At 42.1% G+C, this 60,948-nt stretch overlaps 1 protein-coding gene across 1 annotated transcript; it reads left to right on the forward strand.

Annotated features, from left to right (window-relative positions):
* Positions 1 to 50,589: 50,589 nt before the first annotated feature.
* LOC117357247 (inhibin beta B chain-like) lies at positions 50,590 to 60,667 on the forward strand. The gene is made up of 2 exons (XM_033937619.1): positions 50,590 to 50,827; positions 58,948 to 60,667. The coding sequence occupies exons 1-2, from the start codon at positions 50,590 to 50,592 to the stop codon at positions 59,685 to 59,687; spliced, it is 978 nt and encodes a 325-aa protein (XP_033793510.1). The 3' UTR covers positions 59,688 to 60,667.
* The last annotated feature ends 281 nt before the right edge of the window (positions 60,668 to 60,948 follow it).

The raw sequence follows: 60,948 nt of genomic DNA on the forward strand, positions 1-60,948 counted from the left end.
TTCTCTCTCTACCTCCACAGTTTGTCTGTCCCTCTCTCTCTCTCTCTCTCTTCCTCTGAAGTCGGGTCTGTCTCTCTCTCCCTCCCTCCACAGTTAGGTCTGTCTCTCTCTCTCTCTCCCTCTGCAGTCAAGTCTGTCTCTCTCTCTCTAGTTGGGTCTCTTTTTCTCCTCCCCCCTTCCTCCAGGTATATCTGTCTTTACTCTCCCTCTCCCTTGAAGTTCAGTATCTCTCTCCTTTCTTTCTTCCTTCCCTCCTCTTTCCCTTCCCTCCTATTGCATTCTGGTCTCTCTCTCTCTTCTCCTTCCTCCATAGTCCAGTCTTTCTGTCTCTCCCCTTTGTGGTTGGATATCCCTGCTTTCCCTCCCTTCCCATTGGGTCTCCCTCTGCAGTTGGGTCTCTCTGCCCTCCATCCCCCCCCCCCTTTAGTTGGGTCTCCCTCTCTCTCCCTCCCTCTGCAGTCATGTCTCTCTGCCCTCCATTCCCCCCTGGTTGGGTCTTGCTCTCTCTTTCTCTCCCTGGATGGTTAGGCCTTCTCTCCCTCTCTCCTTTTCTGGTTGGGTATTTCTCTCTCTCTCCCTCCCTGATCGGGGATCACTCTCTCTGTGTCCGTATGTCCCTCCCTCCCTCCATGGTTAGGGATGTCTCTCTCTCCCTCCATGGGTCTCACACTCTCTCTCTCCTCTTCCTCCCCCCTCCATGATCAGGTATCTCTCTCCTTCCTTCCTTCCTTCCTCCCCCACCATGGACCAGTCTCTCTCTCCTCCTTCCCTCTCCCCAGAGGGGCACTCCTACCCACTCTGCCAGAAGTGGTTTACTTTATACGCTAGCACTACTGGCTGGCTGGTTGGTTGAGCCTCCTCTGTCTCTATGGCAGTTGCAGCTAGGCAGAAAAAGGGTAGGTAGGTTTACCATGGGGGATTCATGGAGAGAGAAGGAGAAGAGACTTACTGCTGGAATGCTGTGAGAATGATTCCTATTCCTGCAGCATTCCTGGGGGTTCACCAATTTGGGGGGGGGGACCATGGCTCCTATGGTCACCCCGTTCCGATACCTATGAAGGAACATCCCTTTCTATCAAAACATTCATAAAGGCCTAAAAACCTTTTTGGAAAATACCTTAATCCTCCCCACAAACAACAGACCACCAGAAATCAGACAAAACACAAATTACCTGTCCTATCTCGATAGATGACCAAGCTCCATGGGAAACTGGTAAAGTGACACCTATTCCAGAACCCATAATATAAAGATACAACACCTGATCAGTCTTCTCTCCAAACTATATGCCATAATCATATGCCTTCACAAATGCAAACCAAGTTATCTATATCATGAACCCTAATAAAATAATGTAATCCCTAGCTCTTCTAAATTGTAAATCGCATTGAACTCCTGCTAGGGCATATATGCAATCCATAAATACTAATGTAATGTAAACTCAGAAAGAAGAGAATGGCACAAGTCCCTGCAATATGCTGTATGGTACATGTTACAGAATCCCCAGTTACCCACAAAGAGAATACAGGCTAACAAAAACAAAAAATACACACAATAGCAATTTTTTTATTGGACAAACTTAATACATTTCTTGATTAGTGTGTGGGAACTAAAACCCTCTTCCTCAGGTCAGAACAAAAATAGGTGATAATTTGAATAAAAAAGCTGGTAGAAAAGGGAATTTGATAGGTGATCAGAAGGAACAAACTAGAAAGTACAAAGTCTCATTTGTTGGGCCCCTAGATGTTCTGGTCAATTACCCTTTGCCCCAGCCCTATGAATAACCTATAATATTTATACAGCATTTTAGACAGCAGCACCATTCTCTGTAAGTGTACAGTAGTAATATGATTTTAATGTTCACTTTCTCTGACACTATAGTGGATTCAGATATTCCTTTTCAGGGGACTCTCACTTTGCACAGCCTTAAGTATGAGAAATACAGACACAGTATTATAGGAACATGTCTTGGTTGAAAGCCTATGCTGCCCCCTTGAGGACATAGCTATAAGATCATTTTCTTATGTGTCATTTTCCTTCTAAATATCTGGTGATTGGGAGGTTTCACAATCACTACATCTAGATCAGAACTACTTCTGACATTCATAATTTCAGAGTGACTTTGAATCCTATGTTCACTTTATTAATTTCCAAATCCATGAAGCTCAGTTCACCTCTAAGTTGTCTGTCAGATAGACATTCAATTTAGTGTTCCTTAATCCCCACAAGCTAGGTTTCTCACTGTGGCAACTAGCTGTTCCAATTTGCCAAGTCAGTCCCAAGAGCTAGATGTGCATATCAAGAAATATCAAAGAAGAGACAAGTTAATGTAATCATGTATTTTTAATGAGAATAACTAATGGGCAGACTGGATGGATCGTTCAGGTCTTTATCTGCCGTCATTTACTATGTTACTATAATTTGTTGTAGACACAGGAGTCAACTTTTCAAAATGATTTTGGGTGCTAAACTGAATGTAAATCTTTCCCTAGACACAGTCAAGGAAACAGAGAAACATGATGGCATATAAAGGCCAAATGGCCCATCCAGTCTGCCCATCCGCAGTAACCTAAAGGGAAGCTAGGAAGGAGGTGGGACTGCTGGACGATGGAGACAGGAAGGGAGTGGTGAAGGAGGAGAAAGAAGTGGCAGAAAGACTTAACATGTTCTTTTCGTCTGTATTTACAAACGAAGACACATCCAACATACCGGAACCTGAGCAATTCTTCAATGGAAATCAAGCAGAAAAATTAACATCCATGGAAGTGAGCCTTGAAGATGTACGCAGGTAGATAGAAAAACTAAAAACTAACAAATCCCCAGGTCCAGACGGAATCCATCCAAGGGTACTAAAGGAATTAAAGGAGGAGATAGCAGAACTACTGCAGCAAATTTGCAATCTATCCCGGAAAACAGGCATGATCCCGGAGAACTGGAAGATAGACAACGTTACGCCCATCTTTAAAAAGGGATCAAGACGTGACCCGGGAAACTACAGACCGGTGAGTCTGACCTCAGTTCTGGGAAAAATGGCAGAAGAACTGATAAAAGAAAAAATCGATGAACATTTTGAAAGAAACGAACTTCTGATAACCAGCCAACATGGTTTCTGCAAGGGGAGATCGTGCTTAACGAACTTATTGCACTTCTTCGAAGGAATTAACAAACAGATGGACAAAGGAGACCCCATAGACATCATATATCTAGATTTTCAAAAAGCCTTTGACAAGGTACCCCATGAACGCCTACTCCGGAAACTGAAGAACCATGGGGTGGAAGGAGATGTACATAGATGGATCAGGAACTGGTTGGTGGGTAAGAGTGAAGGGCCACTACTCGGACAGGAAGAGGGTCAGGAGTGGTGTCCCGCAGGGCTCGGCCCTCGGGCCGCTGCTATTTAGTATATTTATAAATGATCTAGAAACAGGGACGAAGTGTGAGATAATAAAATTTGCGGAGGACACCAAACTATTTAGTGTAGCTCAGACTAAAGAGGACTGCGAAGAATTGCAATGGGACTTGAACAAACTAGGGGAATGGGCGACGAGATGGCAGATGAAGTTCAACGTTGAGAAATGTAAAGTATTACATGTGGGAAACAGAAACCCGAGGTACAACTATACGATGGGAGGGATGTTATTAAATGAGAGTACCCAAGAAAGGGACTTGGGGGTAATGGTGGACATGACAATGAAGCCGATGGCACAGTGCGCAGCGGCCGCTAAGAAGGCAAACAGAATGCTAGGCATAATTAAGAAGGGTATTACAAACAGAACGAAAGAAGTTATCCTGCCATTGTATCGGGCGATTGTGCATCCGCATCTGGAGTACTGCGTCCAATATTGGTCGCCGTACCTTAAGAAGGACATGGCGTTACTCGAGAGGGTTCAGAGGAGAGCGACGCATCTGATAAAGGGGATGGAAATCCTTTCATATGCTGAGAGATTGGCGATACTGGGTCTCTTTTCCCTGGAGAAGAGGAGACTTAGTGGGGATATGATAGAGATTTACAAGATCATGAAGGGCATAGAGAGAGTAGAGAGGGACAGATTCTTCAAACTTTCGAATAATAAAAGAACAAGAGGGTATTCAGAAAAGTTGAAAGGGGACAGATTCAAAACAAATGCTAAGAAGTTCTTCTTTACCCGTGTGGTGGACACCTGGAATGCGCTTCCAGAGAGCGTAATAGGGCAGAGTACGGTACTGGGGTTCAAGAAAGGATTGGACAATTTCCTGCTGGAAAAGGGGATATAGGGGTATAGATAGAGGATTACTGCATAGGTCCTGGACCTGTTGGGCCTCCGTGTGAACGGACTGCTGGGCACGATGGACCTCAGGTCTGACCCAGCAGAGGCATTGCTTATGTTCTTATGTGAGCATTGCTGTGGTATAATGGAAGGAGAGCAGTGTGTTGCCCCGTATTTGCAGAGAGCTAGGAAAGGAGGAAGCTGATTTCAGAAGGCGGAGTTACATTGGGGCATCTGATGTCATCTACAGATGCCCCACTCTCCTTCAAAAGCTGAATATTGCCACAGAATGTGGCCCACAGATGCGTGTCCATGGGAGCATGTCTGAAGGGGCATGGTGTAAGGGGCACACCCCTTTGGAACCCTTTCAGAGTCAACTGAAGAGCCTCACTTGACAGAAAGCTCAGGTACTGTGTTTACTCTTCTATTAATATTCCATTAAGGGCAATAGGAAAGGGGTAACTAAGACTACTCCTCTGGTTAAAGATAGAAAAACTCAAAGTCCTATGGATATATCTGCTGTGGTTAAAAGTGCAGTGGAGTGCTCTGATAACAACTTGAGCTTGGCTGCTGAAGTTGAAAGCCCTGAGGCCCCCTCTTTGAGACAATAAGTGATTAATGAGAGGAAAAGGATCTCAGAACCCTGCTTGATGTACAGGAATATACCTTAACCAAGACTTATAAGGTTCTAAGTTTCTAACATCGATCCTGAAAAACCTCTCAATGCTATTATAATTTTTGTGATTTTTTAATACTTTTCAAAATTAGCTTCATGTAAAATTTAAAAACTGTTTCATGCTAGAACAAGTATATCATGATCAATAAACCAGGCCACATTTATCTTAATAATTGCAGGCAGCCCTGGCCCAATGGGACACGTTTTGCCATTGATAACCAGCTTTCTCAAGGGTTCTCATTGGCTGCCACAATATTATTACAATTAATCGGTTATCTACGGTGAAACAGGTCCCATTGAGCCAGGGCTGCCTGCAAATATTAATAGTTCTGCAAGTTCATTTTTCAATTCTATCAGCACTCTGGGATGTATACCATCCAGTCCAGGTGATTTGCTATTTTTCAGTTTTTCAAATTGATCCATTACATCTTCCATTGTTACAGATATTTGTTTGAGTTTCTCAGATTCATCAAAACTGAATACCATTTCTGGCACTGGTACCTCCCCCCATCTTCCTCTGTGAAGACTGAAGCAAAAAATTCATTTAATCTCTCCACTGAGAGCCCCCTTTATCCCTCAATTGTCTAGCGGTTCAACTGATTTTCTTCCCAGCTTCTTGCTTTTAATATACCTAAAAAGTTCTAACTGTGTGTTTTTGCTTCCAGTGCAATTTTCTTCTCAGGGTTTCTTAGAGGGACAAGTGGCTTTCAGCCAAGCAATAACAAGTCTGTGATGCCCTTGGATGTCTGGGGCTGCACACATGCTATACTGAATAGATCAGCGTGTGTTTACCCATCGCCGACAGGTTCGGGTAACTCACTGAACCCCATCTGTGATAGGGATAAGGGATTGCAAATATTTCCCATGAATGAGGAATTCCTAGTAAGACCTACCTGTATAATCCACTCTGCCTTACAGTTTACCTTGGCCCTCTATATAACTCATATTTTGACCTGAGTGTCTTCTGCAAAAATATTGAAATTGGCACCTCATTTGGTGGCAATAACTTTGGCAAAATGCCCTCTCCTTTATTAGTGGTGACTCCAGCATAACATCCCTCTTACTTTCTCATTTTACCAAACATCCCTTTCTTTCTCCTCCATTCTCTGCCCAGCCCCATTATTCTCCACTCCCTTCTTTCCCTGGCCCATATGATATGGATGGATATGAGGGTGGCATACCAGTATAACAGTACCCTCTCAGTCATGGTGCCCTGAACAACCACACAAGTCACTTACTGCAAAAGCTAGCCTATAGCAGAGCTGTGCTGAGAGTGAGACATGCAAGCCAAAGCTTGGTAGCTGAGCTAAGAGGAAAACCAACCCAAGAAACACATACAGTTGAGGGGCAGTGAACCCCTAACTCCCTTCCAAATTTCACCCATCTCTCCTATAACCTCTTCCTGTTGCTAACATGCTATTTGGGAACATATAACCCCTACTACCAAAAACTTCACTGGCTGCCCCTGGAAGCAAGAATACTGTTCAAATTTGCCAGTCTATGTTTCAAAACCATTCAAGGCTTAGCCCCCATTTATCTGGTTTCCCACTTCAACTTGGACTGCTCCACCAGGCCTACTCGCAGGGTACACATGTTTAGCCACCCAACATTAAAGGCCTGCTGATTCAAGAGATATCTGGGCAGAACTCTCGCCTTCCAGGCAGGCCAACAGAACGATTGGTTGGGTAACATCATTAAGCATGCCTCATCCTATCTTAACTTTAGAAAACTAGTTAAAACAAACCTGTTCAACCGATTTGTAACCAAGATCTCTTAATACCTCACCATGTATGCTTCCTACATTTACACAACACCTCTCTCTGTGTCTTTCACTCTGTCTTACTCCCACTCAACTTATATCCTCCCTCTCCACTTGTACTTGATGATACCACTGTAATTATTCTTCGCTGATTGTCCAGCTCTTCTGGTTGTAAACCGCCTCGAACTACCCATGGCTTTGGCAGTATATAAGAATAAAAATTATTATTATTATTTGTTTAGGACAATATAGCATAATGAGCCCACTTAGTCAAACACCACTGTCTCTCATATGGGAATGACTCCTATAACAAGGAAATGACTTATTTTTGTGAAAAAGGGGAGATGGTGTTACTCTCTATTCCCCTTTCAGTTGGAGACTCATAAGGCTCTGTATTTCAGAGCTGCCACAGAAAAGCAATTCTAGAGATAGTTTTCAGACTATGGTATAAAATACTGGCTCCTGCTGCCCCATGTCCTTCCAGAAAAATAACATTACAGTAATTCTGGTGACAACAAGGCTGGAGGAGAAGGGCAAATATAGCTATTGCCTCTATCCAGTCCAGCTGGCAAAGAAATCTTTACTAAAAACAAATAATTCCCAACTTTTGAGTCAGCAGTTTAAATTCAATCCTCTGTCTCTGCTTGATCTTGTTTTCTTTTCTCTGTTTTTAAGTTCATTCTTTTAAGGATTCTCTTCCAGTCTTCTCATGTCATCATCTTTTTTTCTCCATGTATATTTGTCTCTCCATGGTTTCTCTCTATAGCTTCTCTCATCTCACTTTCTTCTTCTTTTTTTTTTAATCTTTATTAAATTTTCAAACTACAATTATGCATACAAATAATTCATATACATATAATATTACAAGAAAAACACAATAAACTTACAGATATTAATAAGCAATTATTTTCACCCTCCATCCCATCTAGTAATCAAGAAAATAAATGCCCACAATAAACTGTTAACTATTCTGTGTTTTTTTTATGTTTTTAGAATGTATTTTGTATGGTTTTATGTTTGTATTGATATTTATTGTCTGTGTATTTGTGCTTTGCTTTGTAAATGGCGAATAATAAATAAACACAATAATACAATGCAATTTTCTACTATTGAATATATGTAGACACCATGGGCATACCCAGCTGTTGATAATAATTAAAACTGGAACATAAAAGCATGCAAGGTGATACAAGGAGATTAACTTTGAAATTGTTTGGGGTAAATTAGACAGGTAAATTGTGGAACTGTCTGTAAAAGGTTATTTTAAATTGGCTATGAAAGAATCAAACTGAATGAAAATATTAAAGTTTGTAAGCTGAAGGTCTCAGAAAGAAAAAATATCCCAGAGTTGGGGAGGGAAAAACATGCATAAAGTTAAAACAAAGGAAAAACTTATGTTAAGAACTATCAGGAAGATGCCATTGTAGGGTAGCAGAAAAACAGGATGCAGGCCTTTACACAGAGACCTTAAAAAGGAAGTCTGTTCCTTATAGATTAAAACACACAAGCTAATTAGGAAAGTTCATACTGAAGATATAAGGATAGAAAAAGTAAAATACTGCCACCTGCTGGGTTTAAGAATTGGGCTTAACATTAAATTTAGGATTTAATTGTAAGCGATGTGATGTATTCCTGGGAAAGAAGTCATGTGATCAACTGTGCCATTGCATTCTAACATCTGATAATTATTACAATGATGTCAGATTAGGTATAAAAAGTCTGAATTTTGTAACCCTCCTTTGGAGAGGACCAAAAATGGGTAACATGCATTGCCTCTCCCAAGACATGAAAGGCATTAATAAACATGAATTTGATTATTACACAGCTTTTTTCATGTCTGTTATTTGAATTCACAGAACGGACTCCCTTGCCCAGTCATATTGGGAGAGGAAGCCCATTTTGGTAATTCAAGTCTCTCAGCCTGGCTTGAACACTACCTACTCTATTTTAATTTGTACTATTTATTATGAACCACCTTGATGGCTTCCATTGGTGGAATATCAAAATGGGGAGTATGTGGCTCAGCGCCCTGAGGTTGTAGGTTCAAACCCATGCTGCTCCTTGTTACTATGGACAAGTCACTTAATCCTCCCATTGTCCCAGGTACACTAGATAGATTGTGAGCCCACCAGGACAGACAGGGGAAATGCTTGAGTACCTGAATAACCATTCTGAGCTCCTCTGGGAGAACAGTATAGAAAATTGAATAAATAAACAGTGTGAAACTTTTCAGCCTCTGATAACCAGAGCTGGTATTATGATGTCATAATGCCTCATTCCACCAATAAGAGTCAACCTCATCAGTGATGTCATAATGGCTTCATTGTCCTATAATTGGCTCACTTCTCCTATATATTGATTTCTAGAGTGGCACAGTGGTTAAAGCTACAACCTCAGCACTCTGAGGTTTTAGGCTCAAACCCACACTGCTCCTTGTGACCCTGGGCAAGTCACTTAATCCCCCCATTGCCCCATTAGATAGATTGAGAACCCACTGGGACAGACAGGGAAAATGTTTGAGTACCTGAATTAATTAATGTAAACCATTCTGAGCTCACTGGGGAGAACAGTATAAAAAATTGAACAAATAAATAAATAAACTTGGAACTGCTGATTGCAAACTAAATATTCAGCAGAAGCCACTGATGTGGTCAGTGTCTGGTGTTAACCACATACTACTACTACTACTATTAATTATTTCTATAGTGGTACCAAACGCACGCAGCACTGCAAAAAGTCACAAAGAATAAGAAAACAGTCCCTGCTTGAAAGAGCTTATAATCTAATCAGGAAAGAAAGACAAACAGGATGTCATGAATACAGTTAAGGGGAATGGTTAATCAGCAGGCTGGGTTGGAGGACAGAGGAATAGGATTAAGGATTAAAAGCTATATGAAAAAAGTGGATTTTCAATCTGCTTTTAAACAAGGGAAGGGGCTTGACGGACAAACTCAGGTAATTTGTTCCAGGCATAGGGGGCAGCTAGATGAAAGTTACATTAATAAAGCCGAACTGACCTACAATGCCTTTTAGAAAACTCATAAAAACTACCCTATTCGACAGATACATCACCCAAACAGAACCTCACCAAGTACTCTGTTTCTTTTCACAATGCTCTCTGAAATCCTAATACTTGCTGTTTCTGAATCTCTAAACAAACTGTACATTGTAATTTTTTCCCTTTTTTCAGGAAAGCTGCGATTTTTCTTTACAGGTCCGCTCCGAAATTCTTAGCAAACATTATATTTTGTAATTTTGATTCCTAATAGTCTCTGTACTCTGTACTCCCTCTACATATTGTAAATCGCTGAATGTCCAGCTCTCTTGAATGTAAACCGCCTAGAAGTCGCAAGATTGTGGCGGTATAGAAGAATAAAGCTATTACCATTATTATTATTATTATTACTGAAGCGAACAAAGTCTCCTCTGTCTAGGAGGGGGAGAATCCTAAGTGCCTTTATGACCCATAACAAAAACAATATCACAATGCAGAAATTTTTGCAATAACAAAAACAATATAACAATGCAGAAATTTTCGCTTACCTTACCTTATAAGCGAGGTACATTAATAATATACAATATAATCTTATACTCTATAAAATCTTATCTAAGCGATAGAAGAGAAAAGCGCATGCAAAGAGTGGTACAGACGGCAGAGGTGGGCAGGCGTTTATATAAATAATTTCATTCTTCCCAAAAGAATGGCAGCTGCTTATTTTCGCGGCGGGAGCTTACCGAAAACTCCACATTAATATTGTCCTTCCCAAAAGAACAGTAACAGCGGCAGGTTTCCCAAAAACCCTACAATATAAATAAAGGGTTGGAACAGGACGCCAATACCAGTGAGTATTAAAGAACAGAATTCAAAATTCAGAAATACTCACAAAATATTGGTAATGTCCAGCCCATCCCGGATGACGAGCCCCCAAATTGAAACGAACAAGGTCCGTTTCTTGGTCCAGAAACTGCCCTGCAAACACCCTGTCATCTGGGTACGGATATCTGGAGGCATTCTCCTTAGAGAAAAAAGATACGTAGACAGTGTTCTAAAGAGATTGCCTAATCTTTTATTAGTACATCCAACTTTTATACTTTTTTAACATGGGTCAGTGGTATTAGCAGTTGACGTAAGTACAAACCATATCTGGTGACAGGATACATAGGCTTCAAAGAAGTAATCAACACTAGAAAAGGGGGGTAGATGAATGAGCAGGATATGTACTTCATTGTTTAAATCAAAAGGTGTTAAAAACTTCCCTTATCACTCTCAACCAGTACATGGCAGTAGGGGGGGGGGGGTCAAACCTCTATTGTTTCAGACAGCTAACTTCGTTAACATGATTAAATGACCTCTTCCCAAACCTTCAGTAGAGTAAACACAAACAGTCTGCATTTAAATACCTCCAGTACAGACAGAAACAAAAGACATAAGATATGTGTGTCCTTTCACTTAGTGCCCTTTCCTATGTCCTTAGTGCTCTCAGTGCCTCCTTCCCATGTCCCTAGTGCCCCCTTTCTATGTCCTTAGTGCCCCTTCCTATGTCCTTAGTGCCCTCAGTGCCTCCTTCCTATGTCCTTAGTGCCCCTTCCCATGTCCTTAGTGCCCCTAGATCCAGTGTCAGTTCTCCTTTGTACCTTTGTTCCAGGTCTCCCTCTCTCTCCCTCCTCTGTTATGATCTTGCCTCTCTCTGCTCTTCCTCAGGGTCTCTCCCCCTCTGTCTGCACCTCCCATAGTCCTGCATCTGCCTCCTCTCTTTCCCCTTTCTCTGCCTTTCTCTCCTTCCTTCCTCCCTCTCTCCTTCCTATGTCCCCCTCACTGCCTTCCAGCCTTTGTCCCACCCCCTCCCCTGAAGCCAGCCAGCTTCCCTCCCTCCTTCCCTGCTGTGCCGAATATGAGAAAGCTCAGTAACCAACAGCCTATCTATCTGCCTCCCTCCGAAGCCTGCCTCCCTCCCTCTGAAGCTTACTGCCGATTCTTCTGCTCTCCCCTCCGGTCTGCCACCGCCGTCGCCGCCTGCTGCTACTTCCGGCCCGCCGCAACAACTGCAGGAAAGGCATATCCAGGGGCCGCCCAGAAATCTTCTCTCCGACGATTGGCTGGCCGGAACTTCCTCTCAGACATCAGAATTGACGTCGGGGAGAAGGCTTCTGGGCCGGCGCCTGGACATGCCTTTCCAGCTGTTGTTGCGGTGGTGGGCAGGGAGGCAGGGAGAGAGCCCATTCTCCCACGATCGCCTGTCCTGTTGTCCCCACACACAGCTTCAGGACGCCATTGTTGAAAACGGGACATTTCGGCATCCCAAAGCTGTGCGAGGGGACAACGGGACAGGGGATCTGAAAAAGGGACTGTCTCGTTCAAAACGGGACGTATGGTCACCTTATTTATGCTATAACCTGATTAGGTTTATCTCTTGACCCGGGAAGATTATGCCTGCAAAGAACACTCCTGAGATCATCAATGCCTCAGCAAAGCTGCATGAGTTATATTTCTCAACATCCCTTATCAGTAGGCAAAGAGGTTACAGCACTACATCCATTCTGCTTGGTAGTATAGGATGGTAAAACATTTATAAGAGTATTTGCCATCATGTCCTTGGTAAGGCAATGTTATAGTTCTATTAATCTTTCTTTGTGTGCATTTCTCAGGAGATACCTCTCTATATTTGATTCCAGAGTTGACTTTTTCAGTTTGCGCAACTGCAATACAACATTGGTTATCTTCCAGGCCTATGTAGATTTGCTCTGATCTTGGCCAAAGTGTGTGAGCAAATGCTGCAGCCAAATAACCTCCTGGTCAGCTTATACAAGTACTGTTTACTCTACCTCATAATGGAACGCATTATCAAAATCTTTATTGTTTACTACACTAATTGATAAGGCTTCCTCCGAAGTAGAAATAGGCAATGGGTGGTAGATTTTATGTAGGAACTCTCTCTGGTCCAATTTGCATCCACATGTTTCTGAAAGAGTTAACCCTCTTCACCATATTCCAATCTTATTGGCTTGACGTTGAGACCTTTCTGCATAAGATCTGAATTGCTGCTGCAACTGTAGATCTTGTACTGGTAGCAAATATATAGCAGTGTTTCTATTGCCTTTTTGTGGTTGTTATTTAGTAGCAGTGTGCCATGACCTTAGTTTTTGGCCAAGGTCAGCCCTAGATTTCAGGGATGAGAATCCAAACCACTAAACCAGCTAGTAACCTGGAAAAAGTGAGGTCTGTAGAGAAAAAGACTATGTCAGATAGCCATCAATCATACCCCTGGGATGATTAAAAGGGACAGACTGGGACTTAACTAAAAAGGGTTGCTGGGAAGCAGGAAACCATTTATATCAATCTGAAATCTAACAAGCCAGTTTATGAGTTGAGCCTCCTGTAGACAGAATCCATGTTGCCAAGTTCCTGTGCTTTAGGCTTCCAATTGTAGTTAACTATTAGTTCCTCCAGTCCAGCAGGACACCAATTCCAGGCCTCCTGTTCACTTCTAGACAATGTCCTTGTTGTATGTAGCCTTATGACCTGCTTACTGATCCTAACTCAAGGTCTATAGTTCTAGACTGACTCATATTTCAAGTCAGTTCTTTGTACTTGCAAGTTTCAGTTCCAGGCTTCTGTCCTGTGAATGCAGCTCCTATCTCTATTAAAAATGTTCTGTGTGTTATTGAAGGGAACGAACCTTGAAACAGCCTTGTGGTGAAACATGATGATATAGTACAATCAGGCTCTGTGTGAGGAAGCTGTGAAACTATGAGGTAATTACTGAGGAGTTTCATTATTCCTGAATAAAAGATACTTGGATATGCAGACAAAGCTGAGGTGGCTCAGATATTGTGTGAATGTGTGTGTGTTGAAATTTTTTCAGTTCAAAAATGTTTTATTGTTTTACAAAACCACAACAATACATATGGTGCAGACCAGCAAATACATATGCACAATGTACATGTCAGAAAATAGCACCACAATACAATCATTGCAATAACAAAATGAATACAATAAAATAAGAGTAATTAAAGCAAAATAAGTGTAAAAAACATAGTATGATATGGTCAATAAAAATAATGAGCATTATCTGGATGTCAACCCAAAAAAATAAAGGACTCAGTACAAGAATAGGACTCAGTACAGATCTCATGGCTCTTGGTGCTTTAATATAATTCAAGAAAAAAGACGCATCTCAGTGGTACAAGGTTTTTAAGTTGAAAAAGGTCCAGAGGCCTCATGCTATCGAGTCTCAGTGGAACAAAGAGCTGCAGCTTGACATCTCGGAAGATGCCTGTAAATCATTATGGACTCGTACATCTACAATATGTAAATCAGCATTGTTTCAACAAACTTCTTACTTCTTATTACATAGAGCCTACTGGGCACCTGGTCAACTCGCAAAGCTAAGCTCAAAAGAGGACAGTAGGTGCTGGTCCTGTAAAAGCTCAACAGGTACACTGTGTCACATGATCTTTGAATGCCCTCATATCCATGATTATTGGAAACAAATATGGGCAGATATTTGTGCCCTTCTTCAGATAAACCGTCCTCTGTCTTATGTAGTACTTATTATTGGGGGTGACGAGGCCTGAATACCTCTCATTGAGGTATTCTTGCACATATTGATCCTCATTGCAATTCAATTTATTCTCTCCAATTGGAGGAATTTAGCCGCAGCTGAGTACAGCGCCTGGTGAAACACGATCTGTTTGGAGGCTAAGTACGAACACCTTGCTGCAGAGCGGTTGCGGTCAGTGAAAAAATTTTTTAAACTTTGGGCTCCTCTTTTGGATTACTCCGCTTCACCTCACCAGTTTTCAGGTTGACTCCTCGGTCTTTACAAATGGGTTGAATGGAAATTACATACATTGTTAGTATCATATATTTGTGTGTGTTGAAACTTTCCTGAGAGGGTCAGCATAGGGATAAAATAATTATCTGTTGTTTTGTACATAAAGTTAGAAATATGTGGCCTTAGCCTAAGAAGACATTGACTTTACCCTGCAATCATCCAGAGAGGTTAGGGCTTTGCTTCCTTTCATTTTATTTACAGACAGGATAGTGGCAAACATCCAGATCTTCAGAGGAGCTGCTGGTTCCAGACAGGTGACAGGATAATAACTCAGGAGTACGCGGTGATACCATTGAAAAATAGGTTTTTTAAAAGTACTTTAGTTTTGTGTGCACACATAGGCATAGATTTTGTAAAGTGCGCTTAACTTTAGGCATGCTTTAGGCGTCCGATTTAAGTGGATAATGAGCGATTTAAGGGTCTTAACAAGCGTTAATTGGAACTTAAACGGACTTAGGCGTCCTTTAGGCATCCTTAGAACACAGATGCGAGATAGGCGCAGATTTACAGAATATTCACGTCTAAGTTTGTTGACATGGGCATAAAATGGGCGTGGTTAAGGATAGGCACCACATAGATGCTAGTTAGGCGACAGAGGGCATCTAAACAGTATGGAAAATGTAGGCGTAGGAAATGCTGGTCTAAGTGTAGTTTTTGCTTCATTTCAGTGGAGCTTAAGTTAGGCATAAGTTAGGCATACGTTAGACTTATGTTAAGCTTATGTTAGTCATAAGTTAGGCATAAATTAGGCTTAAGTTAGGCTAAAGTTAGGCATAAATTAGGCTTAAGTTAGGCTAAAGTTAGGCTTACTTTCAAAATTTCAACTTTCTGGCTGATGAATGGCATAAGTTAGGCTTAAGTTAGGCATAAGTTAGGCTTGCTCTGCCCCTGCACCTCATCAGACACTGGGCTCTGCTTAAAGCCCACCACAGAGAAGAAAAATCAGCTGTCTTGTTTAAGTTAGGCTTAAATTAGGCATAAGTTAGGCTTAAGTTAGGCATAAATTAGGCTTAAGTTAGGCATAAGTTAGGCTTACTTTCAAAATTTCAACTTTCTGGCTGATGAATGGCATGTGAGCTTGCTCTGCCCCTGCACCTCATCAATCACTGGGCTCTGCTTAAAGCCCACCGCAGGAGAAGAAAAATCAGCTGTCTTGTTTAAGTTAGGCTTAAATTAGACATAAGTTAGGCTTAAGTTAGGCATAAGTTAGGCTTACTTTCAAAATTTCAACTTTCTGGCTGATGAATGGCATGTGAGCTTGCTCTGCCCCTGCACCTCATCAGACACTGGGCTCTGCTTAAAGCCCACCGCAGGAGAAGAAAAATCAGCTGTCTTGTGTAAGATAGGCTTAAGATAAGTTTAAGTTAGGCTTAAGTCAGGCTTACTTTCAAAATTTCAACTTTCTGGTTGATGAATGGCATGTGAGCTTGCTCCGCCCCTGCATCTCATCAGACACTGGGCTCTGCTTAAAGAGAAGGAAAAGCTGGTCTAAGTGTAGTTTTTGCTTCATTTCAATGGAATTTCAGCTTTCTTAGTCAGAGACTTCCTATAGAAACAGATTAAGTGTGCTTTCAGCTTTCGCAATGATATTTCCTATAGTGAGTTTGAATTTTTTTTCTTCTTTCTCCCTCCTAATAGATTTAATAAGCCACTATATCAATAGAGCACATCGATATAAACATATTGCATGGAAAACATAGTACTTTTCTGCTCAAACAGTAATATGATTTACTCATTACACCACCTTTGGCTTTCCTGCTTAAAAAGAACCCCCTTTTTTCTCAACAAACAGTGCTGCAATCAGCTCTTTCTTGAAAGCAAAGAAAGAAGATGAAAAACATATCATTATTGCACACATTACTTCATTTCTCAGCGCTTAAAAAGAGAAAAAACAGATACAGACCTGAACATGCATTGTCCCTCATTGCAAAATGGAGCTTTTCAGCTTCACAAAGCTGACCTCATTGTGAGATCATCAAGCTGCACCTTCAAGGTAATATGCCACAATTAAAAGATGCGCTGGGTGTTGAACTCACAACCTCCGTATGATCAGTACAGGACTTTAACCCTTAGAACTATATCATCTTCTACTCAGGTGGATCTCAGTGCCCTTTCATATAATAGTTGACTGACCTGCATATATATCTTCTGATTAGCTATCATATCACAATCACCACAAAGAAAGCATTTCTGGCTCACCAGGTTAATGTGCCTTGTTGCACTCTGTCTATCTCAAACTTCCTGGTTCAAATCCCAACTTCCTATTAGCTGTCATAAGAGGGTCTAGATCAGTGGTCTCAAACTCAAACCCTTTGCGGGGCCACATTTTGGATTTGTAGGTACTTGGAGGGCCACAGAAAAAATAGTTAATGTCTTATTAAAGAAATGACAATTTTGCATGAGGTAAAACTCTTTATAGTTTATAAAACTTTCCTTTTACAGTTAAAAGGAAAGATATATAAACTATAAAGAGTTTTACCTCATGCAAAATTATCATTTCTTTAATAAGACATTAACTATTTTTTCTGCGGCCCTCCAAGTACTCTATTTTTTCTGCAACCCTCACATTTAAAGTTTAATATCTTTTCTTTCTCAAAACTGGCATATTTCAATCACTATATTGAAAATAAAATCATTTTCCCTACCTTATTGTCTGGTGACTTTATTTTTCTGTGCTTTCAACTGTTTCCAGGGCCTTCTTGTCCTTTGACTGTTTTTCTCTCCGTCTTCACTTTCTGCCTTGCTTGCATCCATCTTTGGCATTAACTTAATGTTCAATTTTCTGCTTTCTTTTCAAAATCTACGTTTCCATGTCTTACCTTCCCTTCCTATCTCTCTCTTCTTCCGTCCTATTTCCATGGTTTGGCATCTCTTTCCTTCCTTTTTCTCCCTCCCTCCTTCCTTCCTTTCCCCTGGTCTGGCATCTGTCTCCTTCCCTTCCCCCATGCCCTGGCATCTCTCCCTCCCCCTCCATGGTCTGATATCTCCTTTCCTTCCCTCCCTCCCATGAACTTGGCTTCTTCTCTTGTTCCTCTCCCTTCTCCTTCCTTCCCTCTCTTTCCCCAATTGGGTGCAGCAGCAACGGAAGCAGCATTTCCCTTTCCTGTGCAGGAGAGGCATTTCTCTTCCCCTTTCCCTCCCTCTCCCTTTCCCTGTACAGCAGCAGCAGCAGCATTTCCCTAGGGTCCCCCCTTTCCTATGTAGCAGAAGCATTTCTCTTTCCCCTCCCCTTCTGTTCTGGGACACAGCTTCTTTTGGTTGAAGATATTCTACAACAGGTTTAATAGTGCCCAGCTATCTCTTGTCTTCGTCAGTCCATTTTATTGTTTATTTCATCATTCATGCTCATGCTACTAATATTCTTTTATAAACTTCCTATTTATTATCTTATTCTTCGCTACTATTTCTTCATTTCATTTCTATTCCATTACTTGATATATTTTTTCATATTTAATTAGCCACTTAGCTTCGAGGTTAGCTCTCAAAATTCATCAATGCCACTTCTCCCGACATGTGTGTTTCAAACAGAATTTTTCTTCAGGGTCGAGGGGAACGATCGAGGGAGCAGTCATTCGATACAATAAGAACACTCATAACTATAAGAAACACCCATGATCTGCTCCAAACCTCCCATTTCTGCACTCACATTTTGGTGCCATACATAAATTTTAGGTGTGGGGCCTGCACATAAATTTAAATGAAAACCAATTAGTATCTGGTTTTGGGGGGTAGGGGTGCGGGGGAGGTTATTTTTCCTGTTGTTAGCATACCATTGTATAGCAGCACAGTTTGTCAGGCATTTGTTGTCTCTTACATAGCTGGTGTTTTGTGTGATGCCAATTGTTTTTCCTTGCAATTTGCTGCTTAACAAAAATGATTTAAACATAAACGAAAACCAATTAACAAATAATTACATGTTTAAAAGCCAATTATCAGCGCTAATTGGCTTGTTCCATTAAGTTGCATGCGCCGTTTATAGAATACGGTTTGAGACAGAGTAAGTTTTATCATCTTTGAGACTTAACAGCAGCTGAACAACTAATATGCTTAATGCCGCAAAATGTTTTTCTTCAACAATCACTCGTCAACCGCTTCTGCCGCCAACAGATGGCAATACCCTCAAATTCTCTGAAACAGTAAAAATTTTGTGTGTGCTATTGGATAGTGAATTAAGTTTCAAGCAACAAATTAATGTAGTTATTTGTTCATCATTTCTTGCACTTCAACAAATCAGATATATTAAACCATTTACTGTATATCACAATCACTTCTTCGTCCACTAATCCATGCACTAGTTATTTCATTGATTGATTATTGTAACTCCTTGTATGCATGTCTTCCATTGACCTCTCCAAAAGACTGCAGCTCATACAATCAACAGCCATCAAACTTATCTGCTCTTACTACCGCTATGACCATGTGACTACCTTACTCAAACAAGAACACTGACTACCTCTATCGGATCAGATCACATTTAAATGACCTACTCTTGTTTATAAATCTCATTCTCCTTCTGCCCATCTATATCGTAGCAGATTGATCATATCTTACCAACCGCTTTGTGTACTACGCTCTTTGGATAATAACCTCCTTGCCTCCCCTCTCAGAGCTACAGCTGTCTTTCTCGAGGCTCTCAGAATAAGATATAGGCTCTCAAATGTACATCCTGCCCATTTCAAAAGATTGCTGAGAAAGAAAGAGGATCATAAGGATAATTATAACTATATCACAAATTCATTGTTCTGAAAATAATTTTTTAGAATTGCCCAAATTATTTCTGATTTCTTAGGATGGTTTTATTAAACAATTTTAATTCAATTATATTTTAAATGTTTCTATTACTTTTTTAAACACCAAATATTACTAAGGGAGATGAGCATATCATAAAGTTTAGGCGCTCAGATCATAAGACCTCCTATGATCAAATACCATTCCAGGTCTGCATCCTGTGATTAATTCTTTAATCATGTATGCTCATTCCTCCCATCCTACTTTATAAATTAATTATATGTGCTATCTGTGTTATTAAAACATAATCTATGGTGTCAAATCTATATTTGTTATTTATTTATTTAAAACACTGATCTCTCATGTGGTATTTGTTTTTACCACTTATCTTTTAATGGAACTAGCCACAATCAGCGCTGACTCCAGTGTATAAACTTCTGACGCCCCTTTTCAAAGTTGTGGGCGTTTCAGTCTGAAGCAGATCTTCCTCGGAGGATTTGTGCGCTGCTTATCTGGATAATATGAACCACCAAAGAAATATCTTTAAGATTTCACACAGCTGAATACATAACTTCCAAGTACTAAGGTGAATCGCGGCTGCCAGCCTGCATGGATGTCTGCTAGAAAGGACAAAAACTTTGGAATGACCTTCCCCTTCAAATTAGAAATCATGCAACCTTGGAAGAATTTTTTTTAATGATTAAGATATTTCCTCTTTCTGAAACTTTAGGCCCTTACAATGTATACTCCCATATTTTTTATGCATTTTGATAAATTTACAGTTTGTACATGTAAAATTTCCCTTTTAGTTTTTGTGTTTGTATTACTTCATATTTGTGTAAATTAATTAATTGTGATTTTATATATGTACTTTTTCTTTTTGGAAACCAGTTAGACACTCCATGGCAAATTAGCAGTATATTGTTAATAAAGATAAAGATAATGCACAGTGCAAAGGAAAATCCAGAAGAAAACAATATTTTTGCTTTAAACAGCTAAGGGTTATTCAGTTTGGAAAAGAATGAAAGATGATATGATATAAAATCATGAGTGGGGAGGGATGGTTAAAAAGGGAAAAAAAAGTTATTTAACATTTCAAACACAAGAGAGCATTCCATGAAATTAATCACCAGCAGACTGAAAACAAATTATCGAAAGGTGTTTTATTTTTCAGAGTACAGCTGTGAAATCTGTTTCCAGAAGATGTGGCCAAGAAAACTAATAGAGAAGGATTCAAAAGCTGTTTAGAGAAGTTCCTGAAGAAAAAGTCCATAAAATTAGTAGCTAGGTAGAACAGAGCCATTGCTCATCCCTGGGAAAGAGCTATCAGAAATAGATAAAATTTTTGGAATCAGCTAGTACACTTATGACTGAATAGGCCACCATTGGAGACAGGATCCTGGGTTCAAAAGAGACTTTGATGTGACTCAGAATGGCTTATCTTAGGTTCTTATTTGAAAACCTGATGGCCTTACAATTAGCTGCGCTCTTTAACATAAGAGAGTTTAACTTATGACTTGTGTATCTCGACAGGGGAACAGTGCTAAGATTGAGCTGGGGAGATATGAGGATGAGTGATAGGGTGGGAATGAAAGACGTGCTGGAGCTGGGAAGTAGAAAGAAAAATGCTGTAACTGAGCTGGAGAGAGAGATGATATTGTGGGCGAGTTTGGAAAGGAGGGGAGGAATACTGGTTTCAAGCTCGGGAAAAGGGAGACTCCCAAATCCTGAAACGTAGGAAAGGGCAAGAAGAAGGGTGCAGCTGATGGGGGAAGAAGGACAGTGCTGGGAATAGGCTGGTGGCATTTTTTCAGTTACAGCCCCTACTATCTGGAATTCCATACCAAACCATATAAGAGAAATTACATCCCTCGATAAATTGAAAAGTAGCTTAAAGACCTTTCTTTTTAAAGATGCATATATTTGATAGTCCTTTTAAGGACGGTGATGGAAACTTGTTCTCTTCCATTTGCCTTCTATTTTAGATTACTTGCCTGCTTTTCCCTTTCCTCTTCTTTTTACCCTCTTCCTAGCCTTTCCTATTTAAATTTTGTATTTCTGCCCGGTCACCTTTTGTACCAGTAGGTCATTGTTTGTCAATGTATCAGTCTGCTAATGTTATTTTAATGAAATTTGTTTTTAATATATATTTTTATAATTGCTTGTTTTTTATATATACTATGTAAAACCGCTTTGAATTTTGATAAGGCGGCATATCAAATTTTAAATAAACCTGAAACCTGATACATACTTGGGGCTCCTTTTACAAAGGTGCGCTAGCATTTTTTAGCGCATGCACCGGATTAGCACGCACTATAGTGTGCACTACCTGAAAAACTATCGCCTGCTCAAGAGGAGGCGGTAACGGCTAGCGTGCGTGGCAATTTAGCGCACGCTATTCTGCGCGTTAAGGCCCTAACGCACCGTTGTAAAAGGAGCCCTTGGTCAGAGATAGGATACATAGACCCACCCTCCTCAAAAAAAGTACCTACAATAAAAATGTGCAGCACTTGTGAATTCAAACTTTTGGTGGCCAAGCTGAACAATGAAACTTAACATTGCAAAAGTTCAAAGTAGGAATAATAGTATTAAAGATCAGCAGTGAAAAGTTATTACCACAGACAGACCAATAACAAATGAGATGGGGGGGGGGAGAGAGAAATTGCTGAAATCATAATGGGAAGGAGTGAACTGTGCTGGGATCAAGCATGTGGAGAAAATGTACTGAGCATCTCTATTACATTTTCAATGTGTGAGGGAATAAGCAAAAACACAATATATTTATATGTATATAAAAACGTAGATATACTTGTCTCTCACCAGAATTACTGGCATAGTGACAGGAAAATGCTGTTTACTGAACAAATGCAGACAGTGAAAGAACCTACTTCAGCTGTCAGCAAACATGCCCTTTGCCTCCCAGACAATATTGATCCTCTAGGAGGGGAGTCGCTTCATCTCACATAAAGGTAAAACCTTTTCATAGCTTCCAATTACTTGCCCAATAGAAGTCTAGTGTCACTACCAACAACTTTACCTGGAGGTTGGTGAATATTATCATTGACATCCCATCTATAAGTAATTGTATAGGTCAAGCATCTTCATTTGCATGCACTCTCTTTTCTTTATCCACCTTTATTCCTTGTGATAGCCTCCTAGGAGTCACCTGAACTCAAGCAAACCAGAGATTCTTTGGGTTCCTAACACAAGTGGGCAAATACCTGACTTCAAAATATCTTTTGAGAAGTTTGAACTCCTCCTACAATCACAGGTCAGGAATCTTGGGATACTGCTAGACTCATTGCTCTCTCTGATCCTGCAAATTCAAACCTTTAAAAATTATCTCTATCATCTTCAGTAGCTGCAAAATCTCTCTCCATATATTGAAAAGACAAGTCTGATCACAGTGGTCCATGCCATGATAACATCATGACTAGACTACATAGAAACATAGAGTATGACGGCAGAAAAGGGCCGGTGGCCCAACAAGTCTGCCCACTCAAGAACCCTCCTTCCTTTGAGAGTCCATCTTTTAAGTATAACTCTTCAGTAACCCCAACCGTTGGTCCCATCGTCTCTTGAAGTCGAGCAGGGTACTGGCCTCAACTACCTGGCATGAAAGACCATTCCATCTATCAATCACTCTTTTGGTGAAGAAGTATTTTCTGGTGTCACCATGAAATCTTCCCCCCTTAAGTTTTAGCGGATGCCCTCTTGTTGCCGTGGGACACGTAAGAAAAAAGATTTCTTCCTCCACCTCAATGCAGCCCGTGATATATTTGAATGTTTCTATCATGTCCCCCCTTTTTCTGCGCTCTTCGAGAGAGTACAAGTGCAGTCTGCTCAGACGTTCTTCATATGGGAGATCTTTAAGTCCCGAGACCATCCTAGTGGCTATTCTCTGAATCGACTCCATTCTCTTCACATCCTTTTGATAGTGTGACCTCCAAAACTGGACATAGTACTCAAGGTGAGGTCTCACCAAGGATCGGTATAACGGCAGTATGACTTCAGGCTTTCGGCTGATAAAGCTCCTTCTGATGCAACACAGCATTTGTCTAGCCTTGGCTGAAGCTTTCTCCACCTGATTGGCAGCTTTCATATCTTCCCGGATGATTACTCCCAAGTCCCTTTCTACAACAGTTCTTGTTAAGTTCTCCCCATTCAAGGTGTATGTTCTGCATGGATTTCTGCTACCAAGATGCATTACCTTACATTTTTTGGCATTAAAGTTTAGTTGCCAAGTATTGGACCATTGTTCTAGTAACAGTAGGTCCTGCTCCATAGTGTTGGGCCTGCTTTCGCTGTCAGGTTCTGTTGCCTTGCTCATAATGTTGCATAGTTAGCGTCATCAGCAAATAATGTAATTTTGCCTCGAAGTCTCTGAGTTAGATCCCTTACAAAGATATTAAATAGTATCGGGCCCAAGACCGATCCATGTGGCACTTCACTGGTCACTTTCGACGTTTTTGATGGAATGCCATTTACCATTACCCTTTGGAGTCTGCCGCTAAGCCAGTCTTCTACCCATGCGGCCAGTGTTTCTCCTAGTCCAATTGCGTTCATCTTGTTCAATAACCTACGGTGTGGGACACTATCAAAAGCCTTACTGAAGTCTAAATACACGATGTCTAGGGACTCTCCCCCATCCAGTTTTTTTGTTACCCAGTCAAAGAAGCTTATCAGATTGGATTGACAAGATCTTCCCTTCGAAAAGCAATGCTGGTGGGGATCCCTTAATCTTTCATCGTCCAGAATAGTGTCCAATCTGGTTTTAATCAATGTTTCCATGAGTTTACTCACTATTGATGTGAGACTCACTGGTCTGTAATTTTCAACCTCTGACCTGCATCCCTTTTTGTGGAGCGGAATAACGTTGGCAGTTTTCCAGTCCAAGGGAACTTTTCTCTTGTTTAGGGAAAGATTGAAAAGTTCGGCTAACGGTTCTGCCAGGACATCTCTCAATTCTCGAAGTACTCTGGGGTGTAGATTATCCAGGCCCATAGTTTTGTTTACCTTTAGTTTTGATAGCTCATGGTAGACATTGCTCGCTGTGAATTCCATGTCCCGGAATGGGTCCTCCGAGCTCCCCTTTGTCTGTAGCTGAAGTCCGGATCCTGGCACTTCGCAGGTGAAGACTGAGCATAAGTAGTTATTGAGTAGTTCTGCTTTGTTTACATCCGAATCTGCAAAATTATTGTCAGGTTTCTTTAGGTGCCCAATACCGCTTGTGTTCTTCTTCCTGTCGCTGACATATTTTTAAAAGGATTTATCCCCTTTTTTAACCTATGTTTCCATCCGGAGTTTGGCCTCTCTGACTATCGTTTTAACTTTTCTAGATTTCGCCAGGTAGGTTTCTTTAGATTCCTGTCGTTGTGATTGTTTGTAGGTTATGAAAGCTTTTTTCTTTTGCTTTATTAGTTCTGAAATCTCCACAGAAAACCACTGTAGTCTATTTTTTCTGTGTCGTTTGCTCACGGTTTTTATGTATATGTTGGTTGCTTCTTGCAGAGTAGATTTCAGAGCCGACCATAGCACCTCTACACTGTCCGTCGTGTTCTGGTTTTGCAGCGCTTTGTAGACATAGTCCCCCATGCTCTGAAAATTAGTTCCTTTAAAATTTAGGACTTTAGTCGATGTATTTGACCTAGTGGACCCTTTCTTGAGGTGGAACCACACCATGTTGTGGTCGCTTGAGGCCAAGGTTTCTTCCACCGATACCTCTGTGACCGTTGGTGAGTAACAGGTCCAGGATTGCCTGATCACTGGTGGGTTCTAATACCATCTGCTTGAGGCGTGCTCCTCACATGGAGGCTAGTAGCCTCCTGCTGCCGCTGGTTGTAGCAGAAGGTTCGTTCCAGTCCACATCAGGCATATTGAAGTTTCCCAACAATGTGATGGTCTCAATGTCTTCAATTAGTTCATCGTCTGCATCCTCCCTTTGTCTTGGTGGTCTGTATACGACACCAAGGTACAGGCATTTGTTATTGCCCCTGGCAAGGCTCACCCAGAGGGATTCTCCCTTATACATGATGTCTGTGATTTTAGTAACTTTGATGTCTTCTCTAATATACAGAGCTACTCCTCCTCCTGATTTGCCTTCTCTGTCACGATGGAGTAAGTTATATCCTGGTTTGACCATATCCCATCTGTGGGACTCCGAGAACCATGTTTCTGATATCGCCACAACATCAAGGTCAGCGTTCCTCATTTCCGCTTCTAGTTCCAGAATTTTATTGCCTAAGCTACGGGCATTAGCATACATGGCTGTCCATACTTTCTGTTTGTAAGGAGTGTTTTCTGTCCGAGATAGTTTGTCCCCTTTAATCCTGCCTTTTTCGCCCTTATTATTGCCAAAAAGAGTTTGCATCAGCTGCTACTAATTCAGAATGCTGCAGGACAACTGATAGAAGGCTGCAAGAGGTGTGACCACATCACACCCTTCCTGCACAAACTACATTGGCTACCGCTACCTTAGAGGGCTAAATTTAAATTTGTATGATTGATTGTCAAGGTCCTCAGACAAAATTGGCCAGAATACTTAAAGAACCAGCTAGTCTTTTATATACTGTTGAGACCTCTGAGGTCTTCTCAAAGAGCATCACTCTCTGTACTCTCATCAAAAGAAATTGTACTAGCTAGACCAGTGTACAGGGCATTGTAGTAGTCTAGTATAATGTGATACCCGCCAGCGAGCCTTCTCAGGAGTAGCCTCCAAGCTCGGGAATTTATTCCCAGAGGGGCAAAATCTCAGACTACTTCTAACTTGTCACACATACTAACTAAATCAGTTCTTTATACCTTGTTTAACTATATAATATAAGGATGGTATGGAAGGGTGCTGGAGGAAGAGAAAGGGGGCAGGGTGGTATGGAAGGGTTGTGAGAAGGATGGTATGGAAGGGTGGTGGAGGAAGAAAAAGGGGGCAGGGTGGTATGGAAGGGTGGTGGGAAGGATGGTGGGGCAGCGTGGTATGGAAGGGTGGTGGAGGGAGAGAAAGGGGGCAGGGTGGTATGGAAGGGTAGTGGAGGAAGAGAAAGGGGGCAGGGTGGTATGGAAGGGTGGTGGGAAGGGTGGTGAGGCAGCATGGTATGGAAGGGTGGTGGAGGGAGAGAAAGGGGGCAGATGCTGATGGAACTGTGTGCAGGGAAAGGGAAGGATACTGGATGGAATTGGTTTGGAGGGAAAGAAAGGGGGCTGATGCTGATGGAAGTGGGGGGAAGGGAGAGGAGAGAGTGAAATGCTAGACCATGGGGGTGTGGGAGAGGGAAAGGAAGAAGAGAGGAGAGAGATGCCAGACCATTGGAGGAGGGAATGGAAGAAGATGCCAGACCAATGAGGGTGAAGGGAAAGATGGAAGGGGGAGGCATACAGTTTCTGGAAGTGGCACAGGACAAAAGATGAAAGGAAGATATTGATAAGAAGATGAGGAGAGCAGAAACCAGACAAGACAAAGGTAGAAAAAAAATTTCTATTTATTTATTTTTTTTGCTGTAGGGGGACATGCATCGCTGTATCTGTGGTATTGCATTGTATGCAGAGTCCAGCTTCTTGGTGGTTTTATTTAACCTTTGTCTATTTTATCCCCCCCCCCCTTTTACAAAACTGTAGAGCATTTTTTTAGCACGGGCCGTGACTAAAAACTATACTACAGTTTTGTAAAAGGGGGGAGAGGTTAGTTTGTGATTACATATTCCATACTAGGTGAAGGTGTTTTCTGTGACCTGTTTGTATGAAAGACATGTTTTTTTGTTAGCGTTGACTAGCCTTGTTTGGCGAAATGCATCAGGCATGGTTCTTGGGAGCACCTTGAATTAACCTGATTTGAATCTCCTTATTTTCTGCCAATCTTCTTTTGTTTCATGTTGGATTCTTTGGTAGACTGCTTGCCTTGTTGTTTCGTTGCAAGTTAACATACATGGAGTGGAATGTACTAGAGGAGTTACAGATTTGGTTGTTTATACATATATATGGGTTACAGTTGGTTGATGTAAGTGACGCAGTTGAGAGGCGTTGTAAACTTGGTTATTAATATAGACTTATATTTCGGATAGTATTACTGCTTTACAAATATTTGAACACTTTCATATATGCATGGAAAGGGTTCAGTTAAATTCCTGGGTAAGTAGGTGGGAAGGTGTTATACCTATGGCCAGGGAGTATCTGAAAATCAGCATACTACGTGACATGTCTCCTCAAGTCTGCTTATCTGACCTCCTTGTCCTGAGTGTTACCTTGACAACACCAAAAGGACAGTAAAGTCTGCTAATATGACATCCTGACTTCCTTTGCCTGCGTGTCACCCAAAATAACATCAAAGGGACAGTGAACTGCAACACCTCCTTGCTTATCTGAGATCCTGACCTCCTTGATCTCAAAAGGACAGTAAAACCAGATGGTTTCTGCAATAAGCTTGCTTATTGCACATCCTGACCTCCTTGATCTCAAAAGGACAGCTGAGCTGACATCCTGATCTGGGTGTTGTCCAAACAACATCAAAGGGACTGGCCAGTGTGTGCCTGAATCTCTCAGCAGTTTTCATCCTATATAAGAACGGAATTCAGCCCCTAGAATCAGAATCCATGACGTCTGGAGGGAGAATCCAAGACATCTCCAGGAACAGAATCCAAGACGTCTAAAGGGTCAGTCCTTTGGTCCCCCCGCCTATCAATTGCAGGGATTCCCAATTGGGAAGGAGGATGGTCGTTGAATGGGGTCAAGTTGATGCTATTTTATTCTTATAAGTATAATAAAGTATTATTGTTTATGCTTTATATTGTCTGGGTGCTTTTCTGAGTGTCACTGATCATCCCACTTGGCAGAAATAAGTGGCGGAACAGAAGGGAAGGAAGGGGGATTTGTTCAGAGATGTTTGGGGGTTGCATAGAAGAAAAATTGTGCACTGGTATGCTAATCTTTGTTTGTTTTAAATTTTTTAAAAAAATAAATACAAGTGGAAATAAAGAAGTAAAGAAGAAAACAGATAAATGGGGCGGGACATGGGTGAGGCGGGGGTGCGGGACATGGACAGGGCATTTGTGGGTTAGGGGCGGGGCTGGGCCAGTGGGGCCTAGTGTATTTGTGTGCCTAGGGGCCCTTGAAGAATTCGTCCTGCCCTGCCTGATCCCCCTGTCCAGCAGTAGCCCTTCTCCCTTCCTTTTACCTCCCCTGTGTCCAGCAGCACCCCTTCCCTGCTCCCCCTGTCCAGCAGTAGCCCTTCTACCTTCCTTTTACCTCCCCCCTGTCCAGCAGCACCCCTTCACTGCTCCCCCTGTCCAGCAGCAGCCCTTCTCCCTTCATTTTACCTCCCCCTGTCCAGCAACTCTTCCCTGCTCCCCCTGTCCATCAATACCTGCTCCCAAACCGTGGCTGCTTCCGTTGCGTGGTCCTCTTAGAGTGAGTGAGGGCGGGAGGGGGGAGTCGCCAGCATGTTCTACCTGCTCCCAAACCGCGACTCCCTTCTCCCTTCTCCGTTGCGTGGTCCTCTTAGAGTGAGTGAGGGGGGGAGTCGCCAGCATGTTCTCCGCCTCCTTGCGTCCATGGTCGCCATTTCAAACTCCGCATGCACAGTAGGAGCCAGAAAACTGACACAGGTTCATTCTACTGGCATGGAGCTACGGATCACAGACGCAGGGATCAGAAAGTTTGAATTGCGCAAGCGCACTTAGGGTTTTATTATAGTAGATACCTTCTATAGTGCTCACTCCCAGAATTCAAACAGCAACAGCTTTACCCTTTAAAAATTGGGACTGTAAATATTACAATGGGTCCTAGAACACTAATACACATCCTACTAGATTTAAAAAAACACATCCTACTAGATTAAAAAAAAAAAAAGGGTAAATTGATGCCATACAGAAACTACACACCAGCAAAATACCTCACCTCAGTCATATGTGCACAACACAAAGAGACTTTCATGAAAATGACCAAATACCCAAGAAGCAATCAGAAAAGTAAAATGTGCAGACAAATACTAAAATGGAAATCCCACAAAGCCAGACTTTGCATGCAGTACATCACTACCAATGCAGAAACAAGAATTGTATTGCCTCTTGAGGAAAATTTTAAAAAAATATATATATGAGATACTGATTCTAAAAGCTGATATGATTGCGAAAACAACATTTTAGAAACAACATCCAGCTCTGAATATGGACATTCAAGTCAGAATGTCATAAGTGGATGTCCATTTTAGAACAGAATATAGACTTTTCTAAAACACATCTGAGATGGATGTCCATGTGCTGGAAATGTCCAGCATGAGCATCCATTTTATAAACTGAAATGTCCAAATTATGACTGGGGAAAACAAGGGACATGGAAGCCTGTATGGCAGCATAGGAGCATCCATCTTATAAAATAGTCACACACACACATACAGTATCTGTGCAGACTAGCGAGGTAGCCTAATAGTTAGAGCAGTGGATTGTAAATCAGGATACCCATGTTCAAATCTTACTTTGGTTGTTGTTGGATTGATTTTTTTTTAAAATTTTTATTTTTTAAATGATGAGCCCTTCAGGTTCAGAAAAATATCTACTCTACCTGATTGCATAGCAATTCACTAACCTACAGGCTTTCAGGTGGTTTATATACAGGTATGGTAGGTATTTTCCTGTCCCTGAGATTTGAGCCTGGACCCTTTGGTTCCCATGCCACTGCATTAACTGTTAGGTTACTCCTCAGACCTACATGCTGCTTGCTTAAGAATATCCATAAAGCCTTAAGCTGTTATAGAACCTGGGATCTTTTGTTGGTTTCACTTTCACATTCAGGGGAGAGGGAAGTGCACAGCAACCACTGGGGATAAAGGAGGAACTGTGCCTTAATCCCTCCAGTGGTCAGTTGCTCTTTCAAAGCACCTTTCTGTAACCTGGAGGTGACAAGTACCAGGGCTAAATAACAACGTCCATCTTTTTGACTTGGATATCCATTTCCCTTTTGTGATCAGAATTGAACATTCATATTTTAGGTTCTCCTTAGTCCTGCTCAAAACACACTCAGACCACACCAATGCTCCCTATATGGCAGTGGTCTCAAACTCAAACCCTTTGCAGGGCCACATTGTGGATTTGTAGGTACATGGAGGGCCACAGAAAAAATAGTTAATGTCTTATTAAAGAAATGACAATTTTGCATGAGGTAAAACTCTTTATAGTTTATAAATCTTTCCTTTTGGCTAAGTCTTAATAATAATATTGTAAGAGAGACATATTATCAAGAAACTGTTTTATTTTACTTTTGTGATTACGATAAACATACCGAGGGCCTCAAAATAGTACCTGAGGGACCGCATGTGGCCCCTGAGCTACGAGTTTGAGACCACTCTAAGGCACACATGTCAAACACAAGGCCCGGGGGCTGAATACGGCCCGCCTGGCCGTTATATGTGGCCTGGCCATCTAAGTGCCTGACTGTGCAGCCCCAGTCCCAGTGGCGCTCCCAAGCGCCTGAATGCGCTGGCCCACTACCAGCGGTGCTCCAAGCTCCTCACCATGCTGCCTCAGTATCCATTTGCAGGCAGAAGGACCCAGTCCCAGTGTAAAAGCTAGGTTGGATCAGGGCACTCCACACAAGTGCCTGACCGCGCCAAAGGTGTCTGAGGGTGAGGAAGGATCTATACTTCTACTAAGACACGTATCTCAATTAAAAAAATTCAGCCCGTGACAGCCTATGTTGTAGATTTCGGCCACTTATGTGATTGAGTTTGACACCCCTGCCCTAAGGATTAGCTGGATGCATGCAAATTTTTTCTCATGTGAGCAACAAGTTCTAAAAACCAACAATTTTCCAAATTTGCGAGTATTTTTTTTTGCGCGACTATGCAAAATCTGTGAGCAATGCTCCTAGAATGTATGAACAATTGCTCAGGTGCTTGGCTGGAACATAGGACCACATCCTCTTGCTTTATGGATGTACCTCTACCAAAGTACTAGGGATGATTCTAGACTCCTTTTTGTAATTTACACATCAGATCTCCACTATATTCTTATTTGCTGTTTACAAACTACATTTAATTCATTCCATCGAGCACGCTACTGGCCTCGACCATCTTCCCCGCCAGGTGGTCGAGGCCAGTAGCGTGCTTGACTTCAAGAGTCGATGGGACAAACAGGTGGGAGTACTACTGAGTTATGCTCAAACGATAGATACTTTAGGGAAGAAGGGTTCATGAGTAGAAGACTAGTTGGGAGGGAGGGTTCTTGAGTGGGCAGACTTGTTGGGCCGTCGGCCCTTTTCTGCCGTCATATTCTATGTTTCTATGTTTATATACCCTCTTACAACCATCCACACTTAGGCCTGGATTAGGGTTTTCAGATTTTACTCACGTAAAATCTGGACCCATAGCCACACACCCCCAGGTCTGCCCAGTTCCATCCAGCCCCACCCCGTTATGCCCAAGTCATACCCCATTTCGCCCCAACCCCACCCACTCAACCTGTTCTCATCCTCAGGACTGCGTCGGAAGGGCATATGAGGATGCAACGTGATGATGTCACACGCATGCATGCGTGTGATGTCACCGCATAACTTCCACGCATACGCAGATGCCCTCCTGACTCGGTCCCCAAGGTGGAAGCTTTTCAAAACATGGACAAAGGGCCGGGTTTTGAAAGCCATCCGGATGCCAGTGCAGGGAAGACTTCTGTATGGTCTGAGCTCTGACAATGGCAAGGATGGATCAGGAGCATATTTTATACTACATTCATATCATCTGAGTATGGGTCTTGCATATTTCGGGGAAGGGGAAAACATCTTATGGTGGAATTTAGCAAGCAAAATGTAATAATATACTGAATTGTTGGTTCAACATACTGTAGACTTGATAATGAGCATTTCTGTTGGGCAGACTGGATGGGCCATGCAGATCTTTGTCTGCCATCATTTACTATGTTGCAATCTTTAATTCCTTCCATGAATTAAGTCCCCATAATGTGTAAAGTGGAAATCAGACTGTCGACTTGATAAAAAAAAATTGGAAAGGTGACAGTGAGTGGGCCCTCCTCACAATTTTGGGCCCTAGGCACTGCCTCCTGGGCCTATCCGTTAATCTGGCCCTGACCATGCCATGCAGTGATCACTGGATGCCAGATGATCACCCACTGTAACATCAGAAACGCTTTCCCCATTTGTAAGCACTAAGTCCAGTATGACCCCATCCCGTGTAGGTTCTATTACCAACTGCTGGAACAGTTCTCCTTGTAGAGAATCCAGAATCTCCCTACTTCTAGAAGACCCCGCAATAGGGATGCCTCAATCAACATCCGGCATGTTAAAATCACCTATTAGCAAGACTTCTCCTTTTTTTAGATATATTCTGAATATCTACTATTAAATCTCTATCTACTTCTTCCGTTTGTGAAGGAGGCCTGTATATCACATCAATGTAAATATATTCACCATTCCCTCTTTCCAAATTGATCCACTGTGCCTCTTCCTTGCCCTGCAGATCCTGCAATTGTATGGCTTTAACATGATCTTTAACATATAACACTACTCCTCCTCCTTTTCTTCCTACCATGTCTTTCCTGAACAGATTATAGCCCGGTATAGCTACATCCCAGCTATTATAGCCCGGTATAACTACATCCCAGTGATATTGAACTCAAATGTCACTGAAATTTACGAGAGAAAAGAAAGAAAATTTAATTATTCTCTCTCCCCTCATTAAGAAGAAAAAGAAAGAAAGAAGAAAAATGACACAAAAGCAGGAAGGCAAACTTAGACGGAATGAAGTACAGCCAAACAGTACTTCTTCGCTCTGCAGAAAATGAAGAACTGAGGTACTGCGGGCAATATTCCCTCTAATTTTTCATAGGCTGTGTGCGCAAAAAATTTCATCTGTGCGCATTTTAAAGAAAAACTAAATTTGTGTGCGCTATAAAAATGATTGTCAGAGGGCCCGGAGTTCAGTTAAGGGCATTTATGGGCAGGTCTTTGAGTTTAGTCTGAATTAACAAAAACACAATGTAATTTTAGTTACACTTTATGTAACATAAAGTCTCATTTCAATAAACATAAATTATGTTTCATTGAAATGTTTCATTGAGCGCTATCTATAAATAAGGTATCGTACTTTATACTTAAAATTTAGAAAATAACAGCAATTTAGTTTTCAAAGTTTTTCCCTGCGATCTTTCATATTTATCCAGTCCGAATAAATTCTGTCAAGATCTGTTGAGCCTCCATCTTGAAGGTGACTCTTAACACACATCAGCATTTCCAAATGCTCTAAATGTAAACGATTCCTTTGTTTAGTCTTCAAATTGTTCATTAGACTAAAACCACGCTCACAATCTGAACAAGATGCTAAGAATGTGGCACTAACATCCATCAGTTTTGCTAAATCTGCAAATTGATCATTCTGAAATGCAAATTTCGTCATATCTGGAAAGCTGTTTATCAGATTGCTTTTGATTTTTTCTGCAACAAGGAATTTAAAGTCTTTTTATTGCTGAATAATAACACTTTCCTCTGGAAGAAATTGTTTATTCTTTAAACAAAGAGATCTGATATGTCCATTTTCGAAGTCAAAGTCACATTGTGATATTGCTCTACAGTCAAAAGCAGACGATTCCTCAACTTCATTTTCAGGAAATCTTTCACCCAGATGCAAACATAGGATGTTGATGAAGGTTAATATGGAATTAGTATCCACTGAAACTTTTTCTCCAGACCTCATCCTGTTGTCAAGAAGACTGTTGACTTTATCACTCCACTTAACCTTTTCGCCTATGTATTGCATTCGAAGTTTGTTCAATTTACCCTGTGCAAGATGATAAGTTTCCAATGGTGTCAAACCACGTTTTTGAAATGCCATGGTTAAGGAAGCCAGTTCTGATAAGACATCATTCAAAACTTCAAGTGTAATATGAAATTGTTCACTGTTCAGCTTCTTATAGCAGTACTTTGCAATAGGATCATTATCTTTGTCTTCTTCAAAATATTTTAACAAGGGATCATAATTTTGAATAATTGCTTTAAATGCAAAGTGTCTAGATAACCAGCGCACTGCATTCAGAGGTCTGAAAGCAATTGATTCACATTGAGATGCATCTGCTATTTCTTGAAATTTGCATCGTTTAGTAGAAGACCAACAGAACACCGTGTACACAGTTCTCATTACAGTTTCTACTTCTTTCATCAATTTTACTTCTTTCCATGAATCAGAAAGTCCCAAATCTTCCCGATGTGCAACACAATGTTGCTGCACTAAATGTGGAATGTCTTTTCTCAGCTGTGCTGCAACACCATCTATTTTGCCCAACATAACATAGGCACCATCAGAGGTGAACATAACCATTTTATTCAGGTCAATTTTATGTTTCCTATAGAATTCCCTAATTGCTGTTACTATTGATGTAGCATCACATGCTTCCAACTGTAGCATCCCACCAAATGATGTCCTATACTCATTTGAATTGACTGGCTGATATTTAAAGTAGAGTATTAAGTACTTGTTGACAGAAATGTCTGTGCTTTCATCAACAGTTAACGTATGATAGGTTACTAATTTAATGTCTGCCATACGATCATCTTGCACGATGCCATTGATAATTCCAAATAATTCAAACACATAGTTTTTATTTCTCCAGCTATCATGTGCTCATTGATATCTTGAACAGAGAGCATTGAGATATTCATCTTAATAGCCAGCACAACACTGTCGACAAGAACCTTAATTTCATCAGGACTGAAACGCTTCCGTTCATTACTAATTTGCCTGTTTTCTTTTTTGGTTGGGCTTTCAAGCAACATGTTAACCAGTCTCTTAAATTCGGATTTTTACTTCTGAGTTTCCTAATACTGTCGGTATGAGATTTACTTGATAGATGGTGTTTCAGAAAGTCCAGTTTCCAAACATCATCTGAGCAAGGGACATCAACGCCTTTGTGAAAGCTTCAGGTTTGAAAACAATAATACATGCAAAATGACACCAGCGCAAGGTTTTTAAAATTATAACCAAGATTTATTGAATTATTGATTCTATTTTTCCATTATTAGATCAAAAGAACAGCATCATTGCTTAACGTTGCGCTAATGGGAGATCGTCATTGTGGCCCAAAGGCTGGCCTTCTAACAACGGTCTTGTTTTCATATCTCATTTCATTCTATTATATAACTTTTGGTTTAGTGACATCATCAAGTTTGACAACCAATAACATTTCTATGGGTGGTCTTAAAGTTTAGACAAAGAAACATTCCTCCATGTTTAAAAGTTATACAAAGTTTTCAGAAAATTACTTTTGATTTCTGAATTAACATTATAACATTCAAGAGAATCTATAATTATTAACATGGTGCTGAGAAATTCTCAGCCCTAAAGGAAAAAACTCTTCCTAAGCTGACAGGTTCAAATTGCACAGCCTTACACAGAAACCTTACTCTGGAGGAAGGGGGGCAAATCCCCCTCTCCTCTCCCTGAAGCGTGGGCTTCCAATGCCCCCCTTCTTCCTATTCTTGAGACTGACTCTAATTACTTCCAGATGCTGCCTTAGGATTTTCCTTAATGTTTCTTCAGGTTTAAAATATATAAAATATGTTTTTTCAAAGCAACACAGTCATACACTTCAATCCAATCATATTTGTTTCATTCACTCTTTGCTTGGCCAAGCTTTCATTCATTCAATAAATCATAATTTTCATTCAACTACATCCAATTCAGTTTGGGGCACGTTATCCTTCTTTACAAGTCTAAAGCAAGCACATGTGGCATTAATTAACACCACGCTGCTGGGCGCGGGAAAAACTCAGAGAGGACAAAGAAAACAGAAAACCAGTCACTGGCCCAAAATGGATTCCATGTAATCATGTTTTCCACCATGATTTGGCTCAACAGCAAAGTACATACACAGATATTATTATGCTTTCCCTTATATTAATCCTTAGTGTATTTTTCTCTGGCCTTAGCTACATTATATTTAAATTTTTATTCACCTGTTTTTCCGTACGCTTCTATTTGGGCACGGTCCTTAACTAACACAGATGTTTGTCTAACTAGAATTACCCAGAATCATACGAAAAACTGGCCTTTTGTAGAAAAAAACTCCACAAAAAATACTGCACTTATCATGTCCTAACATCCATTCCCATTTCCGTCCCATAACCAGCCACGAGCCACTACTCACATCCCATATTTTTCCAGTAAAGAATTTTCCAGTTGCTTTGGCATCTTGACAATAACAACACACAACTCCATCGTCTTCGTCATAGGTAAATATTTCACACAGTTGAACACGCATTGTATTTCGAGATTCCGGTATCTCCATTTCAACAATTTCTTCAAGCCATTCAGACCTAAAAGCTGTTGCAGCTCTCTTGCGTTTTACACTTTTCACCATTCGCGGTTTAGACATTTTAAGAGTTATATCTGGTTGCAATTTAATAAACGAATACAGTACCACGCTGCACACTACGATTCCACAAAATAAACAATATGGCGGAACTTCAGGAAGTCAAAGAATCGGAAGTGTTTAATATCCTATGGGCCATAGGCTATGGCCCTATGGGGCACATGACGTGTCAAGTTCAACTGCCAAAGATAACGGAATCACGTATAGCGCTTCAATAAATGTGATAAATGGGAAATTGGAACAGCTGGTCTTCTGCAACATTTCATTTTAGCAGTGAAAATCATTTTAGGCAAAAATTTATTTTTTTGTGCGCGCTATTTTAATTTGTGTGCACGGGTTTGGCAAGATGTGTGCGTGCACACAAGCGCACAGCTTAGAGGGAACAGTGACTGCGAGCCTAAGCGGGCGGGAAGGCAATCACGCATGTGCGGTGCGGGCAGTCATGAAGTTTCTTAAAACTTAAAGTGACAGTTCACTTGTCATACTGTCCATACCGGGCTCTGTGGATGACATCACCCATATATAAGAATATGCTGCCTGCTTGTCCTAGGATAATAGGAGTTTCAGAAGATCTTCAAGAACTTAGTCGAAATCTAGGACATCAAAAAATTCAGCCTGTGATTCAGTTTCAGCCTCTGTTTTTACTGGGAGAGCTTGACTCAATTGTCATATATCTTTAGTAAAAGATAGACTCTCTGGAGGTGATCTGCATTGTGGTGGAGGAGATGGATCTGACTCTAGACCATAAGAATCTGGTGCTGAGTATTCTGGATCAGAATTGTTATACAAAGAGAGATCAGAGTCAAAGTCATCTATACCTGGAGACTTATTATGTGCACTCCTGGAAGACGTGTGACACTGAGAGGGTTGATGGCTATGGTGCCAATGGGAGCATCGAGAAGGGCTTTGATTCCTCCTTCGATAGTGGTCTGATGATGAAGAAGAGGTAGTGTAGCACGGAGATCAGGACTTGTATCGAGGAGGAAACACGGAGCATGTACCGTGGGATCTCGATGAGCCTTGCTCAGGCTGTGCCGGTACCACAGAGGTTGGTGCAGCAGATGGTGCCAATTGGCTCTGAAGCATGGCTGCAACTCTTTGTGAAGCAATTCTCATAGATGATATTGAATGGACAATTGCAGTTCCAAAGATTGCAAAGGTACTGCAGGTTGAACAGGGTGTCGAGGAGTTGGTGACTTCAATGTAGAGGCACACCTCAAATGTGACAACTGCTGTGTGGTTGGTGATCAAGACTGCTTACGATGCCTTTTGGCATGCATCAACTTATTCGATGCTGAATATGCTGCAAAGAATGTTGATGAGAAGGACAGGAGTGCTCCTTAGCTGGTTTACCAGATGGAGCTGGTGCCAATGAAGCCAACGTCGAGCGAGCGCTGGATGCCAGTGTCGATGTTGATGCAGCTTTATCGATGTCCGATGCGGTCAACATTGTGGAAGTTTGAGGAGAACTAAATAACTTCTCCTGTTGTAAATGTCAAGTCTTCAAGGAGTGCTTCTACAGCTTTGAACAGCAAGAACAAGAGTGGACCTTGTGCTCGGGGCCAAGACACTGAAGGTACCAGTTGTGCAGGTCAGTGATTGAAACGGCCCTGCTGCACTGAGTACACCTCTTGAAGCCAAACTCACAGTCTTCAAAAGGCTGTGGGCAGCAGTTCCTACACACTGCCCGCAGCTGACTAAGAAGTCTTTCCTCTGATGCTAGGATTTTATATCAGAGGGAAGGCTTCCAGGTCAGCAACAGGCAGCATGAAGGAACCGCTGCCCATGGTCTTTTGAAGACTGCAAGTTTGACTGCATTGAATAATGAAGAAAGAATGAGGAAGTGCTACTTGGACATCTGGAGCCAGACCTAAAGGTACACTCTTGGAAGAGGGGAGATGTGGAGGGTAGGGAGGGGGGAATGGGTGCAGGGGTGGGGAGAGGGCAGGGAGGGCGCAAGGTCATGGAGGGGCAGGGGTCCCAGTGTACTTGGGTGCCTAGAGCCCACCAAAGAATTAATTATGCCCTGGCTATAGCTGCCCATTCTCTTTGATTATCCTATTAGTTGAACCACACAGATGCACTCCTGTATAGTTTTGGTGAGATATCTTATACCAAGCTCATGCTTTTTGACATACTCCTCCAGGTGCATACCCCTTGCTATAATGTGGAATTCAAATCAGAGGAAAAAAAAAAGCAGAAACTAAAATAACCAGAATGCAATGGGTATGTAAATCCCAAAACCAGGCATAAGCTGAAATTGGATTATTTGGTAACTGTGAAAACTAAGATTGATAATATCTGAATTAAATAGGGCTGTCCTGCAAAAGAGAAAACGGTATCAGACTTAAAGATAACAACAGAACAAATGCATAAAATTATGAGAAAGCTAATTCTGGAGAGAAAAGTATTAGAGAAAAAGGGGGGGGGGGGTGTCCCTAAATGGCTCTCCTGCTTCAATGCAGAATCAAGGACTCTGCTTTTTAACACGTTGCTGAAATGGCCCTGTGAACAGGCCAAAGGGTAATAATTACATCCTATTACGTGCCAGGAGTAGCTGGCAGTAGGTCTCTATGTGGAAACATCATAACATTGTGTTTGGGGCACAGTTCACTCTAGCACAGTATTACACAAGAATGACCCCCCCCCATTGGAAAAAATATCTGAAAGAGAATATTGACATTATTATGCATTTGCCTATGCAATATTGCTACATTACACAACACTTTGAATGTTAAGTCACTAGTGCTGTGTGAAACTTCTTTTGTAATTTCCCATTGAGGTCTGTGAAGGAAAATAGTGCACGCAGGAGATATATGAAATGATGATGCTATTGATGTATGTTCAGTGACGGTGGTTCCCTTCCCTATATAAATGTGCTCCCCCTGTATCTTCTCCATCTGTAACTATTTAATCAATGACAGCTCTCTATCCAGGCTTCTGAGTCTACTAATGTTTGAAAGCTCCTCATTGATTTTGAGCTTTCTTTTAACCATCAGTAACTTGAGTTATTGGAGACAGACTGAGCTAGTCTTAGTTTTTCTCCCAGTATTTCAGTTTCTTGCCTTTCCTACACAACATAAGAACATAAGAACATAAGCAGTGCCTCAGCCGGGTCAGACCATAGGTCCATCCTGCCCGGCAGTCCGCTCCCGCGGCGGCCCAAACAGGTCACGACTTGCTGTACCACTTGCTGTACCACAACTTGCTGTACCACTTTAACTGACCTTGCAGGACAAAGCACTGAAACATAAAAGAGGGGTTGCTGCTGGGCCCTAGAAGGGCAAGGTAGGCGGATCACTAGACTTATGATGAAGACCACATACCATTTTAGTAGCATATTCGAAAATGAACATTTTCTCCACCTGATGTTTGGACGTATTTCTCTAACTGTCCAAAATCAGACTTAGACATCCTATCGAAAAAATTCCTACATGTATTATATATTGTAAACCGCCTTGATGGCTTCGATTGGCAGTATATTATATCAAAATAATAATCTTGGAAACTTAACTGGTTTAAACAATAGGAAAATGTTGAAGGCGTGCAAGTGAGAGAAACGTGGAAAAATGCAGTATATCAATGGTTTGTGGCCACACATTCTAAAGGTGTAGGTATGTGCATCCCAAAAGTTAATAATACTATGAGAAGGTTTGCACTGAAAATCTCTGACAGTTTGTCATTTACTGCTAGTGATGAATGGGTGTGGTGTTTTTACAACCTCAGAATTTCATCTAAGCATGTAGTTGGAGAGTTCATGTCTGTTGACATAGCTCCTGTGGAATCCTTCCATGGCTTCCTCTGTACATGGAGAAGAAGGGCTCTCTTTGTGTCAACTATACAATGCAGATAAGACTGGACTCTTTTGGTGTTTGCTATGAGGCAAGAAACACCCTCAGGAGGAAGGCAATGCCACTGGTACCCATCACCTCAAGTCCATGATCTTTGGGACTTTTTAAAAAAATTTTTTACTTGTTTCTTAGAACATGTTTTACCATTTACACAAGATAGTATTTTTTAATTTGCTGATTGTGTACCATTTTACAGTAGTTAAAATTTAGAAAAATTGCTGATTCTACACTGTACTGATTAAAATTTGGAGAAAAAAATGCTGTGAGGTTTTTTGGGATTTTGAGAACAATGGATTTTCAGAGCACTTGAAACTGCTAATCTCGTTACAGTTCATTGCACTGGGATACTTTTCCACAAATATACCACCCTTTCATCCTCATCCTATTCTCCCTTATTTCCACTGAAAGACACCTGCCTCTTGTGCAATTGTACCATATATCTCTATCATATCTTCATTATCCCACTTAAATAAAAGGCAGCTTTAGAAAAAAAATGTTTGAAATAATTTTGTCATTTTATTTATTTTTATGTCTCAACTGTTCCTTTCTGGTGCTCTCTAATGCTTGTGAAAAGGCTTTACAGCTCAGATCAGACTCAGAGTGGAGTAACAAAAATATAGCAAGAAATCTAAGAACTGTGCCAGAGATTCATAAGAACTAGCTTTGCCATACTGAGACAAACCGCGAGTCCATCAAGCCTAGTATCCTGTTTTCAACAGTGGCCAACTTTGATCACAAGTTCCTGGCAAGATCCCAAGAGTAAAATATATTTTATGCTGCTTATGCTAGGAATAAGCAGTGGATATCCCCACATCCACCTTAATAATGCAGTGTCTCACAAACTTTACAAGCCGCGGCACACTAAACTGGCGGCCAGGGCAGGATTAACCAATAGGCCCAGTAGGCACGTGCCTAGGGCCTGAAATGGTCAGGGGGGCCCGATGAAGGAGGGCATCAACATTGTTTTTTCAAAACGGCGATGGGCCCCTCCAGCATCGATCGGCAACGCAGCCCCCCCCCGATCAGCAATGCAGGCCCCACCCCGATCGGCAACGTGGCCCCCCACCATCGACGGAAAGTAAGACAAGCAAGCAACGCAGGTAAGAAAGGCAACGGGAACTGTAATTGTGCAAGCAGTGCTGCTTGCCCAAAGCTTCCCTCTGACGCAGCTTCTTGTTTCCGCCTGGGCGCATGGTGGGGTGAGGCGGGGCAGGGGGGCCCAGTGTACTTGTGTGCCTAGGGGCCCTCGATGAATTAATCCTGCCCTGCTGGCGGCTGCAGCTTGAGGGCACCCAGAAGTGCACAGAAGCTTTCCAGACGGGGCCCTGAGCTGCCAGTGAGGGGTGCTGAAAAAGAAGAGGTGCAGAGAGGAGAGACGCCAGGGAGGAGGAAAGGCGCTGGTGCCTCTCCTCCTCCCCAGCGTCTTGCGCCACACCTGAAATCTAGTGCAGCACATAGTTTGTGATTCACTGTAATAAAGGCTTATGGACTTCTCCTTGAGGAAGTTATCCAAACCTTTTTTTTAAACCCTACTAAGCAAACTGCTTTCACCACATTTTCCGGCTATGAATTCCAGAGTTTAATTGCACACTGAGTGAAGAAATATTTTCTCCTGTTTGTTTTAAATCTACTACTTAGTAGCTTCATCACATCCCTCTTAGTCCTAGAGTAAACCAAATAAACGACTCACATTTACTTGCTCCACTCCACTCAGTATTTTATAGACCTTTATAATATCTCCCCTGAGCTGTCTTTTCTCCAGGCTGAAGAGCCCTAACTGCTTTAGCCTTCCCTCATAGGGAAGTTATCCTATCCCTTTCAGCATTTTCATCACCCATCTCTGTACCTTTTCTAATTCCACTAGATCTTTTTTGAGAAACAGCAACCAGAATTGCACAAAGTATTCAAATGCAGCCATACCATGGAGCGATACAAAGGCATTATAACATTTTCATCTTTGTTTTCCATTCCTTTCCTGATAATTCCTAACATTCTATTTTCTTTCTTAGCCTTCGCTGCACACTGAGCAGAGGGTTTCATTGTATCCTCACTGATGACACCTAGAACCTTTTTCTTGGGCAGTGAGTTCAAACATGGAACCCTGTATCATATAGCTATAGTTTGGATTCCTCTTTCCCACATGCATCACTTTGCACTTGTTCACATTGAGTGTCATCTGCCAATTTGATGCCCAGTCTCCCAAGGTCCTTTTGCAATGTTTCACAATCCTCTTGTGATTTAACAACTTTGAGTCATTAGCAAGAGCAGGATATATGGTCACAATAACTCAGAATGCCCTTAGAGAGAAAAAAATCTTTTGCACAGCCCTGTCCAGAATCTACCAAATAATACAGTAGCTTGGATCTACGAGGTGTGATAAAAAAAAAATACAGTGAATGTTTAAAAAAAAAAAAAAATAGATTACAGTAAAAGACACATTGCCATTAATCCCCTTCAAAATACTACCCCTCGCTTCAAACGTACTTATCCCATTGTTCCTGCCACTTTTTGAAGCAGTTCTGGAAGTCCTCTTTCTTGTCTTTAGTTGCACTGTCGTGGCTGCCTCAGTGTCCTGAATCGATTCAAAACATTTACCTCTCATGGTCATTTTGACTTTGGGGAACAGCCAAAAGTCGCATGGTGGCAGATCCAGTGAATAAGGTGGATGAGGACATACCATAATTTTTTTGACAGAAATTGCCATACCAGAAGCGAAGTGTGATACGGAGCATTGTTATGATGGAGGATGAAACCGTTTGCCCATTTCTCAGGTTGTACTCACTCACCTTATGTTCAAATCTGTTGTTAAAATGTTTTGAATGGAACCATAAGAGATGTTCGAATCCTCAGAAATGTCCCTAATAGTCAATCACCTGTTCGATCGAATCATTTTGCTTACTGTTTCAACATTCTCTTGGTTTTTTGATTCTGAAGGACGTCCCGATCTCTCCTCGTCTTCAACCGATTCACAACCATTATAAAATCGCTCGAACCACTTGTAAACCATCTTCATGGTCATTGTAGCATCACATAAACTAATTTTAACATTTTGTTTGTTTCTTTGGCAGTTTTTTCAGTTTGAAACAAAATTTCATGTTGTTCATGATCCATGATTTACGGCACACTTTAAAACACACCTTCTCTCAACCATAGCTCACAACCAACTGATTGCACCAAACAAGTTGAAACTTGTCACACATTGTTACTATGGTTTGATGCGCTGCTGTCAATAGGATGGCGCTTGGCAGCAGCATTCACTGTATTTCTTGTATATAGCACTTTTAATTCAAAGAGGATACCAAAGGCTTCTACTGCTACTACCACTTATCACATATAGTGCTGAAAGGCATATGTAGCACTGTATATTTTGACATTTATAGACAGTCCCTTCTCAGAAGTGCTTGCAATCTAACTTTGTAGCAGTGGCGTACCTAGGGTATGTGGCACTAGGGGCTCATCATTTTTTGACACACCCCCTTGTAAAAAAATATTTTTTGTAATAACCATGAAACGGAATAACTAGTCAGAATAGAAACAGGCAGTGAAAATTTTCTTTTATTGAACCTCATATATGTAACCATTATTCCAAACATAACATAACATAACATAAATTATGTCTGAATTGTCATGACATCAGAAGTACATATGGAGTAGTTGCAGGTGATGCTTGGGATAGTTCTGATTGTGTTAGTTCGGTTTTATGTGTTTTTTGAATAGAAGGGTTTTTATTTCTTTTTTGAAGGTTTTGTAGTCTGTGGTCGAGGTCAATAGGTTGTAGAGTTGGGGATCGAGTGTTGCAGCTCGAATGGCTAGGAGGTTGTCGAACTGTTTTTTTTTTTTGATGTTTTTGGTTGGAGGGTGTGTGGTTGAGGTGGATTGAATTATTTAGCTGAAGAAATTAGTTACCCCCCCCATTCCACACACATTAATTCTCTTCCATTTTTGTTCCCATTATAAAAAACATGATAAGTTTCCAGAAAAAAAATACATTAAAATAAGAAGTGAAAACAAAGGCCCCTACAGATGAGAACATAACATAAGAATAGCCTAACTGGGTCAGACCAATGGTCCATCATGCCCAGTAGCTCATTCTCATGGTAGCCAATCCAGGTCACTAGTACCTGGTCAAAACCCAAAGAGTAGCAACATTCCATGCTACCGATCCAGGGCAAGCAGAAACTTCCCCCATGTCTTAATAACAGACTATGGACTTTTCCTCCAGGAATTTGTCCAAATCTATCTTAAAACCAGCTACGCTATCTGCTTTTACCATAACTTCTGGCCACTTCATTTTTAAGCTTAGATCTTTCCTTCCAAACAGAGACCTTGCTAGATATCAAATACAGCACAAGGTAACTTCACACTGACTTAGCAGTGCAGGAAATGTGAATCTCCTCATACACCCACCATATAAAGCAAAAAGGTGCAAAGGTCTGTGTTTTTTTCTTTCGATCACTACATAGCCTAATGCCACACAAGCAGCGCTGTTACAAACATATTCTGAAGGTCAATGCTAAGGTTAGCAAAGTTTCCTTCCTTGGACCAGAAGGAGATACTGACAAACCACTAGAAGAGATCCCAAAACAACTACCCAGGAACAACACCCAAAGACCCACTTAGTGTGTGAACCAGTTCAATGGAGTGGACTACCTGGGGGGTGGAAATGGGCCTGGAGTTTGCTCAGCAGAATTTCCCAGACCACCTCTTCCTCTCAACAAATCGACACGCTGCCACCATCACCACCACAACTAGGAATACCTCACCGGGTAGGCCAGCAATGCTTATAAACTTTATAAAACACATTATTATATTTTCTTATAAAGCACATATTTTAACTGAACTCTCTGACATCCTCAGCCTTTCCATTCAAAAAAATAGAAGGAAGAAAAGTTCCCATTTCCTGCTGTCTCATGTCCCCGGCCTATACAATATTTTTCTTCTGCAGACCCTTCATAAGTCTGACAAAATCCTCGTTTCACTTGCATTATGAAGTACTAAGGATGCCATCTCTCCCCAATCCCAGGCCCTAAAGTCTAAGACAGTAGTGCAAACTAGTGCTGCTTGATTCAGGAAAAAAAATTTCGATTCGATTCAGCCTATTGAATTGGTTTTTTGATTCGATTTTCCTGCCCAATTGAGTGTTTTTTTCAAACATCCTGGTGGGTTTATTTTATAGCTTTTTCACCCCCCTTTGGCTTCTCCTAACCACACTGGCACTGTGGTGTAAATAAAATAAAGAAACAAAAAGGACATTTCCTCTCTCTGTTAAATCCTAGCTCATGTTTGCGGTCTAACACCAGCTCTGGCAGGATACACATTTCAAATCTGACATATTGTAATCACAAAACAGAAAATAAAATTAGGTTTTCTACCTTTTGTTGTCTGGTTATTTTTCAAATCTTTTTGGTCCCAGCTCTGGTTGTCTTCTGACAACTTGCTTGCCAGGGTCTCCTTCTTTCTTCTTTCTGCATGCTAACCATCCATCTGCCATCTCTGTCCTCCCCTTCCGTTTCCCATCCCTCCCCAAGATGTCTGGCATCTTTCCTTTTTTTTCATCTCCCTCCACAGATCCACCTTTTCTTAACTACCCTTTCATCCAGCATCTCTCCCTCCTTCCCCACCACCCCAGGGTCCACCATCTCTCCCTTTCTTTTCCCAACTACCTTCCTATCCAGTATCTCTATCCCCACCTCCACATCATCCCTTGTGTCCAACTTCTCCCCCTTTCTGTTCCTTCCCTCCCTAAAACCCATGGTCCATCATCTCTCTCCCTCTCCTCTATTTTCAGACCCATTATTTCTTCCTACCCAAAGTCCGGCATATGCACGTCTCTTTGAACCCCCCCCTTCCCTCCGTGTACTTCTACACCAGGGCACCCCTCCCCTGAAGGCCTGTCCCCCCTTAAAGGTCTGCATCCCACCCCTGAAGGCCTGTCTCCCCTTGAAGGCTTGCACCCCCACCAAGGCCTGTACCCCCACCAAGGCCCGTCCCCCCCTTGAAGGCCTGCCTACCTATCCCCCTTGAAGGCCTGCCTGCCTGTCCCCTTTAAAGGCCTGTCCCCCCTCTTGAAGGCCTGCCTGCCTGTCCCCATTGAAGGCCTGTCCTCCCTCTTGAAGGCCTGTCTCCCCCTGAAGGCCTGCTGCTCCACCCCACCTCGAAGGACCGCTCATCCCCCTGGCCTCCCCGCACCATTTAACTAGAGAAGCAGCCTGCAGCAAGAGCGCGATGCCAGCGATCTTTGCGCTGCTTCGGCGCTGTTTCCTCTGCCGCGGTCCCACCCCTCCTCTGACATCAGAGGAGGAGCGGAACTGAAGCAGAGGAAACAGCACCGAAGCAGCGCAAAGATCGCTGGCATCGCACTCTTGCTGCAGGCTGCTTCTCTAGGTAAATGGTGCAGGGAGGCCCGGCGGGGAGGGGGGAATCCGGACACCAGATGCCAGACAGGAGACCCGGCCGTTGGGGGGGAAACTGGCGCCGGGGGGGGACCAGACCAGGAGCACCCTCTCAGGGCTTGCACCCGGTGTGGACCGCACCCCCCCCCCTTGGTACGCCACTGCTTTGTAGTTTAAATTTAATAAGTTTTTTAAGGATTTAAATTTATAAAAGAGTAGACATAATGTTTATAATTATTTATTGGTAAAAATGCAATGTAATTTAGTTTTTAAAAGATAATTAAATGTTGATTAAATTAATTTATATTGGTAGGGAGGTGAGATAATAGCCTGTGATGTAATAAGGAGGTAAGAGAGTAATTTCTTTCTTTCTTTGAGTAATCCTATTTTGAGAAACATATATTCCTAAGTCTGAGGCTTGTCCCCATTAGAACTTAATTAGTTTAATTTGATTAAAAGCTAATAATTTGAATTAATAAACTTAATAGTTTAAGTAATAAACTTAATGAAAAGTTGGAATTAGAAGCAAGGTCCATTTTTTATTTTTTTGCAAATGGTCTTTAATATTTGTATATTTTGTTAATACAATACCATTTGAAGTTTGTATTGTTTTGTTGCAATCTAACTTGGACAGACAGACACGACATATAGGGTTGGGGATGCAGTAATGCTGTCCAAAATTTAGTTGAAGTATTATTTTAAGTGGAGAGAAAACACACACACACACACACACATATATATATATATATATATATATATATATATATATATATATATATATATATATACACACACATTTTTATTATTTTTATTATTTTTTTTGGGGGGGTAGAAGCAAAAGTTATGTTTTTCCTGATGTTTCCTGGGATACACAAAGGAGAAGGCGGCAACTTTTGCTGTATCATCCTACAGTGCTTCATTATTGCTCAGCGAAATATATTTTGGGGGACTCAGCACGTTTGACCACTTTATTGGCTACTAAGAGATCTTCTGCTTTGATTCCTGAAGTGGAGGGTGGGGTATTAATAAGCATTAAAAGAAATACAGTGTATAATACTCCAGAAACAGGCATGCAGCCATCTCAGGGATGGCTGACCTTGCAGCATGCACTTCTGATAATCCACAGTGCTTCATTCTGCTTAACCATGTCATTAGGTAGGCTAGTTAGTATTTTTCCCTATTGTTGCCATCTCCTCAAAAACAAACTAGGACAGGCCCAAGTTTGCCTTCTTGCATCTAAGCAAGTGTCCTGCTTTTCTTAAAGGAACTGGCTCCATAGAAGCTGGTAGCATGTCTTGATTGCTACAATATGTGTAGTCCTGGATTTCCCTCATTGCTAACGTGACCATTTATTTTTTTCATCAAAACGGGACATCTATTAATATTCAGTCCCGCCCCAATCCTTCCCTAGCCCCACCCCAATCCCGCCCTAGCCCCGCCCCCAATTTTTTCCATTCATTTTTCATGTACACACAATATCTTATTATTTCATAATAGTAACCATAAAATTTAAAAAAAACCACAAAGCACCCTATGCGCAGAGAAAATGTTAATTATTTATATTTGGGGGGTTTTCAATGATGTCACCTCAGTAACTATAGAAAAATAGACAAATATAGTGCAAAATATAGACAGCAGATATACATTCTCAAAACTGACACATTTTTATCACTAAATTGAAAATAAAATCATTTTTCCTACCTTTGCTGTCTGGTGATTTCATGAATCTCTGGTTGCATTTCCCTCTGACTGTGCATTCTATCTTTCATTTCTTTCTGCACTTAGGCCCAACAATTGTCCCTTTCTATTCCCTCCCTCCTTCCTTCCTATGTCCTTAGTGCCCCCAGTACCTTCCTATGTCCTTAGTGTCCCCAGCGCCTCCTTCCTATGTCCTTAGTGCCCCCAGTGCCTCCTTCCTATGTTCTTAGTGCCCCCAGATCCAGTGTCAGTTCTCCTTTGTACCTTTGTTCCAGGTCTCCCTTTCTCTCTCTCCCTCCTCTGTTATGATCTTGCCTCTCTCTGCTCTTCCTCAGGGGCTCTCCCCCTCTGTCTGCACCTCCCAAAGTCCTGCTTCTGCCTCCTGTCTTTCCCCTTTGGTCCAGGCCTTTATCTCTCTAGTCTTTCTTCTACTTACAACCCCCCATTCTTTGCCGTTTTCTCTTCTTCCTTCATCCTTCCTTCCTATGTCCCCTCACTACTTCCAGCCTTTGTCCCACCCCCTCCCAAAAAGCCTGCCGGCCTACCTCTCCCAGAGCCAGCCTTCCTGCCTCCCCCAGAGCCAGCCTGCCTCCCCCAAAGCCAGCCTGCCTGTCTCCCCCAAAGTCAGCAAGTCTGCCAGCCTACCTCCCCCAGAGCCAGCCAGCTTACCTGCCTCCCCCAGAGCCTGCCTGCCTACCTCCCCCAAAGCCTGCCTACCTCCCTCCCTCCCCCAGAGCCAGCCATCCTACCAGCCTCCCCCAGAGGCTGCCTGCCTGCCTACTTCCCCCAAAGCCTGCCTACCTCCCCCAGAGCCAGCCAGCCAGCCAGCCAGCCTACCTCCCCCAAAACCTGCCTACCTCCCTCCCTCCCCCAGAGCCAGCCAGCCAGCCAGCCAGCCTGTCTGCCTGCCTACCTCCTCCCCCCCCTACCGCGGAAAACAAAAGCCTCCCTCCAGGCCCGATTTAGGTCCACCGCCGCTGCTCCTTTGCTGCAAACTACTCGAATCCGGAAGCCTTTCCGACGTCAATTCTGACGTCGGAGAGGACGTTCCGGGCCAGCCAGGCAGCGATTGGCTGGCCCGGAACGTCCTCTCTGACGTCAGAATTGACGTCGGGAAGAAGGCTTCCGGGTTTGAGTAGTGGCAGCAGAGGAGCAGCGGCGGTGGACCTAAATCGGGCCTGGAGGGAGGGTTTTTTTTTTTTTTGGTGCGGCAGGGGAGGGACAGGAAGCGATCGCCTGTCCCGTTGTCCCCGCGCACAGCTTCCAGACGCTATCTCTGAAAACGGGACATTTTGGGCATCCCGAAGCTGTGTGTGGGGACAACGGAACAGGGGATCCGAAAACGGGACTGTCCCATTCAAAACAGGACATATGGTCACCTTACTTATTGCATGCAAGGGTTTGTTCTGAATTCTTACTTGTATTCCACTAGAAAATCAAGTCTACATGTTTCTGCATGTTTGGGTATAAATCCAGGACTGGATCAGCCCTGTCCAGCAAAATCTGGAATTTCTTGGTAGCTCGAGTCTAGGGCATAGCACTCTTCATACTTTCACCCTGTAAGGCCTATAACAGGATATTTAGTATGCTAAAGGCTCCCCCTTGCTTTTAATAAATGTTCAACCTTCTTTGAACTAATTTGTTTATATTTAAATATTGGTCAATTGTTGGTTGTCTCTGACAGCGCCTAGTGGCCCTACCGAAGACCTGTTATATCAATTTACCTTTCTCTACATACTAGTTACACATTGCAACATTTGTTGGATTTTTTTAGTCTTAAATAAACTGTGTTTTTCCCCTTTTCCAAAACCTTCTTTGTACTTTGGATCTCAGTGCCACCAGCACTCTATTTGCTGTATTTTCAAAAGTGATCATATTAGCCTAACATTTGTGTCCCAGTGTGGTTTTTTTTTCACATTGACATGATCCGCAATAATATGGGCAGCCTAGGAGTTCAGTCCCTGCTGCTTTTGATGGTCCTAGGGCTGACTCATCCTCACAATCTTATGTGTGCTAACTGCCCAATAACTTCCACCCTTGAAGTGGAGATGGAGAAAGAGGTATTGTTCAGGCTGGTTAAGCAGAATATTCTCAACAAGTTGCACTTGAAAGAACGGCCCAACATGACTGAGCCAGTGTCCAGGGCAATGCTGGTCACAGCACTGAGGAGGCTGCAAGGTAGGAAAGGGGGACAGGATCGCATTCTGGAAATACCAAGGGAGGACCAAGAGCGAAGGAGTGAGGGCTTCACACCACAATATGAAATTATAAGCTTTGCTGAATCAGGTGAGTAATATATTTAAACACAAAAGAAAATACTAGTAGCAAAAAGACTTGTATTAAATGTATATTTTCAGCAGAGAAAAAGAAAATGCTTGAAATCTGGGTTGCCTGCCCAGTTTGCCATTTCTGGTTGGCTGAATAGTGGGACATGTAAGTACTGTTCCCTTCTGCAGAGTCATGATTTGGTTTGACCTGTTGGAGTGGAGGAGTAACCTAATGGTTAGTGCAGTAAACAGGGTTAAAATCTCACTAACACTCTTTGTGACCTTCAACAAGTCACTTCACCCTCCATTGAATCAGATAAAAACTTATAGGTCAACATTCAGCCACTGAGATCAGTGAGGGGGTTTTAAATGCTGACTGTGGCAGTCCAAAAATATCTGGATATTTAGGCCACTATGCAGATAGTGGCCAGCGCCAATATACAAATAAGATGGTCAGCACCAGAATGTATCCAGATAGTGGCAACATCCAAATTCTGACTTCCCAAAATCAGGATTTGGACATTATCCCAGGACAAGCAGGCAGCATATTCTCACTGATGAGTGACGTTAGCAACGGAGCCTCGGTACAGACCACCCGACGTAGGCGCGCGGTCCCTCAGTTTCTTAGTTTCCGCGGAGCTAAGAAATCACTTTCAACAGTGTCGTTGAATTTTTCGCTGTCTTCCCACTCACGCGGCTGTCTTTTTTACTTTTTTCTTCATAGTTTGTTTCCTTTTATCTTTTATTTCTGAGTTAAAAAAAAAAAAATTTACTTTTTCACTTTCACGCTTTCGGCCCGGCGGGGCCTGTTCCACACCTCAAGCCTCGACATTTGATTTGCTGAGGCCATTTTCCCCTCAATGTCCCATCCACCTATGGGTTTTAAGAAGTGCAAACGGTGTGCTCACCCTATTTCTATCACGGACCTGCATTGCTGGTGTCTCCAGTGTCTAGGGCCAGACCACAGGGCTGATTCTTGCACCCGTTGTTCTTCTCTTCAGAAGAGGACCCTCAGAAACCATCAGAATCAACAACGTTTGCTGTTCGGGTCTGCTATGGAAGGTGATTCGGCATCAGTCCTGGCATCAGAATTAACGCCGAAGTCGACATCGCAGGATTCTCCCTCGGTGTCGCAGTCCGTAAATAAGCCAGATAAGAAGCCTTCCCCTACCCCCTACCCTTTCAGGCCCTCAGGTCACTGCTGCAGTGAGCCAAGTCCTGCCGACCTCGAGGCGCCCTAAAAAACGCTTGGCTCCGATCGAGGTGAGTGCCTCGTCATCGGCCTCCTCATCTCTGGAGCGTAGAACGGCACCAAAGGTACCAGCAAAAAGGCAGGCTGTACCATGCAACCACAAATCAACAAAATAATAAAAACATCATTCGCAATTATGAGAAACCTAAGACAAATTTGAAAATTCTTCGACAGGAAACAATTCCAACTTTTGGTACAATCTCTTATCCTTGGACTAATAGACTACTGAAATATATTATACCTCCCCTGCCAAGCGACCATGATAAAGCAACTACAAATAATACAAAATACAGCCCTAAGACTCATCTATTCACTGAAAAAATATGACCACATCACAGAGGTATACCACGACTCATACTGGCTCCCAATACAAGTAAGAGTACACTTCAAATTCTATTACCTACTATTCAAAGCTATAAACGGAGACAGCCCAACCTCCTGGAACAACCGACTAACTCAATCCATCTCAACCAGACACAGGAGAACCCACTCACTATTCACAAACTCACCAACCAAAAATGTCAAATGAAGAAAACTATATGACAAACTAATGGCCACCAGAGCAGCAAAACTAGACAGACAACTCACCAATCTGATGTCTTTGATCACAGATTACAAAACTTTCAAAAAGAAACAAAAATTCTACTCTTCAAAAAATACATAAAACCTATTTAACATGACCAGATCCATCACAAGCTCCACCTACTATACTATCTACTCCTTATCAAATCTAAAATGTTCAAATTACCCAACATGTATTACTTAATTTCACAACAATTCTTATGTAATCCGCCTATATATCTTGTAACTTCATGACAATTCTTATGTAATCCGCCTTGAACCGCAAGGTAATGGCGGAATAGAAATCTCTAATGTAATGTAGTAGTGTAATGTATCATCCGCAAAAAGGCAAATTTTTCCTTCTAACCCTTCAGCAATGTCACTCACAAACATATTGAACAGGATCGGCCCTAGTACCGAACCCTGAGGGACTCCACTACTCACCTTTCCTTCCTCCGAGCGACTTCCATTAACCACTACCCTCTGGCGTCTGTCCGACAGCTAGTTTCTAACCCAGTTCACCACTTTGGATCCTAACTTCAGCCCTTCAAGTTTGTTCAAGAGCCTCCTATGAGGAACTGTATCAAAGGCTTTGCTGAAATCCAAGTAAATTACATCTAGCATATGTCCTCGATCCAGCTCTCTGGTCACCCAATCAAAAAAATTCAATCAGGTTCGTTTGGCATGATTTACCTTTTGTAAAGCCATGTTGCCTCGGATCCTGTAACCCATTAGATTCAAGGAAATACACTATCCTTTCTTTCAGCAACACTTCCATTATTTTTCCAACAACCGAAGTGAGGCTCACTGGCCTTTAGTTTCCTGCTTCATCCCTGTGACCACTTTTGTGAATAGGGACCATATACACTCTTCTCCAATCCCAAGGAACCACTCCTGTCTCCAGAGATTTGTTGAACAAGTCTTTAATAGGACCCGCCAAAACCTCTCTGAGCTCCCTCAGTATCCTGGGATGGATTCCATCCGGGTCCCATCGCTTTGTCCACCTTCAGTTTTTCAAGTTGCTCATAAACACTCTCCTCCATGAACGGTGCAGAATCTACTCCATTTTCTTGTGTTACTTTGCCAGACAATCTCTCAGTCCTTCTCCAGGATTTTCTTCTGTGAAGACAGAACAGAAGTATTTGTTTAGCACGTTTGCTTTTTCCTCATCACTCTCCACATATCGGTTCCCAGCATCTTGTAGTTTAGCAATTCCATTTTTCATCTTCCTCCTTTCATTAATATATCTGAAAAAAATTTTATCTCCCTTTTTTTACATTTTTAGCCATTTGTTCTTCCGCCTGCACTTTCATCAGATGTATATTTATTATTTAAAAAATTTATATACCACCTATAAACAAAGAAGTTTCCATAAAATAAGCATATATAATTATGAACACAAAACAGAAATTTACAATTCCATTCATTCATGTTGTACAGTATGATTTATAATTATGAAATATGGTTAACATTGTTAGCATTTGTATGATTAATATTGTTAGCATTTGTATGATTCTTGTTTGGGTAATCAGGCTACGGTTGTTACAGGGCATGATTTTTTTTTTTTTTAGTATTTATACTCCACTTATAACCTAAGGGGCTCATAATCGAAAGAGATAAACGCCCATAAATCAGCCTAAGTCGGCACTTGGATGAATATTTCCCAAATACGTCCAAGTGCCGATAATAAAAACAGATTTTGGACGTATTTCTAAACGACCTAGATCTTCATAGTGCTGCTGAATGACCAAAGCTATACGGGGCATTTCGGAAGGAGTGTAGAGGGCGGGAATTGGGTGGGATGAGGGCCGGCTTAGACTTAGTTGTACAGCATATATAACCGAAAGTTATACAGCCCAGGATCGACGGAACTTGGTCTAAATCACAAAAACCCACCTAAAGTCACCAGATAAGCACTGCAAACATATAAAACAGACCCCCCCACACTCTACCACAGTGATCACCGACCCCCCCCACTCCCATAAAAATATTAATCACACCTTTAAAATTCAGCTTCCAGACCATCATCACCTGGCCGCTTGGCATAGGAAAGCCTAGTTGTCCAGCAAAGAAGCGGCTTAAGCCATCTTGGGGGTGGGTTAGGGACTCATGCAGAGGAGGACCCATGCCCATAAGCCCCTGTAATCACTGCATTGATACTTAAACATGTGCACTCTCCTATACACCCCGAAAACTCTTTTGTACTGGCATATAAGTGGCTCCTGCAGCCATAAGGGCTATTAGGGTGGTAGATAAGTGGGTCTAGGGGATTCTGGAGGTGGTTTGGGGGGCTCACCATGACCTATAAGGGAGCTGTAGTGAGGAGAAGACATGGCACCCTTTTTGTGAAGTTCACAGCAGTGCCCTGTAAGGTACCCCCACTATTTAGGTGCCATGTCTTGGTGTTCAGTCTATCACTTTGCAGACCCCTCCCACGTCCAATAGCCTCCCACACTTCTGAGCCTAAGGTAAGTACCCATAGTATACACAAAAAAACAAGAGACACACTAACGGGGATAGGCATCTCATCACAAATTTGGAGAGCAATGTATGTTAATGCACACAGCTTGGGCAACAAAATCCTGGAACTAGAAACAGAGATAAGGAATGCTGACCTTGACATAGTAGCTATATCCGAGACCTGGTTCACAGACTCGCATGGGTGGGATATGGTTATACCAGGCTACAATCTACTTCGTCGGGACAGAGAGGGCAAATTAGGAGGGGGGGGGTAGCACTATACACTAAGGATAATATCAAAACTACCAGGATCACAGAGGTTAGATACACAGGGGAATCACTTTGGGTAAACCTGGCCAGAGGGAAAGAAAAATGCCTTTACCTCGGTGTGATATATAGGCCTCCAAGACAACAGGAAGACAAAGACAAAGAATTGATTGAGGACATAGAGAACATCACTTTGCGCGGTGACACAGTACTGTTAGGCGACTTCAACATGCCAGATGCAGACTGGAACACCCTCTCAGCAACTACGAGTGGTAGCAGAAGAATATTAACCTCCATTAAGGGTGCACAACTCAAACAAATGGTATTAGAGCCCACCAGGGAAAAAGCAATACTAGACCTGGTACTCACAAATGGAGACAGTGTCTCGGAAGTATCAATGGGAGACACGCTGGCCTCCAGTGACCACAACATGGTTTGGCTTAACCTCAGGAAAGGCTTCTCTAAATCAAACACAGCAACAAGGGTCCTCAACTTTAGGGGTGCAGATTTCGACCACATGAGAGACTTTGTCCATCAGGAGCTGCAAAACCATGCAGAAACTGACAATCCGGAAACTATGTGGTCAAATCTAAAATCCATCCTGAACGAAGCATCTAGCCGCTACATAAATAAGGTAAGCAAACGCCGGAGAAACAAAAAACCACAATGGTTCAACAAGGAAATTTCGGACCTCATTAAAAAGAAAAAAGAAGCATTTATCACCTACAAACATCTTGGGAAAAAGGAGGCAAAAGAAGACTATCTGGCCAGATCTAAGGCTGTCAAACAGGCAGTCAGGGAAACCAAACTTCGAACCGAGGAAGATCTAGCACAGAACATTAAAAAAGGGGACAAATCCTTTTTCAGGTACATTAGCGACAGGAAGAGAAACAAAAATGGGATAGAACGCCTTAGGCAATCAGATGGAAACTATGCAGATTCTGATACTACCAAGGCAGAACTGCTAAACGAATACTTCTGCTCAGTATTCACCTGTGAAGCACCGGGAGCTGGTCCACAACTACAGATAAGAAACAGCCAAAATGACCTGTTTCATGATTACGAGTTTACACCCAGTAGTGTCTACCACGAACTTTCAAGACTCAAAGTAGACAAAGCCATGGGACCTGACAATCTACACCCCAGGGTACTCAGAGAGCTGAGTGAAGTTCTGGCTGAACCACTATCCGTGCTCTTCAATCTTTCCATGCGCACGGGAAAAGTACCCCTAGACTGGAAAACAGCTAACATAATTCCACTCCACAAAAAGGGCTGCAGAACAGAGACAGAAAATTACAGACCGGTGAGTCTTACATCCATAGTGTGCAAACGCATGGAAACACTGATCAAACAGAATCTTGACAAAATTCTAGACGAAGAAAATTTACGTGATCCACACCAACACGGATTTACCAGGGGAAGGTCCTGCCAAACTAATCTGATTGACTTCTTTGACTGGGTGACCAGTCATCTGGATGCCGGGGAGTCCCTGGACGTGATATATTTGGACTTCAGCAAAGCTTTTGATAGCGTCCCACACCGCAGGCTGTTGAACAAACTAAAATCAATGGGATTAGGGGATACTTTAACTAAATGGGTAAGGGATTGGCTAGATGGTAGGCTTCAGAGGGTGATGGTGAACGGTATCCCCTCCAAAACGTCAGCAGTGACGAGTGGAGTACCTCAGGGCTCCGTCTTAGGGCCGATTCTATTCAATTTATTCATAGGAGATTTGACCCAAGGGCTTAGAGGAAAGGTATCACTGTTTGCCAACGACGCCAAACTATGCAACATAGTAGACAAAAGCAGTGTGCCTGACTTTATGACGCAGGACCTACGGCAGCTAGAACAGTGGTCATCAACTTGGCAGTTAGGCTTCAATGCTAAAAAATGTAAAGTAATGCACCTAGGCAAAAAAAATCCACACAGAACTTACACACTAAATGGTGAAACCTTGTCCAGGACCACGGTGGAATGTGATTTAGGAGTGATCATTAGCGATGATATGAAGGCTGCCAATCAGGTGGAGAAGGCTTCGTCCAAGGCAAGACAAATGATGGGCTGCATCCGTAGGGGTTTTGTCAGCAGAAAACCTGAAGTTATAATGCCACTGTACAGACCCATCGTGAGACCTCATCTCGAGTATTGTGTTCAATTCTGGAGACCACACTACCGGAAAGATGTGTTGAGAGTTGAGTCGGTTCAGCGAATGGCTACCAGGATGGCCTTGGGGCTCAGGGATCTCACGTATGAAGAAAGGTTAAAAAAACTGCAGATGTACTCACTGGAGGAGCGAAGAGAGAGGGGGGACATGATTGAGACCTTTAAATATATCACGGGGTGTATAGAGGTGAAAGATGATATCTTCAGTCTTACAGGGCCCATGGTAACCAGAGGACACTCGCTGAAAATCAGGGGAGGGAAATTTCAAGGTGATGCTAGGAAGTACTTCTTCACCGAAAGGGTGGTCGTTCATTGGAACGAGCTGCCTCAGCAGGTGATTGAGGCCAACAGTGTGCCAGATTTTAAGAGAAAATGGGATATTCATGTGGGATCTATAGGGGAGTAAGAATAAGGGAGTGGGTCATTGGTATGGGCAGACTCGATGGGCTATGGCCCTTTTCTGCCGTCAATTTCTATGTTTCTATGACTTCTAGGCGTTTTTGACTTGGACGAAAAGTTGGATGGAAATGTGGTATAAAGATGGACGATTTAGCGGCTTGGACGATCAGATCGGTAGGACGTATAATTAGACGATTTTTGAAACAAAAAAAATTTTGGACGTATTTTTCAAAAATGTGTCCTAGGCTGTTTTTTATTTTGGATGACTTGCGACTTAGATGCAAACTGACTTAGACGTCCCTTTCGATTATGCCCCTCCATGTAGTTTACATTCGATTATGCCCCTCCATGTAGTTTACAGTTACTCAAGTATTTCTTTCTATCTTTCCCAGTGGGCTCACAATCTGACTAATGTACCTGGGGCAATGGAATGTTAAGTGACTTGCCCAGTGTCACAAAGTAATGTTGTGAATACGTATTCGTAAAAACTCGCAGTAACAGCAAAAATACAGTTACAGTATATTCCAGCTGCTGCATTTAGCCCCCTGTAATTCATTGCATTTTTACCAATACATATTCACAACATTACCAGCCAGTTTGTAGCTGATTTCCCCAACTCCTCCTGCTTGTTTGAGGGGCTAGACAAAGAACAGATTCAGAACTGCAGTGGCAGACCTATTTTTTAAATACATCTTAATACGGTAAGTTCTTCATTGAATGAAACACCTTTAGGTGTTACTGCCAAAATTCTTTATTGAAACATAAATTCCTGTTTTTAGATCGCCAAATTATGGTGAACTTTACTAGAGTGTCAAAGACCCCTGACGCATGCTTTGGCCGAAACATAGGCCGTGTCAGGTCAATAAAAAGACGTTGCATTCCTTTCCTTGGGGCCTGTTTGTGTGGATCGTTTTGTTGTCCTGCTTAGCCAATCAAAATTGTTCCTAACTTGAGGTTTCAGTTATTAATAAAGGCATGAATGCATGTGAGATGTTCTGCTATTGATTTCCTGATCTCTCTTCTGGTTTTCTCTTCAGAATGTGCTGATGCGCCTCACACATGTCTGTATATCAAATTTCCACTGGAGAAGACAGAAAACACTGAAATTTTCATAGTGGACATCTGGCTTTTCTTACAAGCATCTCACGGCAGCAGGCATATCATTGTAAGGAGTTCTCTCTCTGACCGAAATGGCCTGGAGCAGGTATTTATCAGTGAAAAGCAACTTGAAGTAAAAGGAAGTGGCTGGCACACACTCTCCATGACATCATCCATCTATAAGATGCTTAGCAGAGGATTCAGGAGACTGAGGATTGAACTGATGTGCAAGGACTGCCAAGACCTCCAGCTAATGGTGAACAATGGTGAGACACAGAGATCATTCCTAATAGCCAAGGCCAGAGCAAAGGTAAGGCAACGCATTAAGAAAAGGAGCATGAGTTGTAATGGCCATTCAGACATGTGCTGCAGGAAAGATTTTTACATAGACTTCAAAGAAATTGGATGGAGTGACTGGATCATAAAGCCAGAAGGCTACTACATGAACTACTGTGAAGGTGCATGCCCAGTCCATCTGGCTGGGATTCCAGGAATTGCAGCATCTTTCCACACTGCAGTGCTCAATCTGATCAAGGCCAACAATGTCTTTGCCACTGGGAGGTCCTGCTGTGTTCCTACCCTGCGTAGACCTCTGTCCATGCTTTATTTTGACAAGGATAGGAATGTCATCAAAACTGATATTCCTGACATGATTGTGGAGGCCTGCGGGTGCATTTAAGTGCTAGCTCTCATTTGTTATCCAACCTCTGGCAAACAGTTCATTCTACAGTGTGTTTCAATGGAACCCTACAGATATGGAAATGTGACATTTGATTACTGAACTTTAGAGCAACCATTTTATAAGAACCTTATCCAGATTAGAATTCATTACATGGGTATTTAAAAAGACTAGATGATGTAAAAGGGCTTCATGGTTCTGAGATAAATAAACACAACAAACAAAGTACCAACAATTGCACAGTAAAAAATAACCCAATAGATTTCAATCTACCGAAATAATCCTATGTGGCTTAAGCTAGTAGTCTCTGTCTAGCTATCAAGGGACAGGTATTCTCACCACTATAGAAAATCATCATTAAGGTTTAACCCTCAGACTCAACATGCACAGCTCTTGAAGATAGAGGCTCAGTCACTGTACAACAGTGGTACCTACTAGTGAAACCTGGGTATGCTGGGTCCTAGGAGGGAGCTATTACTTATAGTCCCTGGCCATGGGCCATCACTGTAATAGCAGTTTTAGGTGGGGTAGGAGTTAGTGGCTAGAGAATAGGATGAGAATAAAATAGGGATAAACTCTTGAATAGTTGTGAATGAAGGCCTATTAGATCCATCATCCAATAGAGGCCAATTCCTATTAACCTGGAAGTTCAAAGATGTAAGAGGAAGGTACCAAGACAAACAAAATTGTCTCTTCCTGACTAGTGAAGACAGAAATTTCACCCATCCCCAGTGGAATCTAACCCAGGCCCATCCATACCTGCTAAAATCCATTCCATCTCCACAAGAATCAACACTATTATTTACTTGCTCATTACTACTACTACTATTCATTCAGTCGTGTCCAATCCTTGGATACTCTGTAGGACAGTCCTTGCCCTGCTTCCCTGTTTTTCATGGCTTCTTTCAATTGCATAATGTTCATTCCCATGTCATTCTTGATGGTATCCAGCCAATGGGCCTTTGGTCTCCCCTGCTTCCTTTTACCACTGACCATTCTGAGTAGCACCTCCTTTTCTAGTGAATTTGCCCTCATCACATGTCCAAAATAGGTCAGTTTCTGCCTTCCAGGGACAACTCTGGGTTTATATGATCAAGAACATATTTGTTGGTGATCCTAGCTCTCCGAGGGGTTTCATAGAAGTCTTCTCCAGCACCACAGCTTGAAGGCGTCGATTTTTCTTCTATCTGCTTTTGTGAGTGTCCATGTCTTGCATCCATATGTCGCAATTGGGAACACAATGGCAGTGATCAATCTTTGT

The sequence above is a fragment of the Geotrypetes seraphini genome, chromosome 3 (genome assembly GCF_902459505.1).
Source record: "Geotrypetes seraphini chromosome 3, aGeoSer1.1, whole genome shotgun sequence".
NCBI classification, from domain to species: Eukaryota; Metazoa; Chordata; class Amphibia; order Gymnophiona; family Dermophiidae; genus Geotrypetes; species Geotrypetes seraphini.

Excerpts from the sequence above, each read along its gene's own strand:
- LOC117357247 (XM_033937619.1), top strand. The coding sequence starts at position 50,590 with ATGGAGAAAGAGGTATTGTTCAGGCTGGTTAAGCAGAATATTCTCAAC. Across the intron at positions 50,828-58,947 it reads TATAAGCTTTGCTGAATCAG|AATGTGCTGATGCGCCTCAC; the intron begins GTGAGTAATATA and ends TTTTCTCTTCAG.